Raw genomic sequence first — 72089 nt, 5'->3', positions numbered from 1 at the left:
GTTGTCAATTCTTTGAATATGTTTTTAGAATTTTACTTAAGTTAAAAAACAATTTTCAAATAAGAGGTATGAAATAATTTTTTAGTAGGTTTAGTTTTCACCCAATTCTAAACACCTGAAATATTTTTTTAAAACTAAATAAGCGACTTTGTAAATTTGTTTTGATAATTTTCCTTTATTATATACATTTTAAAGTTAATTTTAGATACTTGTTTCATTAAAAACAGTCTCTTCAATTATGAGAAATATTTTTCCCTTATTCTGTACTAGTCAAAATTTGAATAGAGGGGATGTTTACTTGTTTTTAAAATTGATCCATGTGTCTTATGATCTTGACATTATTTTTCTTGTAAATTAGACCCTTTGAATATATCGTATAATTTTTAGCATAATTTTATTACACACTTGGGTTGGTTAAAACAATTGGCTTATGTATGCCTTAGAATTTAATTTTGTTATCGACCTTCTTAGATATTTTGGTAAATTGAAATTAATTAGGACTTTATTAAATTGTTTGGCCAATTGAGTGATAATCTAAACATGCCTGAAATTTTTTCTAATTAAATTCCCTTTTAGATACTTGTTTTAGGATTTGTTTTTGTTTTGACTACAAGCTGATAATTTTGTGCAATGTTTAACTTATCTTTTAATATGGTGTTAATTGGCTTACCATGACTTGACTTCGACATTTTTTTTTTTTTTTGTAATACAGACATAATGAGGATGTTTTATGATATTTTCCATGATGAAATAGGATTTTTAGATATTTGTTTAGGATTTTTCTTATGGAAGCTACTATTTTGTCTCCTTGCTACTTATTTTATCTAAGTCACTAATTTTGATATTTTTAAACTATCTTGTACATAGCTTAGCCTTAAAAATAAGTTCTATTGTGTGTCATATGTGATAATTGATATTCTCTTTAGACTCTTGTCATTTCATTTATGGTTGTACATATATCATCTATATTTGATCTCGTAGTTATTTGTCATTATAATTGTTCTAACCTTCTTCTAGTTTTATGAAACCGCATTGTAAATTGTTTATCCTATCCAAGTATGCCCCTCACACTTTTTTTCCCTTTAGTCCTATAAATTGACATGCTTTGTTTGAGAAATACCCTCATGCTTGATATTGTTTTGATTGCTTTGATTAGCGTTTGATTTCTTGAATAGATAAAATGCATGTTGTATGTTGTATTGTTTAATACTAACTTTGATGTTTTCATGAAATTGATTTAATTTAAAATCCAGTTATGTTCATCTTCCTTTTTCTTATAATTGATTTATTTGGTATGTTTGTTTGGATATGAATAGCATATTGTTTGCCCTTAGACTTGATCATAATTTCTTTCTTTGATATTCCTGATTTATTGATTAATTGTCACGTTTCCCTCAACCTAGTCAATATAGACCTATTTTAGGGCTTAGAGGGGGTGCTATCTTTATGGTACCTTCTTGATAGGTGACCTTCGAACTTAGACTCGGGTTTTTTAAAGATGCGGTTTTCCAAAAATCAAGAGTCATTTTTTTAAGGTTTTATTTCTTACTTTATTTTCCTTTTCAAAAATAAATAAAAATAAGTGGTGACTCTAGTTTTATTAAAAAATTAGTTTTTCACTAAGAAAATGAGTCCCGCTATTGAGTGGGAACACACGTGAAAAATACGGGTCCACGTGAAGCTTGGGTTACATTGTTAGGAATCTCATATTACTTTGTACCTTGGTCCTAGATCTCATTAGGTGCATGCAATCTTCCTTAGGCTACTAGATCCTAGCAAGCGAAAGCAAATATGCATGTCAAACCTTATTACGGGATTCAGATTATGTGTTTAGTGTGCTTACTAGCATCTAAATCTCCCTAGATCGGTTCATATCGATAAAGATATGTGTGAATTCATAGATGGTCTCATAAACTTAGTAATCCTCTACTCAATAACTCGTCCTTGAATCTTTGCACTCAAATGATGGAAATCTAAGAGGGTGAAGCTATGGCTCTCTTTTCTCTAGATTGTATGGGAGAGAATGAATAGAAGAAAAAAACTTGAAGCCCTAACCCTTAAAGGGGTATTTATAGACTTCCAATGGGCTTAAGAGACTTGAGCCTACCTTGGTTTTGGGTCATTGAATTTAACCCATAAAGGGTTTTAATTGATTAATTAGCTTAATTGAGCTCTAATTAATCAATTAGCTTAATCCAAAGATATTATTCACTAGCTCATATGCAACCTTGTATATTTACCAAAACGCCCTTATGCACATAAGTAAACTACAAACCAATCCAACCCTCATAAACCATGTTGTCAAGGAATATGAGCTTGAGCAAGGACCATTAGGACCATAGTACAATACTAGCTCCCTTGTAATCTAATTATGAAGTGAACACAACACCCCGCTATAAAGAGTCAACTATACTCTACTACTTTATGTAATTACAACGAGACATCTAGTGTTTAGGTTTGTGACCTACTATCCACTATATGTAGTCTCTCTATGAATTGGTATTTGTAATTTAACAAGGTAATTGCTATCACCTCTACAATCCTTGAGTTATAAATCCTTCTATTGTGTGATCAAGTGACATGTCCTAACTCATAAAGAGCATATGTCAAATTCCACTTAAGGAGCTATTATGACCATGTTTACTTGAGTACACTTCCTTAGAATCACCAAAGAGAAATATACCTTTTGAAAGTCCTTGAGATATCATGATGCCTTTATTAAGAATACTTATTGCTACTGACTTGCATCAACAATGACCCAATCCATAGGGAATATATGACCATGTTAAGATTTCACCCATAAGTTAAAGCCACTATAAACTTTGGTACAAACTCAATATTCTCTCAAGGTTGAAAGACCATACAATATAATAGTTTGATGAAGTCATGACTATTTGATAACCTTACTCCATGAATCACCATAGGTCTTGTCCAATGTGTAACCATACACATTAGTACACTCACCATAGGAGTCTCACCCTTATGATTAAGAACAATTATCCGTCCAATTAGGAGGTTGTACACTACAACCTTAAATGTATTATCTAAGTCCATGATTCGACTATGAAAAAATTATCTATTTGTAAGGAACTCATGACTTAGATCTTTCACGCAACTCCTAATACACCCAAGTCATGTAAAATAAAAATGATGCTAAGCTAGAATTCTCTTAAGGTATAATGCATGAAATAGGATAAAAAAAAACTAGAATCATATAAAATAAATAATAAATTCAAATTTGTTACATCATGTCATGCTTTTAAGGGCTTTATCCTAACATATTTCAACCAACTTTATAGTTTTTTACCATTACCTCTATCATATGTTTTTGAACTAGACTAAGACTTCCTGGATAGATGTATATTATATTGTGACTCATTCTCATGATGATTGTATTTTGGTTTACTTAATGGTTGTACATTTTGGATATCGTCTTTTAAATTACTATTGATTTTTGTTAGATGGATATGATGTGATGATGGTTGCTACAGTTTGGTTGGATGCATGGATATATATATGTATGTATGTATGTATGTATGTATGTATGTATGTATACATACTTGACTCTACACCTATCTTTGTCATTTATGTGACAACAAGGAAGGATACATTAATCACTAAGGGATTTATATGCATCTTTTTATTTTCTCCCTATATGCTATGCACTTTATTATTATATTGTTAGTGTGTTTCAAGTATAGGCTCTTGTTGAGGAAAAAAGATTTGAGTTAATATTTCTAGGTTGATTTGCATGTAACTTTTTATGAGGGTTGAGTTAAGTAAGATTACATAACCTAGGTTTGAGATTTTTGGTGGGTCCATTGTAACTACTGCTTTTTTGAGTCTACCAACCACAAAAATAGCTCAATAAATTAGTAAAATTAAGCCCTCTTATAATCTAGATGCATTTGGGTCAGATAGCGTCCTCATTTTTTAGATTTTAAGCCCGTAAAATGGTTAAAAGAGAAATATTCAACTTTTTTTCTTATTATCATGAAAGAGCGAGGTAATGTTATTCAATACAACTTACCAACTAATATTCTTAAGAATAAAGGTACTATAGAGAGAGAACTCCTCATTTACAATATCATAAAAAAAGTTATTTAAAATAGTTTAAGAGTTAAAAAGCTAAATCATTTTGCCTTTTTGTCACTACTATAAAATTGTAAGATGTGTCTTGTTTAATTGTTGGCAATTTTGTTCCTTTTAAAGTTTAGACATAAAAGTCCTTTTAGATAGTGACTTGCTCCCCATTGAAGATCAAAATTTGTTGTTCGTCCAACCAGGAAGACATAGGTATGTCTAAAAAGGTTTGGCTTGTAATAATTTAGCCTTCATTGTGGTATAAATATGATTGGTAATTGTTTTGAACTTACAAGCAATTTTTTATAAAGTTTTTGAAAAATAGAGGACGCTTAAGTGGGAAGCAATGCTCAAGCGTTGACTACTCAAGCGCCCTACACCGCTTGAGTGCTCAAAGCACTCAAGCCACCAAAGTGGGCTTGAGTGGTCATGAATTTCCAATTGATATTCTTTCATGCAAATCTGATTTGGAGGTCTTCTAAAACCAAACCTCTTTGTGATTTACTCCTATAAATACCTCATTATAACCCCTTAAGGGTTGGAGATTGGAGATATATCATTTTAGTGATTCTAGAGAGAAAGCCTAAAGTGCCACACCATTCCCGATCTCTTATTCAAGGATTTGATATTTAAATCTTAGTTTGAAGACCTTCATCCCTTCATATAGGGGATTTGGATTAGTAGGTCTTAGACCTCATGGTTTTTTTTTCTCCACATTTAGTGTGGGGGGTATTCCACTTAAAAATTTGGTGCCCATTGCATATCTATTAATTTCATTGTTATATCTTTGATTAGTTGATTATCATTGTTATCCCTATCATCTCACATGTTATCCCTAAAAGATAAAAATTATATTTTTATATTTCAAGATTTCAAGAATAGCCCATTTGGTTATATAGTATATCCTTGGGATCTTTTAGGATAAATATTAGGGATAATACATATCAATCCCCCCCCCCCCCTCCCCCCTCCCCCCTCCCCCCTCCCCTTGGGTGTTCCCTATTAGACTTTTGGTTTTTCATTTGGTATCAGACCAAGATAAAATATATATATATATATATATATATATATATATATATATATATATATATATATATATATATATATATATATATATATATATATATATGTATATATATATATATATGTATGTATGTATCTTATTGATTAAAAATACATTTTTTATTGATCATATAGGATAAAAATCAAACTTTTATTACTCTTGTAAGTTTGATATGGAATAATTTAAAAGTGGCGCCTCTATCAATAGTCTATACTTTGATGGGAATAATTATTCCCATTGGAAAGCTTGAAGGATGTTTTTCCTTAAAATGCAAGGTGAAAGGGTATAGAATTCAGTAGAATATGGATGGGGAAACCCATTGATCCTTGATGCTCAAGGAAGATCAACAAGAAAATTGAAACCTAAACATGAATGGGACAAAGCTTGAGACTGTCTAAGGATCTCGCTCCAGGGTCCTTTCAATCTGAGAGCTCTTCCATTTTGAGTGTTTTCATTGGTAGAAGGAATGAGACCATTACTACGCCTCTCTCCATAATCAACAAATAGAGTTTGAGCATGTCATTAACCTTCGAGCCTTTAAAGACACTGCTCTCCCTACCATCATCAGAGAGGGAGGTTGGGAGACTCTTTTCTCCCTTCAGGGGACTTACTATCCCTATCTTGTTCACATGTTTTATATGAACTTGCATTTAGTTGTGGCTAAAGTCACCTTTCAGGTGATCATGTACGATTAGTCATTCCTCATCTCTTCTCATTCCATCTGGTATGTCCTTGGCATGTCGTAACTTGAGGCTTACGTTCCATCATTCTCTCTAGAGGTACAAGCTCTCACAAAAGGGGAGCTTAGTACCATTCCAACTTCGCTTTTTGGTGTTCCTCACCCCCTTTCATCTTATATTCCTATTGCTAGCTTCTCTAAGCCAACATGGCTGCTTGCTACTTTCTTGACCTACTTTTTCTACCCATCTACTCATTAGACCTAGATCTGCTAGTCATTTGCTTGATTTATGCACGTCATACTCTTTCACCAACAATTCAACTTTAGCTAGGTTATTATGGACACGATGACTTCTCTATGTGATCCATTCTTCTAAGGCAACACTCTTCCTTTTGCTCTTCTCATTTCTCGCATTCTAGAGGATGTGGGCTTTGAGATTGACTCGAATTTAGGGATCTAGGCTACCCATGCCCTTTTGGATAAAAGCTCTTAGGCCAAGCATTATAGCCACATGTATGGACCGATTGCTTTCCTAGCTCACCATGGTCCATAGGATGCAGCCCAATAGGCAGATTAGAAGGTAGCAACTGAGGAAGATGAGTTCTTATCGATGGAGTAGGGTGCAATTCCCAAGGTAAATTATCCCAAGCCTACTCTGAGGGCTCATTCTAGTTAAGATCGTGCGAGTTCTTCTCGAGCTACTCATAAGGCATCTTCTTTCATCAATCTGACTGCCCGAGTGTCATTGTATTCCATGGTTTGTCTCCATCAGAGAATGAACTCATAGGATCTTTAGCTTCGTGAGATTCGAGGACAACTCAATTACATCATATCTTAGATCCATTCTCAAGGCTCCTTGAGCTTTACCCTTCTGCCTCCACCAAATGCATAGATGTTTATTTATATATATTTCTTTGTATATTTGGTCTGTATTAATTTTTTACTACATATCTTTTATCCATAATCGCATTTTTTTCTATATATAAGATGATCTTATTTCTCATTATCTCTTATGTGATTTTTAATGTTTATAATTCATATATTTTACCATTTTTGGGACGAAAATGGAGGATCGTTGAACATATTGGCATATTTGATTCACCTAAATAAGGAGAGCAAACATAGGAATTGAGATAATAGAGAAAAGATTAAAAAAAAAAAAAAACTCCTTGACTAATAGTAGGAGTTAATAATTTTTTAAAATTTTGAATCATTTATTTATTCATTATTTTATTCATTTAATTCTTAAGGGAAATTAATTGAAATATTGGAGGAAATTAAATCAATTGTTGAAAGCATAACTTAGAAGGTTTAGAGAGATACCTAATATGAATGTTTCCTGTAAGATATTTATGTTTGAATTGTCTATCTCTCTAGAATTATTCTAAGTCACAAAAGCTTCTTCCCATGGTTTTCAGTACCTATTTTCTAGTTGGAGATAGACCTTTAGGTATTATTGTTGATCTATTATGTCTTATTAAGCTTCTGTTATGTTTGGTTGATTTGTATACATCTAGATTCCACTCAAGCTTGGCTTTATACCTTGTTGCTGCTGCAAGGATTTGTTCCTCTTACATGTTTTCACAATGCATGAATCAAAATCTCCAACTATATTGTTCTTTTACTTTGATTATATCTTATCCCACACATTACTTTACCTTTGGTAGAGTTTTTTGTATGTGTGCTAGTTACAGGGTTGGAAGATTAGTACTACAAGATGGTGAAAAATATTCCCTTAGTTTATTTTTAATTGAGCGTAAATGTGTATTATGTAAACTTCTTTTTGAGAGTTCAAGTAGGTTTGTGTAATGTTGTTTTGTCATAAAATTCTCAAATAGGGAGATTGTTAGGACATAGAGTCTTGTTTAATTGTTGGCAATTTTGTTCATTTTCAAGTTTACTCATAAAATTCTTTTTAGATAGTGACTTGCTCTCCATTGAAGATTAAAAGTTGCTCATCCAACCGAGAAGTCATAGGTACATCTAAAAAGGTTTGGCTTCTGGAAATTTAGGCTCCATTGAGGTGTAAATAGAATTGGTTGACTTGCTCTCCATTGAAGATTAAAAGTTGTTCATCCAACAGAGAAGTCATAGGTATATCTAAAAAGGTTTGGCTTCTAGAAATTTAGGCTCCATTAAGGTGTAAACAGGATTGGTAATTGTTTTGAACTTAAAAGAAATTTTTATGAAGTTTTTGAAAAATAAAGGACGCCCAAGCGGGGAGCAACGCTCAAGCGAGGAGTAGTACTCAATCGTTGACTGCTCAAGCACCCCACATCGCTCGAGTGCTTGAAGTGATCAAGGCACCAAAGTGGGCTCAAGCAATCATGAATTTCTAGCCGAGATTCTTTCATGTAAATCTAATTTGGAAGTCTTCTAAAGCCAAACCTGTTCGGGATTTACTTATATAAATATCTCATTATAACCATTGAGGGTTAAAGATTAGAGAGAGATTGTTTTAGAGATCCTAGAGAGAAAGTCTAAAGTGTCACACCATTCTTAATCTCTTATTCAAGGATTTGATATTTGAATCTTGGTTTAAAGACCTTCATTCCTTCGGTGAGGCTAAAGTGATCCATTAGAGCAATCGAAAGTTGTTGCAACATCGCGGATGTGTATCAAGTTGTTAGTATTGAAGAGTAAGTCTTTAGGGTAAAGAAACCAGGTAAATCTGTGTAACTTGATTTGGTATAGTGGATTTAGATTATTAGATCTTAGATCTCATGGTTTTTTATCTCCACGGTTAGTGTGATGGTTTTCCACTTAAAAATTTGGTGCCCATTGCATATATATTAATTTCATTGTTGTATCTTTGATTGGTTGATTAATATTGTTATCCTTAACATCTTGCAAATTATTCCTAAAAGATAAAAATTATATTTTTATATTTAAATATTTCAAGTAGCCCATTTGGTTATACAAGATATCCTTAGGATCTCTCAAGATAAAAATTGGGGATAGTACTTATCAATCTTTATTTTAAATTTTAAAATCACCCATTCACCCCTCTTCTAGATGTTCCTTATTAGACTTTCGATTTTTCACAAGATAATTTTATTTAGTATGAATTGCACCTAATATAATAATATTCTCATAAATTGAATTATTGGTATTTAAAATATAGATATATTAATAGTATATAAAGAAAGAAATCTTCTTATTTTACGGTTTTCATTTCATTAATTATAAAGATTATATGATATAGTTACTATAAGAAAAGAGTTTTTCATACGCAATTCTAATACAACCATAAAAAAAATAAAAAAATAGGTGCTAGGAAAAGAAATTCTAATATGATTAGAGAAAGAAAAATAGGTAGTAGAAAAAAAAATTCTAATATGATTGGAGAAAGAAAAATAGGTGATAGAAAAAGGTAGTCGTGTGAGTTGTTGAAGAATCTGTTTTTTTTTTTTCCATTTTTTTTTTTGGATTTTTTTTCTTTTTCTTTATATATATATTTGTGTATTGTGGGACGCGAAAAACTCAACCAACCACCTCAATGCCCCCACTTGGGTTATAGGCTTACGTTGCTAAGCCTAGGGAATTTCCATTGAAATATTTAAATATATAAAGTAAAATGTTTATTACTATGCTATCAATGTGGGAAGCTAGCATTAGTCTTCTTATCAAAATGTGTTTTTTTAAAATGGAGAGTAATAGGCCAAATTGTATAAGAAATGTATAACACTTGTAGTAATATTGAGAATAAGATCCAAGTACAATGTTTAAAAAGGAAAATAATTTTATGAATTAGTGCTTCTATAAACTTTCATCTAATATGATAAAAAGACTAAGAAAAAAAATAGAAAGGGAAGAGAAAGTACCTTGAGGAGTGAACCAAGAAAGAAAATTCTAAGCTTAGGTCTACAAGGTCTATCGAGGAAATCATTTATGAATGCTTCCATACACCCATTTTAATATAATAAAAAGATTTGACGACAAAGAAAAGAAAGAGGGCAAAAGAAAACAGACAAGTAATTTTCCAATAATATAAGTGAATTTTCAAAATTTTAAAAGAATTTCCTAAATTTTGTTAAATACTTAATTTTTTTTTTCAAAAACATCTTTTGGACTAAAATTACTTCCTAAAATCACTTCTAAATGAACTCTAAAAATATTTTATAGAATCACTATCAAATGGACTCTTCAAGTGTGTTTGGTAGTGATTCTAGAAAGTGTTTCTAATATTTCTAATACTTGAAAGATAAAAAATTTTCAAGTGTTAGAAAGTTTAGAAATACTTCATAAAATCGCTACTAAGCATACTCTTCATTTTCTTCATGAAAATCCTTGTACATAATTGTTTTTGGTTTGTTATTATGATCTTTATCTCATTCTTTTCTAGTTCTTAACTCACCTTCATCTTTCACTAATTCTTCATAAGAATTTTGGATCATTTGTGTAGTTGATTGCTAAAAGGTTGATTGAAATAAATTAACAATTTGAGATAAAATTTGAAAAGCATGAAATAAATTCAACATAAGTGATCTCATTCTATTTAAAGATTAATTTGACTTAGTGTGCATCCGTTAAATGAGATATTGTGTTGGTTGAATGATGATGAATCATTTACTTTTCAAATAAAGATTGACTATTCTAACTAGCTAGTATTATTTGAGCAAATTTCATATTATGAACTTTTATAAAACAAAACAAAGGATTTGTTAACATCTTATTTAATGGAACCACGTCAAGGTACATCCATTGGTTGATCACCTTGTTTCAATAGTGGTTGCTATCCACGTTGGAAGGTTAGAAGTCTATGAAAGTTTGAAAGCAATCGATGAAATTTGGATGACTATGGAAATTTGATGATGATGATGATATATTTGTTAACAACTAGAGGAATGAATGCCAAGAGTGGCATGGTGAGAGGCGGAGCCAAGAGAGAGGTTGAGGGGGGGGGGGGGGGGGGGGGGTAATATATGAAAGTTATTTCGAGGGCAAAACAACATCAAACTAGTTATACAGCTTAAAGATGGATAGTTAATTTCCTGAAAATTTAAGGTCAGGGAACCTCTAATATTTCTATCAAAATTTTAGGGGCGAGGGGGGCATTTGCCCCTCTTAGGCACTACCTAGCTCTGCCACTCCAACACCTCTATTAAAATACCCCAAAAAAACAACTCCAAAATGGGTCTTGAAGCTCCAATAATGAACTAATTATGACTTGACTCTCTAAAAATGAGCTTTCCAAATAGATTTTGATAACCCTGAAAACAAACTACTTTTTAAAATGGGTTTCTTTTGTCACCTATGACCTTAGAAAGTATGGTTTCTTCTACTTTCGAAAATGAATCTTTACATTCGGAGCCAGAAAATTTAATCAGGGGAGGGTATAAAGTATAAGAATTATGGATTGTAATAAATATACATCAATTTTCAATATTTGGATATTGTGTTCTCACTGTCATTTTTTATTGACATCAATTATGAAGGGAAAGAAAAATCTATAACCTATGAAAAATTATTAATAAAATATTTATAGCATATTTTTAAAAGACTTTTTAAAAATATCAAAAAAAAAATCTTACTATAAAATTTTAAATAATTTTTAGAATTTTTTTTGCAATAAAACTTTTGAAAAAATTCAATAATTTTACTATTAAAATTTTAAGATTTTTAAAAACAACTAAATATAATTACTTATGAATGGTAAATTTTTATTTAAAAGTTATATATAACATGACAGTACAAAGTTAGCATCTCCTTTAAATTTATGTAATCTGTAGTAAACATTAAAAAAAATCATAATCAAATCAAAGATAACCCACCTCTAAAATAAGATTTCATAAATATCAAATATTTAAATAATTTTAATTTTATCAAAAGCCAAAAAATATATGTCATTTAAAAATTTATTTTAATTACTTAATTAAACTTTAAAATTTAAAAATTTAACAAATCTCAAAATCAAACCAAAAATCACTAAAAATATTCAATAAAATATCAAATACGAAATTACAAAAATTCCTTTTATAATATATGTTAGAATTTAAATAAAATTAATTAGATTAACTTTAAATAAATTAAAAATAAAAACGAAGAAATATTTGGTGATATCTATTTATCATCCATACTTCTCTAATTTTTATTTTATCTAAATTTTAAAAATTTGAGTGGGGCATGAGGATATGGTGGCTTCACCACTGTTTATTACTATCTTAAACCAAAACTTTCTTTTCATTAAGAAAAACCAAAATGAAGAAACCAACTCAAAACCTAGAAAATAACTTTTTGTCCCCATATCTTCCCTTGTTCTAACTTCTAAGGATATAAAGTGACTTTTTGTGTGGATGGGTTTTATGGGGTTTACTCGAATATTGACAATATATAGATATATATTTCCAAGAGGTGTCTCAAATTCTTAATCATAATATATTTCTTTTTATAAAAAGATATTATAATAAATGAAATTTTCTAAGTTTATGTATGATTGTAATTAGATTTTTTTTATAGAATAAAAAAGGATATTAGGAATAGTTTTATAAATATTCTAAGTTATGAGTAGAAAAAGTTATTAGAGAGAAATAAACTTATGAGAATTATACGTGGTGTATAGAAATGTGAGGGAGAACGAAAGATACTTAATGCAATAAGAGGGGTCACTAAGATGTAGATGTGAGGAAGAGTAAGACGTACCTAATGGAATAAAAGGGTTCATGATTGAGGGTGGAGATACAAAGAGTGGGGAAACGTGGGATACTTACCTAAAAGTCGTATCTATTTATGTCCTATGTAATATTTTTTATTGTATAGTGGAATATTATCTCTTATTTGTAGAGGTCGGTATGATTGGTCTAATTATATTAAAACCTTATGTACCTTTTATGTGTGATTTACTTTATTTTTGTCATCTTTCATTCATTTGTTTGCATTAAATATTTTGTTGGATACCTTTTAATTTTTTCCTTTTATTCATTTTTTTTTGTTTCATTTGGCTGATGGGTTATTTTATTTAACTAAAATCTAAAAATAAAGTAGAGGTAATAAAAATGATGTTTTATTTTATTGAATATGTGTGTGTGTGAAGGAAATCAAATTAAAATAACAAAAGTAAAAATAAAATAACACTAATTAAATAAATATTGAAAGAATAAAAGTTCAAGTGTTGAAAGCAAATAATAAAATGGAAAACCTAATATGTTGAAGTGCCAAGATCATGGTTCAAGTCATCGAACAAAAGATCTTGGGTGTACGAAACCTCTAAATCATTCAGACATGTTCTTTACCATAAAGAATCGATCTAGCAACATTCAAATCTAGGTATTCTAGATCTATAGTTAATAATGGATTTTATTGTCATTTTATTTCACTGTGATAGATTTAGAGATGCCTAGGGATAGATGTATGCACCTTATGAGATCCAGGGCATGGAAACGGAGTAATCCAGGGTTCCCAATAGGAGCAGCCTCATGAATTGCCTATTTTAATTGTTTTTCTATGAGCACTATGTGCTATTTTCTTTTCTAGTCAACATAATTAAGTACAATCAACTTATTATCAATGAAAATCAAGATGATAGGATTATAAGACACGAATCTTGCAATAAACAAAACATTTCATGCATTAATAAAGAAGTTAAGCACTCAAGGCAAATATGGTAATTAATTTAGCTACAATGTAGTGCTCTCAAACTACATATATCTATGCAAGGTATCCTAGTATCATAAGAATCAAGTCTCCTTTAGGCAAGTCATGACTCTTATTACTAGGTAAAGACCCTCTCTAATTAACCAACCTGCCTTAAACCTTAAAAGGTTATCCTAAGGCATTGATTAATATAATTTTGTGTTTAGCCCTTAGCGCATGCAAGTGGAACCACTTTAGGTGATTCTACTACTTCATGTCTAAGTTTACAACCAAGATCCTTGACATCAATGTCACCAAGTGAAGAGTTTCATCTTTAGGATTGGTCACTCCCACTATAAACATATATAGTCTTATCCTTTTAGGATAGTTCATATCCCTTTATTCCTTGGACCACCTCATCTTTAGGATAGTGATAGACTCAAAATCAAGATGGCTAGATCTTGGAGGCTATGGGCTTACCTAAGACCCACTCCCACTTAATATTTTAAAAAAGAGACTTTATGAGAATTTTGGTAATCATCTTAAAATAAATTATCTATCACATGAATTTTTAATATCCTTATTTATTACTTGAATCAAGACTCTTGTGCCAAAGAGGGATTGCTTTCATATTCCATATCCTTAAACTTTCCTTTTCCAATAAAAATGGTTTCCCCCTTCTCTCAAGGGGGAGAGCCTATAGAACCACCTAACCCATAAAAAGGAAAGTCCTAAAAGGAATTTGAAACCCCTAATGGCAACAACCAATTCCTTAAATAAATAATAGTGAAAAATAATTTCATGAAAATTTATTCTTTTAAGAAAATCCAAAATTACCATTTTGAAAAATATTATGAACTATTTTCAATTATTTCCTAACACATGCAATATATAAAAACTCTACTCGCCATTATTCTATCTTTCTCCATTACTCGCCTAGATTCCACCCTTCTCCAGTACTCACCTGGATTCTATATTTCCCGGTACTCGCCCGGACCTTTTTTGATACTCGCCAGGATTCTACCCTCCTCCGATACTCGCCAGGATTCTCCCTTTCTCCGATACTCGTAGGATTCTACCTTTCTCCCATACTCGCCCGGATTCTACCCATCTCCGGTACTCGCTTGGATTCTACCTTTCCCGGTACTTGCCCAGAATATTTTTCAGTACTCGCCCGAATTCTACCTTTCTACGGTACTCGCCTGGATTCTACCTTTTTCCAGTCCTCGCCCGGATTCTACCTTTCTTTGGTACTCACCCGGATTCTACTTTTCTCCGGTACTCCCCTGCATTCTACCTTTACAGGTACTCGCCCGGACCCTTTTTTGCTACTCACCCATATTCTACCATTTTTCGGTACTCACCCGAATTCTACCCTTCTCTGGTACTCACATGGATCCTACATTTCCTGGTATTCGCCCAGACCCTTCTTATGTACTAGCCTAGATTCTAGCCTTCTCCGGTACTCGCCCGGATTCTACCCTTCTCCGGTACTCGCCCGGATTCTACCCTTCTCCGGTACTCTCCCGGATTCTACCCTTCTCCGATACTCTCCTGGATTCTATATTTCTGGGTACTCACTCGGACCCTTTTTCGGTACTCGCCTGGATTCTACCCTCCTCCGCTACTCGCCATGATTCTACCTTTCTTCGTTACTCGCCCGGATTCTACCTTTCTCCGGTACTCGCTCGGATTCTACTCTTCTCCGGTACTCACCCGGATTCTACCCTTCTCCAGTACTCGCCTGGATTCTACCTTTCCCGGTACTCGCCCGAAATATTTTTCAATTCTTGCCCGGATTCTACCCTTCTCCGGTACTCGCCTGGATTCTACCTTTTTCCAGTCCTCGCCCGGATTCTACCTTTCTCCGGTACTTGCCCGGATTCTACTCTTCTCCGGTACTCACCTGGATTCTACCTTTACCAGTACTCGCCCGGACCCTTTTTTGGTACTCACCCATATTCTACCCTTTTTCGGTACTCACCCGGATTCTACCCTTCTCCGGTACTCACTTGGATCCTATATTTCCTGGTACTCGCTCAGACCTTTCTCATGTACTAGCCTAGATTCTACCCTTCTCCGCTACTCGCCCGGATTCTACCCTTCTCTAGTACTCGCCCGGATTCTACCCTTCTTCGGTACTCCCCCGGATTCTACCCTTCTCCAGTACTCTCCTAGATTCTATATTTCCGGGTGCTCACCCGGACCCTTTTTCGGTACTCGCCCGGATAAACGAAATTTAAAAAAAAAAAAAAATCTTGTGGCCTGAGGGATCCTATTGCTAATTTGGGAACCCAAATATTTGGATTTCCAACATCCAAAAATACCAAATTTAATCCTACAATAAAATAGGGTTAGTTAATCAGAAAAGCATCCCTAGAAATTGCCCTTACTACCAAACAACCATAAAAATAAATGAAGTTGTTACCACCCAAATTGTCTTACTTCCTAACAAATAAAGTTATTACATTGCCCTAGAAAGTCTTTCATAAAAATAAAGCTAATTTGAGGAAATTATTTATGTGTGATGAATAGGTATAGAACAAATGAAGTTGCAAGACAATGAGAAAAGAAGTAAAACAAAAAATATTTTACCATTCTTGTTCAGACAATGTAGTAATTGGTGTGGCCATTTATGAGACACTATACACAATTCTTTGAATCATAAATCCAAATGTTGTTCCACAATACCTTTCATACACAAGTTAGTTCACATGATGCAAGAGAATCTCAAATGTGTAAATAGTACAAATTGGGTTCAAAATATTATCAACGAACAATGGAATAAAACACTCGATCATCAACTTAGTGATAAACAAATGAAGTTATTACCTTACCCTAGAGAGTCTTTTATAAAAATAAAGCTAATTTGAAGAAATTATTTATGAGCGATGAATGGGTATAGAACAAATGAAGTTGTATGACAATGAGAAAATAAGTAAAATAAAAAATATTTGACCACCCTTTTTAGGACCATGTAGTAATTGTTGTGGCAATTTATGAGACACTATACACAATTCTTTAAATCATAAACTTAGAAGTTGTTCCCACAATTCCCTTCATACACGAGGTAGTTCACTTGATGAAAGAGGATCTCAAATGTGTAAATAGTACAAATTAGGTTCAAAATATTATCAATGAACACTGGAATAAAACAGTCAGTCATCTACTTCATGCAGTAGACAATTTTCTTTATTATTAAGTTATTAACTACTTACATTTCAATTTTGTAGCATACTACATCAATCCAAGGTTCTAATTGAAAGAGAGAATTAGTGGTGATCCCGATCTAATTGAAGGTATTCATATTATCTTTATCAAATTAGACCCTACTATTGAAGCCCTCGGTCAATTTGGAAATGACGGGAATTTAATGGTGTTACATCACAAACTCATTCAAATTACAAGGTCCTTTGTCATTATATTTTCAAATTTAATAAATGTTTGATATTGTTATATTGAATATGTAGCTCATACTCTTTCAAGATGCAAAGAAAAATCGGTGATCGAGCTACAATTGCTTCCATGATATGAATGGTTTTTTGAATATTTTTTATGAATAAAAAAAGTAAGATGCTAACATAAAACACTTTGATTATCATCCATATATTAATGTATGTATTCATATCATTTATTTATTTACAATTGAATTCATGTATGGAAAACAAAGCTCTTGTATTAAGGAATTTGCTCATCAAAATTTTATTACAAATGACATCATCTTCAATATGTGAGATAATTGGAGCACATTTGCTATAATCTACACAAAACAAAGGAATTGTCTCACTCACCACACCTGTAATAATTATTTTTGTTATTACAACATGAAACTAAAATTCTGAGACATGAGGTTGAAAATAATAAAGTTGTAAAGATAAATTTCTTTGATCTCTTAGAGATATCAACCAATGAATTAGAAGAAGAGGAGACCAATTATTCCAATGTGTTAGATCTCTATACTTGATGATGACAATGAAAATTATAATCCACAAATGGTCACATAAATTTGTGATTTTGTTAGTGTTACTTTAGTGTTAACTCTATTAGTGTTAGTGTTGGCTAAAATAGATAATGCAACCACCAACACAATTTCCTCATATTAGTATTGTAAATATAAGTGTTGGCCAAAATAATAATAAAATGTTTCTGGTTTTGATTTTACTGCTTTAAGAAAAGAGGGAGATGATGATGGAGATGATGATGGAGATGATAATGGAGAAGAGAATATTAGACAACATGACCAAAGTCAATATCCATTAAACTCATTTACTAGTGAAGCTAATTTCACACATTGCATCCAAAATGAAGACCATGGCTTTAGAAGAGTTGATCCGAACATAAGAACTATTGAAATGCCATATTTTGATAATGTGTCCCTTTCTACAAGTTTTAATTAATCCATGAGTATAAGGACTCAACACAATTACTCATTAAATTAAACTAGCATTTTTCCTTCTTATGTCATGAGTTATGGTTGGCTTCCTCACCTTATAAGAAGACTTCAAGTTCAAATTATGATGACTATAGTATATTTAACTATCCTCCTAAAGAAATGTTATACAGTCATTTGCAAGGAGGATTATAAACAAGTAAATGGGTGAACTCAAAATTTGTCCTTTTTATGCCATGAGTTATTGTTAGCTTCCTCCACCTGATGAGATGACTTCAAGTTCAACTTTTGATGACTATAGTATATTTAACTATTCTCCTACAAAAATGTTAAATAATCATTTGCAAAGAGGATTTCAAACAAGTAAATGGGTGAACTCAAAATTTTCCATCCATGAAAAGGCAATGGGAATGAGTTGGAAAAACTATGACAACTTGTTTATAATTACAATCAATATTATGTAACCTCTAATTCATGGTACTAATATTGTCTTCAAAAAAATAAATTTTCTTCCTCTACAAGTGTCATGGAACTACATTAGTTCTCATTTTGGTATTAAAGAAACCATTAGTGTGACAACCCACCCTTATAGGCACCATCCATGCAAGGCAGTGTCTCCTTTCTAGAACAAAGACTAAGATGGATACACTATCTTACAAAAGGAAATTAACTTGTAACTAAATATAATGTGTCAGAGCAATATAAGGAAGCATATTAAAGGAACTATATATTCATTACTTTTTCAAGATACAAAGTTTTTAGTACAAAAAAGTGGCCTAAGGGCCCTTTTACAAATCTTGTACAAACGTGCAAAGATAACTACATGCCACTAGTCTATCCAAAAGAAACAAAAGGAAAACGACAACAACAGTTATATGCCTTGTTGTTTGTGCTCTAGAACTTGCCTAGTGTCTGGTTCAACTAGATCCTCATCTAAAAAATTTAAAGAACTAAAAAGTGAGTAGAACTCAGTGAATGATAATATAATGCAAGTTTTAGGATGGTTAATCCAAAATAGAATAAAGAGTTTCATCATGCAACAAACACTCAACCTAGATAATATTTACTATATCAATCAAGTAGGCATACAACATTAGACAACCTGATATATAATCAATCAAACACATGCAAAATCTATGACTATGATGCCACTTTAACTTTTCGGCACATCCCAATATCATGTAATATCATTGTTGCAATGCCCCTTCCTCCTTCAACATATATCACATATGTGTCCGCATACGACATATATCTCATACAACATGGTGTCATATAGACACAATGCCCTTACATCTCTCAACACTCTTCTCATACAAACTGCTTTAGTGCCCTTTCATTTCTCAACACAAAATATCAAACTATTAATCAAGTATAGTGTGTCCCTCCATTTCTATGACACAATATAGGTCCAAGATATATAACAATCACATCCATAATAATGATGTGAAGTACCATAATAATAGTACCAATGATTTTAAGTGAATAATAGATACTAGGTAAGCTCCCAAGAAAGACTAGAGGGGTCACAGTAGTCTCACTTAAAACCCAACCTCCTTAGATAAACCTTCCCTAAACCGTACCCATCCCTTCAAGATCACCAAACGGTCTTAACTATTTATATACATATATATTGAGGTTATAAGGAGCACATGTATATTATAAACATAGCAATTGACCAACACATTTTAAAAGCATATCTCATGACATTTGATAAAATAATGAATACATATATAACATTTAAGCATGAGATACAAAATTCCAAAACTAAATAAAATCATGCATTATAAGATCACTCACAATAAGAATTCCAAATTGGAATTGCAACAACACTTTTGTTATGCTAACATAAAGATCCTACTTTGAAATAATAACACTATGAGCTTCTTTACAATTTTCTTTTTCCCTTTCTTGATAGGTAAATGCTCCTATTTATAGGAACCTAAAGCAAGTGAGCTCATAGGTGATTCATTGCATGACTTAGCTAGGTATCATTGAAAGGAAGTAGATTAGTGTCTTCCTTATTTTGTGGAGATGATATGTGGTGACATGTCTAATCCTTGCAGTTACTTGGTAGGTAAAGTTCAGGCGTCAACATACTTAATTAGGTGTTAATTGTTCACAACGGCTTAGTGTCCCTTTGGTTGTAGCATTTTGACACCGTATTTCAACACCTCATACTTGGTTACCTATTTTTGACATTTCATACTTAATTGCATGATAAGGGATAGACAAGAAGGTGGTTAAACATGAACACTACAAAAATATTGTTCATGAAGAAAACCGTGGTCAGCACAATTAGAATATAATTTGTATAAACTATTGACATTGAATGAAATTAAATACTTACTCCATCTTAGAATTGAGTTTATACTTTCAAAATTCATATTTCATCGGTGCACATTATATTATTATTAAGTGCCATAAATTTTACTAGACAATATTTTCTTAAATAAAACTACTTCAATATATATGTTATTGCTTATTTTTATGTTTCTTAAATTGTTTTCCCAAATTTTTATTAATCTTAATCAATTTCCATCACATCGATTTTTTTTCTCCAAAATTTTCATCCAATTTTTTTAAAAAAAAATTTAGTAAAATTTAAGTATTGATATTCCATCAATTTTTTATATGTTCATCACTAGTTTCGATTATGTATTAATTAAAAATTTAAATATTATTTTCCATCGATTACTTTTAAAAACAAAACAGGGAAGAATGATTCAATTAGATTAACCAGAAAAAAAAAATGCTTGATTGACTACCTCAAACTTCAATTCATAAAATACATCCCAATTGGAACCTAGTTGAAAATCCATTGTCCCGACAAATAATGCTCTATTGGATTGCATAATAATAGCTCCAGATATTCTAGTATTTTTTAACTTCTACATAAAGTCTTAGCGTAAGAAATTTGGTCTCACTATAAAACAGAAAAAAGTTCAGATAAAATATGAAATCTAAATGACAATTTTATATAAATTTCTATTCGAATTCAACCTAATTCAAACTGCAGAATAAAAACAAATAAACACCCACTAGGAAAAAGAAAAGAATCAGACAGAGTTGTTCGTCTTAGAAACATAGAATAACAATATAACTGAAACAATAACTAGCTACAACACACAAGTTTAAATAACTCATGCATAAGGTTTCAGTTTCCATTGAATGGTTTAAGTAATATATAAAACACATTTCCTAAACCAGCTCTGTACTAAGATTGCAAAACTTCTATTCCTGGTGGGGACAATGAAACATGTGAAGTACAATTTCTGGGGGCAAAAGAATGCCTCCTGAGTGAACCTCCAGCGAAATTAGCTTTGTTGCTTCCTGGGAAAAAGAAAGATTGGAAGTCCGTATGAATCCTTGAATTGTTTCTTTGTTTTTAAGAAATGGAACTTGTGAAATTTGATGTGACTTCAGATTCTGCTGTATCAGTTTCATCACTCTGCATCCGGCTGTTGAGGATTTCCATTACATTCTCCAGAGGGCACTTATGGCCTCGATTTTTTGGTGATGTTTGGCAGAAACACTCAGGCCAAGAGTTCGTATAGAAAGATTCAGGATGGACCCGCTTGTGAGGGCCACCAAGCTTTGAATTGAACATAACACGCCTGACTGCAGCTTCAAAACCAGAGGTACGGCCATTTTCCTGAGCAATGAAGATGGGAGCTAGAGCTTTCCTGTCTGGCGTGATTGTGGTTCGGAAGCCATAGTACAGGCGGTGACCCATGAGATTATTGGCAAAGTTGCTTGGGCCATCGTAAGTTGGCATGAAAATGTCAGAAAGGAGACAAACCATGTAATCAACAGCAGAGCCCAACAGTGTGTTCTCAGCAATCTCTTCTGTGCCAGCCACTGTGTTGTGGTTCTCAAGCTGAGGGAATAATGCTCTAAATGGCTTCATGTAGCGCTCCCCTCCAAAGATTTTACCTGCTGCGAGATATATTCGGGTGGAATTGTCAAATCCCATAGCACGAAAGATCAGACCAACCTGCAAATAATCATTGATTAACTTAAAAAGGGCAAACATAAGGCACTGCCAAGTGCTGTAAACAAGCACATCGGAAGTTATGCTGTCAAGAGTCAACGGAGAAAATAGGCATTATGCTGTTTAAAATCTAAGGCCTTAACCAAAGGAGAAGCTTTATATCACTTCCTACTTACTTCCAACCATAATAGTTTACCTGATGCTCTCTCCTAGGAAACAAAATGGAATGAGGAGCAAAACGGAAGGGGCAAGACTTTTTTAAATTAGGGATCCATTTGGGAGTTCTTGCACTTCTGTTACAGGTACTTTTGATAGGTGAACAGTTAGCTGTTTGGATACAAGCCAAAGAACTGCTTAAAGTGCTTTAGAGGAATTGTTTGTTGTATGACAAACAATCCTACAAAGCACACAATAAAAATGCTTTCAATATTGATAAATGGCCAAAAAGGGCATTAGTAGATTTTATTTTCATTGGAGAATTGGTGCAACAATTGTAGGATCATAGCCTATATAGGTTGAGATTCAATTTGAATTTGTTTCTTTTTCTGCACAGTTGACTTGATTTATTTACTGTAATTAAGGACTAATTTAGTAGTTGATTTATTTCTATAATTAGTAGCCAAATTAGTGGAGTAATCCTGGCCTAGAATAGAGTAATTCCTTTTCCTTTTTCCCACTTTAAGATTATAAATATATCTAGTGAATATACAAATCTTATTCTCTATTTTTTATGGCATCAAAGCCTTGTGCTCCACAGTTTTTTTTTCTCTTCTGTATTAGCTTCCATTGCCAGTGTTGGTTCAAAACAACAATAATTAGCCAACGACCAATCTCTTCTCTTAAGTTGGTCCAAGGTCATGAACCTTTCCCATACAACCTCCAAAGTTAAAAATAAAAAAAAACAAAAAAAAAAAAAACCATTTTTAAAGGCGCCCAAGAGCCCAACACTACTTTTGAGGGAAGGGACTTCTCCCCTTGACTCTAAGGAAGAATCAAATGAATTCATTGAGAAGTTTTCACTCTTGTTATCCTTCCATATCAATTTATCTTTATCCTTACTGTACTTCCCAAGCACTTGAAGCCTCGTAATTAACTCCTAATCTTGAAACTGTCTCTAAACGGCATGCCCACTTACAACCTCACAAGCATTCACCACCCAAGCCTCTTTATTAGATACAAAAGAGAACATAGAGGGAAAAGAATCCTTAAAGGAGCATCCCCACACCAAACATCATGCCAAAATTTTATTCCTCATTCATCACCAAAAATCATGCTCTAGCCTTAAGGGCTTCCCCAACCTCTTATTGCCTTGCATAAGCCAACACCAATTGACTAATGTATAAGAACTTTTTAAGGTCTAAAGTAATTTCAGGGTAAAGTGGTTTATGTCTTTTACTAATGATTCTATAAGAATTACCTAGATCTATCTTATGAAATAAAAGTCAGATGTTAGGACTATATTTCCTGTTTTCCATAGAATAGTGAGTATCCAATTTAACTCAAAAATCCAAACCTTAAGATCTGATAATGAGCTAGAATTCTTTTACCAATATTTTTAACCATACTTACAAAAAGAGAGCATTTTTCACCAATCTTATAGTGGTATCCCACAGTAGAATGGAATAGCTAAGAGAAAAAATAAATATTTTCTTGAAATTACTAGAGCCTTAATTTTTCAAATGAATGTTCCCAAAACCTACTAAGGGGAAGTTGCACAACAGATAACCCTCTTGAGTTCTTGACTTCTAATCACCTAAGAGTCAACTTTGTAAGTTCTACCCTCAATCTGATGGCTACAAACATATCTCCCAGAATTTTTGGTTGTTAGCGTTTGTTCATAGTCATGCTTGCCAAATAATAGAAATTGATCCTAATGCCCTTAATTGTGTATTTATTAGCTATTCTTTGTTAAAAAAAGGGATACAAGTACTATCATCTGACTTCCAAGAAATTTTTTGTGTCTATGGATGCTACCTTTCATGGAAGTCAACCATTTTTTCATCAACCTTATCTTTAGGAGGAGCCATTTGCAGAAGACATGGAATTTTTTCCCCATTATTTGCCCCATATACTAGAATTACTTCTGAGCGCGACTCTAAACCCATGCATGTTCTTCTCTCAAACTCCCTAAGCCCTTCCCCAAGTCATCCTCATGACTCACCTAAGCACATCAGATTTGAAACCATAGTTTCTCAGTCCATTATTTCTGATTTTATTATCCAAAGGAGAGAGAGAGAGATATGCTACATCTCTCAAGGTTTCCCCTAGGATAATACAATCTACTCCTAGACCTCTAAGTGGTGCTATAATTATCAACTCGGAAAAAGGTACTGAAACTTAACTTGAGTCTAGTTCCAATGTGTTAGATAATCTTCCTTTACCCATTGCCATTTCAAAAGGTAAGAGACATTGTACTCAACACCTTTTGACTTACTTTGTTTTTTTTTATAATCTTTCTGCATCTATAGCATTTGTTATCAACTTAACTCATTGACATACACAAAGTTGTTCAAGAGGCATTAAGGGATGAGAGGAAGACAATGTAAGAGAAGTGTGCCTTCAAAAAAAAGTAATTCCTAGAGATTATGGATCTTTCGATTGGGAAGAAACAGGTTAAGTGTAAATGGGAGTTCACAATAAAATATAGGGCAAATAAGATACTTAGGCGATATAAGGCAAGATTAGTGGCAAAGTGATATACTCAAACTTATGGAATAATTACTAAGAAACCTTTTCTCCAGCGGTAAAGATGAATATTATGTGTATATTGCTATTACTTGCTAGACTTTAATTGCCCATTGCATTAATCTGATATAAAGAAGCTTCCTCCATGGGAATTTAGAGGAAACAAGGTTAGTCGATTGAAGAAGGCTCTGTTTGAGCTAAAATAACCCTCAAGCTTGATTTGGAAGGTTCGCTAAGGTAATGAAGAACAAGAATTATATTCAGAGCCAAAGGGATCATACACTATTTGTCAAAAACTGAGTGTGGGAGAATAAGTGCTTTCATTGTGTACATTTATGATATCGTTGTACTAAGAGATAATTAAGAAGAAATTAAGAGACTAAAAGAAAAGTTGGAAAAAGAATTTGAAATTAAAGACCTAGGAAGACTTAATGCTTTCAAGGAATTGAAGTTGCTCAGTCAAAGAGCGAAATGTGATTTCATAAGAATATCTTAAATCTCTTCAAAGAAACCAGGCTGTTGGAGTGTAAGTCAATGGATAGGCTCAAGCAGCTCAACTATAATCACTAGACTGAAACATGGATTCTCAACATATATACTCAAAAGTTAGTGTTTGGATTAACATCCCACAGATAAGTTCATCTTTTAGACACCAAAAAACCCTTTGTTGTATAACAGGATTTGGTGAAATGTAAAAATATAAGTCCTATCAAAAGCCCATTTAGTGATGAAGGAGATTAGCATTGACATTCTAAGGAATCATCATGGTAGAGTATTTGGGATCATTTCTAAACCTACAGGGGAGAGATTGGCCATTGGGGCAGTGGTGCTCACATTTTTGGGGAGTGTGCTTCAGCCCAAGTCCTTGAGCCTCTCAAATCTCTTAATGAAGGGTGTGAAAAAAGGAAAGAGGTCCATGGGAGTATTGATGGATGGTGCTGAGGATTGAATTATTTTAAGAGATTTGATTCAATCAATTTCGTTATTTTAGGGAGCTAAATTTGGGATTATGATTTGCAATTCAAATTTAAGTGTTATTCTATATTAGGTTGACAATTTTATAATTTCCTATTAGTCTTGTATAGGCTATAAATATCATATTGTACTCTTCAACTAATATGGAAAAAAAATATAAATTCAAGTCATATTTGTTTACATGGTATCAAAACTTACCTTTGATTTGTAAACCCATTCCTTGGTTTTTGTTTTTTTTCTTATTTTGTTCAAAATCATTTGATGTAAGTGATTAAGCCACATCCAAGTCAAATATTGAACAGCCACCACATGCATTTCAAGTTACATCTCACAAACAAAAATGACAGAACTACTTGTAGTTGTCTCAATTCGTAAATATGTTTATCCAAGCCAAGGGAAAATTTTGTTATCTCATTGGAGCAACATAGCCATGAGAAAAGAAGATGAGGCAGGATTTAAAACATTGGAGGCAGAAAACTCAATGGTGATGGTCTGGCTTGTTAACTCAATGGACCCAGAAATTGGACAGACATATTTGTTCTTATTAACAGCAAAAGAAATGTGGGATGCAATCAATAAGACATTATCAGATTTAGGCAATTCAACCCAAGTATATGAGATTAAGATCCGAATTTGTGAAACGAAGAAGGGAGCTCTGGGTGTCACGAAATACTATGGTATTCTTTGACAAGAGTTAGATCATTATTATGAAGCTAAATGAGAGAATGCAGAAGATGTTGCCCAATTCAAGAGGTTGTAGGAAAAAGAATGTGTTTTTGAATTTTTGGCAGGATTAAATTTGAAGCTTGATGAAGCAAGGGGAAGAATCCTTGGAAGAGAACCTCTCCTCCCAACTGTTCGAGAGACGCTTGCATGTATAAGAAGAGAGGGAAGCAGGAGGAATGTTATGATGAATGGCCAACAAAATGGCCAAAGTTCAAAAAACTCAGCCTTATTGATAACAGCTCCTGAAACTACCCTTACTAATAAATAAAAAAATCTAGGAAAGAAGAAGAAAAGGCCAAAGTCTAGTGTGATTATTGTAATAAACCCAGACATATTAAGGAAACATGCTGGAAATTCATGGGAAGCCTGCTAACCTGAAAAACAACCACTTTCCAAAGAGAAACAAGTGTGCTTTTCTAGCTGAATTCTCACAATCAAGCAATCTTGGAAGAGACGAGACTCAAAAAGGTGATTTCTTCATTGCCTCAAGTGTTTCTTCTGAAGTAAAAGCTCCTTGGATCATAGATTCAGGAGCAACAAATCATATGACTGTTTGTTCACAATTATTTTCATCATATGCTCCATGTTTTGGTGGACAAAAGGTAAGAGTAGTTGATGGGTCTCTATCCTTAGTGACAAACAGGATTATTCCTATTTCTAAAACGCTTGTGCTAAATTCAATTTTACATGTGCCTAACCTTTCTTGTAATCTATTTTCCATGAGTAAGTTCACCAAAGAAATATCTGTATAGCTAAATTCTTTCCTAGTCATTGTGATTTCCAAGAGTTGGCTTCAGGGATAAAGATTGGCAATGCCAAAAAAGTTGATGGGTTATACTACTTTACTGATAATGTCGTTCTAGAGAGACAAGCTCGAGTAGTAAATAAAGTCTTTTCTCAAACTATTGAGAATAAAATAATGTTATGGCATTATAGATTAGGACATCCCACTTTTTATTATTTGCAAAAACTCTTTCCTTTGTTGTTTAAAGACAAAAGTCCTTTATTGATGATCACACTCATTTATGTTTGGTGTATTTAGTAAAGGAAAAAATTAAGATGGTAAAAACTTTTAAAGACTTTTGCACTATGGTTCAAAACCAATTTCAAGCAAAAATTAAGGTGCTTAGAGTAAACAATGGAAAAGAGTATTTTTCAAATATTTTGGGAGAATATATTTTACAAAATGGAATTATTCACAAATCAACATATTTTGACACAGCACAACAAAATAGAATTGTTGAAAGGAAAAATAGACATTTATTGAAAGTTGCACAAGAAATTATGTTTACCACTTAAGGATCCAAAACATTTTTGGGGAGAAGTTGTTCTTACAGCCTCATATTTGATCAATTGTACACCTACAAGGATCCTACAATTTCAAACTCCATTGGATATTGTTTAGCAATTCTATCGACACAATAAATTGTTCACTTCATTACCTCTATAGCTATTCAATTGCATTGCATTTGTTCATGTGCATAGCCATCTTAGAAGTAAATTACATCCCTATGCAATTAAGGGTCTGTTTGGCAACTGTTTTTTAAAATAGTTTTCTATTCTCCAGAATAAAAAAACCTAAAAAACTCATTTGGAAACCAAGAATTGTTTTCTATTCTTAAGAACAAAAAATAAGGTGTTTTCAGAAAACATCTTTTAGTTGTTTTTTTGTTGTTTTCACTTGTTTTCTGAGGGTTGTTTTAAAAAATAATTATACAAACACTTAGAATTATTAAAAATAAAACAATACACATAAAAATTATTTTAAAACATATTTAAAAATATTAAAAACATTTTAGATTTCTAAACAAATTTTTGTTTTACAAAATATCAAAAACAATTTTCAAAAATTGTTCTCAAAAACTGTTTTAGGAACTATTTTCCAAAACGGTTACCAAACAGGCCCTAAATGTGTGTTTTTAGGGTACCCTCCAATATAAAAAAAGGGTATAAATGTTATGACCTTATTTAAAAAATTAAAAAAAAATGTTTCACTTTTGACATTACTTTTTTTGAAAAACAAGCTTTCTTTCCCCATACTTCTCTTCAGGGGGAGAATGTAAGTGAAGATAAGTTTTGGGAAACTCTGTATTTTCCCCTTTTTCAAATTGCACTTTTTCAAGCTAAGAAGGTCCAAACTAATCCATCAAGAAGCGTTGATTCTATAATGCCTAGTATTAGTGCAAGAAGACAACCAATTGAGCTTGGTGTCTACTCTAGACAGCAAAGTCAAAAGGAGACAACCTAGAATTCTTCAAAGCAGGGCTATGACTCAAACCATGAAGCTAAGGACATGGAAATTATAGAAAACCATGAGCCCCTTCAACTTAATTCTTCATCTTTATGGAGGATATAAATGATCTCAATATGCTAATAGCTCTTAGGGAAGGGACCAAGTCATGCACTCTCCAACCAATATCAAATTTTGTCTTTTTATAGACTCTTACCATCTTTTAAAGCTTTTACTTCTAATGTATCTAGCATAGATATTCCTAAAACTGCAAGAAGCTCTAGAATTTCCAAAGTGAAGGGGTGTAGTACTTGAGGAGATGAAAGCTCCTTAAAAGAATGGTACTTGGCAAATCATGGAGCTACCTAGAGGAAAGACCTTAGTAGGATGTAAGTGGATTTTCACAATCAAGTATAAAGTTGATGGAAATATTGAAAGGTACAAAGCGAGACTAGTTACAAAAGGCTACACACAAACCTATGGTATTGATTACCAAGAGACATTTGCACCAGTGATTAAGATGAATATGGCTAGAGTCCTACTCTCTCTTTTAGTTATTATCGATTGGTCTCTTCATCAACTAGATATCAAAAATGCATTTCTTAATGGAGAACTCAAGGAAGAAGTTTACACACTTTTGCCCCCAAGTTTTGAGAACCCTTAAAAAGGGAAGGTGTGTAAATTAAAGAGATCTCTCTATGGCCTAAAACAGTCACCGAGAGCAAGGTTTGAAAGATTTTCAAATACCATTAAGGCCTTTGGCTTCTCTCCAAGTCACGCAGATTACACCCTATTCTTCAAGCATTCCATGGATGGAAAGATTACTATTCTTATTGTGTACGTAGATGATATTATCCTTATTGGGAATGATGAAGCCAAGATTGGACAGCTTAAAACATTACTAGCAAAGGAGTTTGAGATAAAGGAATTAGGTCCTTTATGATATTTTCTTGGAATGGAGATAGCTTAGTCAAGTAAAGGAATTTCATTTTCATAAAAAAAAAATATATGCTCAACTTGTTACAAGAGGTACAGATGCTTGGTTGCAAACCAAGAGATATTCCAATCGAGCCAAATCACAAACTTGGACTACTTGAGAAGAGCAAGACAGTAAATAGGGAACATTCTCAATGACTAGTAGATAAACTTATCTATCTACCACACATGAAGCTTGATATAACATTTGCAGTGAGTGTAGTGAGTTAATTTATGCACTCACCTTATGAAGAACACATGGAAGTTATATGTAAAATACTTAAGTAATTAAAAAGAACACCAAGGAAAGGTCTACTCTTCAAAAAGGGTGAACATTTAAAAGTTGAGGCATACATTGACGCTAATCGGGCTGGAGCTATTAATGATAGGTTAACCTAAGGTTTTTGTACTATGGAAGGTGGAAATCTAGTCACTTAGAGAAGTGAGAAGCAATCAGTCATGGCGAGAAGTAATGAGAAAAACAAAATATAGGGTTGTTGCTCAAGGATTGTGTGAGCTTCCATGTTTAAAAAGGTTAACTAAGAGTAAATATGAAAGCTCCAATGAAGCTTTAATGTGACAATAAAGCTGCAATAAACATATCTAACAATTCAATGTAACATGATTGAACATGGGGAAATTGAGAAACATTTTATTAAAGAAAAATTGGAAAGTGGTCTTATTTGTATACCATTTATTCTAAAAAATGAATAACTGGTTGAAATACTTAATAAGAGGCTACTACAACCTACATTTGACTACTGGACTAGCAAGCTAAGCATGATTAACATCTATGAGTCAGCTTGAGGGGGAGAGTTGAGAATTGCATTATTTTAGGAGATTTGATTCAATCAATTTTGTTATTTTGGAGCTAAATTTGGGATTTTGATTTGCAATTCAAATTCAATTCCTATTCTAGATTAGGTTGACAATTATATAGTTTCCTATTTGAATACATCTTGTATAGGCTATAAATATCTTATTGTACTCTTCAAATAATATAGAAAAAAAATACAGATTCAATCCATATCCGTTTACAGATGGCTTCCTCAGATTATCAAAGTCACTATGGACCTAGGACACTTTCTTTTGAGCCACAAGCTTTGCCATCTTAGCGACCCAAGTCAAGGATCAGCTAGCCAAGTGAGAAGCCTCATAGTTGGTTTCTTCTGTGGCAGATTTCTTACCTCCTGGAGCTTTGCGACTCTCTTATGGGGATAGTAGATTGCCTTTTTACCACCTTCAGTTTCATAGTCCTCTTGATTTCTTGCTTTGAAGCCTCTCAAGATAATCTTTTTCCATTTTTTATTAGATCTTACAAATAAAAATTTTTGGAAGGAATCCCATCCTTGTAAATTCATTTCAAGGAATTTATTTTTTCTCACCAGAAAGGAAAAAAACAAAAGAAAATAGAAAGCCCATTTAAAAGGGAAAACGTCAGCTTCATCTTGTTCCAAGAAAAATCCTGAGTTCCTTCCAGATATTTTTTTGGCATGTGCAAACAAAAGAAACCATTCTAAAATATGCATAACTCATGGAATCATCTTTGATTGAAACGACTCCTCCCCAGGAAGTTCCTGAATTGTATAAACCTCTACTAGTCCAAGAATTAATAAAGCTAGTAACAAAATCAGCTACCATACCTATCTCTATATGCATGAATGTCTTTCCAATACTCAACTATAGCAAACAACTCAGCAATTTTGCAAACAAGCCCCCAGAACCCATGGATTATCCCAAGCAAAGGTCCAGATCAGCTGAAGCTGACGATCTCTATTAGGCTTAGCCATCCATATCACAAGACAATTTTCTTTTGAGATTATGTTGGGGAGAGAATATAAAGAAATAAATATAGCCAGCTGGACCCCAGAGAAACCTCTTGTGTTGGCAGGTCTATGTCTCATACAGTTTGGTTCATGTCCCGATATGTTCAAATTCAATTTGGATTAACCTAAAGACATTAATACCTCTTCAAGCCTAGAAAGTTAGCTTTTCTGACACAAAATCAAGTTTTTTTTCCAGTTCAATTTGAGGAATAGATCAGTTGAGAACAAAAAGAACCAGATCTATGGTATGGACATGGGAACAATCAGATTGAACATATTTATGTTTTGCAACCTTGTTGGCTTTGGTCATGGTACTCTAGAAATTTTAGGCAATAGAGCAAGAAAGAATGATAAAGAAGTTTTACCTCTTCTGGAGTTAATGGGCATTTTCCATTGGCTCTTATTTGCTCATAATCAAGTGGCTTATCTTTGAAATTTTCCTCCCGGTATTTCTTCAATATTCCCTGCTCTTCAGGGGTAAATATATTGTAGCACCTATATATTTTCATCAAAACTAGTTTCAATTGAAGATGAGTGCTTATATAAACAACACCGATCAAGCAATACAGAAATAGGCATGGATATAAAGAATCCACATATATATGCAAATGCAGAATAGATACATGCATACTTAAAAGTTGTTGGCTTCACAAATGATAAAATGGAAGAAAAATTGATATCATAGCATATTTTTTTATTTAAGAATAAAATTGTATTGCTTTTTTTGTGTAGAACCTGGCGATTCTGTTCAACTACACAATGGAGTGAGAAAATGGAGGTAAAGAAAAAAAATGGAATCCTAAGACAACCATTTCAACTCAGTAAAGTTGTCAAATTCCAAATTTTATTCCCTCTATAAAAGCTCAACAGTCAAACAGAGCATAATTGAAGAAAGCCATAGCTACTTATGGATTGGCTTGATAAGTTTAACAGGGAAGAACTCAAAGCTCAAGGAGTTCTTGAGAATGACTCAAAGGAATTTGCATTAAAATTAAATTTTAACTGTACACAATATTCAGTAAGGGTGCAGTGCATTGCTTGGTGTGAGGTAACTTCTATGGTTGTCACGAATGAAAAGGTGGGTTCAAGTCTGCATGTGGTCTCTTCTTGCAAAGATGATGACAATGGCCTTAAATGAACTCACATCAATTCAGAAAACACTTAATTACCCAACTACTTGAGCTCCTTAATAGATAAAGGGAGTAGTAGTATCAATTCAGCCAGTTGACAACCCAGTCAAAATAAATGTCTCAACATTACATAGATGAACTGATACTGGTAGTACATAAATTAGCTTGGAAAACAAGGAAAAATTTATTATTATTTAAACTTCTTCAGGAATGACAATAGATAACATAAAAAGTTCAACTAATGAAATAAAATTCTGTACTTCCTAGAACAAAATTACTTGCTGTGTAAATCTAAATGTTTCACTTTTCACAAAAGTTTAGGTTATTTGCATATTATTCTTGCACACACACACACACATGGTATAGAGTCCAACTCTACTTCTGGGCCAACATTAATGTGATTACACAAAAAATTGTGCTTAAGAAATCCTAGATCAGTCTTAATGTAGTGCTGGGGTGTAAGGCAATTAGCCTAATTCGAAAGTGATCATGGTGATATATATAGTGGACTTTCCTACAGACTAGATTCTGTTTGCTCACTCACTGAGGCATTATGTTTTTGGTAAATCATATGATTTTTCTTTTTCACTTCATAACCATTAACCAGAAATTAAATAAAAAGTCAATCACAATATAAACAAATTAGACTCCTAATGGACATTTTATGTTTCTTATTCTTTTCTAAGTCTCCATTTCTAAAAGAAAAAAGTGGGTTGAAGATACTCTTGGCTAAGTAATTTTTCCTTATTATAATAATTTTCTACGAAGAAAGTCTCCTTGATTGGATTAATCTCTTCTGCCATGTCCATAGCAACAGCAACTAAAATTAAAAAATAAATTAACTTCCCCAATAATCATATCAAGGATATAAGATAATGATATTGTCTATCCCAACAGTTCATTCATCTCATTGTGCTCTGCAAAGCAGGTTAAAGCTGGTGTAAAGTAGTAGGGATTTACTGTTCAGTGACATGAAACTTAAAGAGTGTGACTTGTACAAGTTGCTAGAAGTTCATTTCTTTCCACATAAAATCAACCCCAATCCAGAGTAGTTCAACCCATTAATTACATGACTTTGGCATCACCCAATTGGTTGCATTATGAGTAAAATGTTCAAAATCTTACTCCCTTAGCCCACATGTGCACAAATAATGATGTCCTCAAACTCTGACTGAATAGTTGAAATGCTGCAATCAACCATAGGTCCTGGTTCCTGGTTTTCTGACCAATCTAAATAATCTACAAAATCTAGCTTATTTTCATTTTATATAGAAAATGCAACTTCAATATCTTTCTTCCACACAACCCCCACCGCTGCCGCCCCCCCCCCCCCCGCCACCCCCACACTCCCCTCTTTATAGGAAAATGCAAATTTTATCAATAGCACCAACCAAAACAGGCACACCAAAGCATAGATGAAGTAGACAGATGGTGCCAAAAGGCAATAACAGCAGATAAAACAAAAAATTCCCTCCCTTCATTTTGACCCTGTCCAATCAACTAGATTAATCATCTACATTGAAGCCATACCCAATGACCTTCTATCCTAAAGCAAAAGAATAGATAAAAAAAAATTACAACTTCAGTATCTTGAGGTAATGATTTCACTCATTAAAAGAGCACATGATATTAATCTCCATTAAGTTAACAGGTAAAGTTTTAGCAAGACACTGCATTTTACACATCAACCTCCCAATGGTTAAGCATTGGAGCATAGGGATATAATCCATAACAGAGTTCTTAACACAAATAGATTACGTGACAAAGCTCTCACCTCTGTTTCATTAACAGCAAAAATAAACAATATCCATCCAATGACTGACACTTCAAATAAAATTAAGCGAGTTATAGTTTAGATAATAGCATACCCAGCAAAAGCAAGCATATCCAACTCAAACCGAAGATGTATTGCCAAGAAGTGACCTTGTGCGCGCAGTTTGCTAACAACTGAGTTACTTAATTTCATGATGTGTGGTTTAAATCTGAGAGCATGATAATTAACTCTGCATCTCAATCTCTGGTATTCAGGATTGTCTATTTCTTCTTCCAAGCGATGTGAAAATGGAGTGAGATATATAGCACCATGTTCTTTCATCTTCTCCAATGCTTCTGTTAAATACCAACTAATAGGAGCATCTCTTGGGGGCCGAAGCTGAAACAGAAGGCAGAAACATTTCTGAATCATTTGAAAAAGTTGAAATAAGTTCATCCATGAGGAAACATCAATCAGAAGAATCTGACCTGATACCCTTTTATCTTCTTGGTCTTCCCATTTTTGGTAATTTCAGGAAGTTTTTCAACAATCCTTACATCATACCTCAGTGACTTGATGAAATGCTCAACATCATAAATACCTTCAAAGCCACTGAATGCAGTAATAGATATCCTCAAAAAAATTAATCCAATACAAAATAGTTTAATAAAAGTGAAGATTTCTGAGAAGTGAATTTTTATTGATTCTCGTGTATTTTCTATAGAATACAACATGGTATATATATACAAGAGAATGGTGCAATCAGCCACCATAAGGACCAGACTCAATCTTAACTAATTAGAGAACAAAATCTCCACTAAACAAGGAAAGACATTAAACTAGGAACTAATAACAAAATACCTAAAAAGGCCTTAACAAATCCCTAGAATTCCTCACTAACTTTAAGCTAGAATTCCACACTCCCCCTCGAGCTAGGACATAGATATTGTACATGCACAGCTTGTGACTCAGTTCTTCAAAGTTAGTTCTTGAAAGAGCTTTAGTGAGTATGTCTGCCATTTGGGATCTTGTAGGAGTATAGACCAACTGTACAATTGCCTTCTCAATCTTTTCTAAAATGAAATATCGATCTATCTCGATGTGTTTCGTCCAAGGATTAAAATTTTGGATTTTTTCGGCGAAATATCGTTGATATATCGAATATCAGTGGTGTTCGACACAATATTGGGCACCGATTATCGATCAATGAGAATTTTGGGCAAAATATCAATAATATCGGCGAAATATCAGCGATATATCGGTTTGGAGGTGAAAAATCGACGAAAAAATCGAGCGTAAAGTGACGCACAGAGCAACGTAGGAAATCTGTCAAAATATCAAAGATATATCGACAATATATCTAATATATCGGCGAATATATCGTCAATATATCGGGGAAATATCGGAGATTTTTTTGAAAGTTTTTTTTAAAAAAAAATATTTATCCTTTTTTTTTTTAATTATTCATTTTTAATTTATTTTTTATTTTAAATCTATATTATCATTTTATTTTTAACTACTTTTTATATTTATCTCATTAATGCTATTTTAAAAAATTACTATCACTTCATTCTTTTTTTTCTTTTATCCGTTTAATTTTATTTAATTTTAAATGTTTTTATTTTAAAATATTAAAAATATAATTTTACTCAAAAATTGCTACAATATAAAAAAAATAATGAAGTCCTAATATTCTATAAATTAAAATTAATTTAATAAGATAAATTATTAATAATTTTAATTATTTAAATAAATTAATGTTAATAGAAAATTTGTCACTTGTAATAAATTTTTAGAAATCAAATATCAAATAAAATATTTTATATAAATCAATTTAATTTTTTGTTTAAAATGTAATAAAATATGTTTTAATAAAAGTATTTTAATTTTTAAAATAAATTAATATAAATATATTAAAGGAATTTATACTAATTTTTTTATAAAAATTTGATAAATATTATCTTTAATCGTACATATATCAATTACACTTACAAAATAACTTTAATATATATATATATATATATATATATATATATATATATATACTTACTTATTTTATCATTTTTTTTTTTTTTTGAGTTTTTTCAAGCATTCTTGTGAATTTTGAATAATTTTCGCCTCATCGATATTTTTGTTAAAATATTCATCGATATTTCTCCAATATATCCGTAAAATCCAAGTACTGATATATCCGTATTTATCGATAATTTAATCATTGGTTTCATCCTATCATAATGCACAGGATTCTTTGCTTTGCAATGCTTTTGGCAACTTGGTTGTCATAGAACATCTTAATAGGCTTCTCAATAGATATTCCTATCTCATTCAACAATCTCTATATCCAAATCCCTTCACAAATACCAAGAGCCAGAGATCTAAATTCAACTTCTGCACTACTTCTTAAGACTACGGACTATTTCTAGCTTCTCCAAGTCACGAGATTCCCCATGCATAGGAACAATATCCAGATGTCGATCGCCTGTCTGACACATCACTTGCCCAATCTGCATCTGAGAAAACTTCAACATCTTTGGTATCATTCTTTTTGTACAACAGTCCTTTTCCTCGGGTCATGTTCAGATACTTCAAAATTATATTCACAGCTTCCATGTGTTCTTCTATTGGGTTGTTCATAAATTGACTCACAACACTAACAGAGAATCCAATGTTAGGTCAAGTATGTGAAAGGTAGATGAGATGTCCTACAAGTCTCTGGTATCTCCCCCTGTCAACTGGTGCACTGTCCTTCTCAGTTTCTATCTTCTTGGTTGAGTCCATTGGAGTGTCTGCAGGTTTACATCCAAGCATACCTGTCTCTTTTAGTAAGTCTAGAACATACTTACGTTGGGAGACAAATATGCCTTTCTTAGATCTTGCCACCTCCATGCCAAGAAAGTATCTGAGATAGACAAGGTCTTTAATTTCAAATTCTTTGGCTAAGTGCTTCTTCATTCCTGATAGTTCCTCTTCATAATCACCTGTTAAGATGATATCATCAACATACACTATCAGGACTACTATTTTCTTTTTTGAAGAGAACTTCACGAATAGTGTATGATCTGCTTGACATTGAGTATATCCTTGCTTTGTAATTGACTTTGCAAACCTGCCAAACCATGCTCGAGGTGATTGCTTGAGTCCATACAGGGATTTCTTAAGCTTGCACGCCCTATTATTGTTGAAAGAAGTTTCCAGCCCCAATGGTATCTCCATATACACTTCTTCCTCCAAGTTACCATTTAGAGAAGCATTTTTGACATCCAGTTGATGTAATGGCCAATCTTGGTTCACTGCAAGAGAAAAAAAAACTCTAATAGTGTTGAGTTTGGCCATTGGAGCAAATGTTTCCCGATAGTCTATTCCATAAGACTAAGTAAAGCATTTGGCAACAAGGCGAGTTTTCAATCTCTCAATGCTTCCATCTCTCAATGGTAAAAATCCACTTACACCCAACTGGTTTCTTTCCATGAGGAAGGTCAAAGATTACCCATGTGTCATTCTTCTCCAAAGCTCTGATTTTTTCGCTGACTGCCTTTCTCCACTCTGGATTCTTGAGAGCCTCCTGAATAAAATTAGGAATCTACACACTATCAAGAACCGAAACAAAATCTTGGTAGGAGGGAGACAATCCATCATATGAAATAAATCTGCAGATAGGATGGTCTATGCAAGTTCTAACACCCTTTCTCAAAGCAATCGAAATGTTTGAATCATCTACAAATGGTACTGGCTTCTCAAGATCAGTAATTCCCTTACCTGAGTGAATTTGAGTGGGACTTGGACTCTGTTGAGATTCTTGGTCATATGTAAGAGGAGTTGATTGCTCTATTGTTCTCTCAGGCCTTTTCCTCCTAATGTAGATACGAAACTCATTATTTGCAGTTTGTGGTGATTTAGAGTAATTATAAACCAGAGTTTGAGGTGAGGTAGTAGGAGGATGACTCTCAGGTTCAAGTTGTTCAGGCATTGAAATTTGAATTGGAATTTGATTAATGACCTTTGGTTGTTAACTGAAAATTGTCTGAGAAGTAGGAAGAGGTAATGGTAGGGTGTCCCCAAGATCAAGTGTCTCCCAAAATTGAAATGCTCTCATGTTCTCCCCTTGCATGTCGGTTTTGTGGTAGTAAGCCTGATGTTCAAAAAATGTCACATCCATAGAGTTGTATACCCTTTTCGTGAGGGGAGAATAACACTTATAACCCTTTTGGTGTGAAGAGTTCCCTATAAAGATACATTTGATGGATTTAGGGTCTAATTTGCTACAGTGTTGCTAATGTATATGGACAAATGCTGAACACCCGAATATTTTTGGATCTAATAAAGAGATGATTTTTGTATGTGGAAAGATCTGGAGGAGGGTTTGACAAGGGGTTCTAAATTTAAGAATTCTGGATGACATTCTATTGATGAGATATGTGGCTGTAAGTACTGCCTCCCCCCAAAAATGTTTAGGAACACAAGTGGAAAACATGAGGGACCTAGCTACCTCTAACAAATGTCGGTTCTTTCTTTCTGCAATCCCATTTTGTTGAGGGGTGTCAACACAAGAACTTAGGTGGACTATTCCTTGACTCATGAGGCAACTACCTAGAATAGACTTGAAGTACTCTTTGGCATTATCAGTTTTTAGAACTTGGATTTTGGTCTAGAATTGAGTTTGGATCATAGAATTGAAATTTTGAAAATTTTGGCTAACTTCAGATTTTTCTTTCATAAGGAATACCCAAGTCAATGTAGTGTCATCATCAACAAACGAGACAAGCCACCGTGCTCCTATTATATTGGTTTTTCTTGAGGGACCCTACACATCACTATGAATCATGGCAAATGGGTGAGATGGTGTATATGAAAGACTGGGGTAACTATTGTGAGTATGTTTTGCAAGTTAGTAGATTTCACAACTGAAAAATTTTGGACTTTTATTGATGAATAAAGATGAAAACAATTTTTCAAGATACATAAAATTTGGATGACCAAGACGATAATGCCATAGCGTGACCTCATTATCTTTATTGACACAAGAATCTAAAATTGATAGACTCTTAAACAACACACAACTTGCATTTTGAGTTTGTCTTCTTAGAGGAGTATCGCCCTTGAGAAGATAGAGTCTAGAGCACATCTCAGCACTGCCAATCATCCTCCCCGAATCCAGTTCCTGAAATTTAAACAAGTTTGAGAAAAATTTAGCTTCACATTGAAGATCACGAGTTAATTTGTTGATTGAGAGTAAATTACAGTCCAAATTAGGGCCATGGAGAATAGAGTTTAGATTCAGGTCGTTTGAAACCCTGATTAAGCCTATTCCAGCAATTTTGGATAGAGATCCATCAGCAATCCAAACTGTATATTTCTCATTATAGAGGTTGTACTCATGAAATATGGTTCCATCTCCCGTCATGTGATCTGATGCTCCAGAGTCGATAGTCCACGGATTTGAGTGTTGTCTATTTACTATAAAGGCATTTGAAAAATTACCTTTTTGTGCCAACATGCCTATACCAGAGGCTGAGTTACTGGACTGAGATATGGAGTTTTGACTCATGAGTTGTTGAAGCATCTCAAGCTACTCTTTGGTAAAAGGACTGGTCTTGGTTGAGGTTAGCTTGTCTTCTGAGACAGCAACACTATGGGCACTGCCTTCTCGGTCATTGAATGGTTTGGATGGCTTCCAATCAGCTGGTTTGCCATGAATCTTCCAGCAATTTTCTCTGGAATGTCCCAGTTTTCGGCAGTGGTCACACCAAGGTCTCCCATTTTTCTAGCGATTTTCATTGTTGGTGTTTGATGGAGGCCCTCGTGCTGCAAGGGCAGATCCTTTGATTGATAGGGCAGAATTTTGAGATCCCATCATAACTTTTTTCCTGCTTTCCTCACGGCAAACTTCTGAGAATGCCTCTCTAATACTTGGAAAAGGTTTGGTCCCCATCACTCTCCCCCTAACCCCATCCAAATTCTTCTTGAGGCCAAGGAGAAACTTGAATGTTCGCTTCTGCTCCACAATTTTTTGGTACAATGCAGTGTCTTCAGGGCACTTCCAGGTGTGAACTTCAAACATGTCTAGGTGCTGCCAATGACAAGAAAGAATGTTGAAGTATTGGGTAACAGAGAGATCTCCCTGCCGAAGGTCGTGTAAGGTGGCTTCAATCTCAAATATTTCTGAAGTGTTTTCAAAATTTGAGTATGTCTCCCTTGCTGCATCCCATATTTCTTTGGTAGTTCCATAGAGGAGAAAATTCTCTCCTATGTCAGTATTCATCAAATTAATCAACCAAGACATCACCATGTGATTCTTGGTCTTCCACACTCTGAATTTGGGATCGGTCTTCTCTAGGATAGCTACTTCACCGGTGAGATATTCATCCTTGCCCTTTCCACAGACATACATCATCACTAACTGAGACCACTGGAGAAAATTATGCCCGTTGAGTTTGTGGCCTGTGATGAGCAGAGATGGGTTCTCGGCTCCTCCATGGTTGTTCATCGTTGGCGTCATTTCTGGATTTGAGGTCACTTCAAATGTTGAGATTTGTCTCTTAGTAGCCATGATGAATTTTGTGATGTGGGAAATTAGGGTTTTAGAGGGAAAGCTCTGATACCATGAAGATTTCTAAGAAGTGAATTTTTATTGATTCTCGTCTATTTTCTATAGAATACAACATGGTATATATACAAGAGAATGGTACAATCAGCCACCATAAGGACTGGACTCAATCTTAACTAATTAGAGAACAAAATCTCCACTAAACAAGGAAAGGCATTAAACTAGGAACTAATAACAAAATACCTAAAATGATCTTAACAAATCCCTAGAATTCCTCACTAACTTTAAGCTAGAATTCCACAAAAAGATATGATTTCTTTAGGCAATATAATTTCATTTTGATAAGAACAGTATATAAGGCTGAATACCTTGAGCATTTTATGCACACAACAGTGTAGATTGCCCAAAAGAAAAATCAAATATGCAAGGATGTCAATTTTCTGACTGCCTGAATAAACTGGTTTCGGAGGGATATTCTTATCTGGAGCCCAGGAATGAGTTTGGCCCACATGAAAAAAGGGGCATAACCCAGAACCATGGCTTCCCAACCCCAACCCCAACCCCAACCAAAAAGAGTTAACTCTTTTGAATCACAATTTTTTTGTTGGTTCCTCTTTGCTATTTATTGGGCTTGATCAAAATCCTTAGTTTGACCTGGACATTCTTGCTCAAAATAAAGGGCCCATGAGACCAAGCATCAGTACTAGGCACAGTGCTAATCCCTTTCCAGCTAAACACAAAATTTCAGCAACTGTAACTCAACATGGATAGAGTGGTAGCATCCAAAAACCAGGAAATAAAATTGTTCTAAACTTCACTGTCAAGAGATCAAGGAGGATAACGAAGAGTAAGTAATGCACTAGGCAGCAGTATTATCAGGGCATGGTTTAAGCCTCCCCAAAAGTTAAGATATGTTACATTATGATAGTGGTCACAAAAAAAATAAGTAACCGCAACATGTATTATTTTTGAGTTGAGAGGAAACATAGAGGAAGCTGCATTTAGTAAATTGGGTGACCGCATGTACTGCTGAGGAAATGGAGGTTTAGGTATAGAAAGCTTAATGTCTCTAAATAAGGGATTTTTGGGTAAGTGGCTATGAAGGTTCACCGAAGATAGAAATAAGCAATGGAGAAAGGTCATTGTGGGCAAGTTTAGCAAGATCAAACACAGTTGGTGTTCTATGGTAGGAAGATGGGTACCACAATCAAGTTCTTGGAAAGCCATTCAAAGAGGGTGGGAGATGTTTGATCCTTTGACCTGTATTTCTGTAGGTGATTAGTTTCATACTAAGTTTTGGTAAGAAAACTGCTATTTGGATTCTCAATTTAAAAAGTATTTTTCAGATATTTCTCCATACCTTTAAAAAATGAAAAGAAAAAGATACCTTAGTGGTGGATTACTGGTAATGTGGAAGGGGGGATGAGGCTTTTGGAATTCAAGGTTTAACAAAGAATACCATGATTAGGAGTTGGAAATGGTAGAATTGTTTCTGTCTTCTATTCAGAATGTAATTGTACCGGTAGATATGGAGGATAAGATAGTATGGAAGTATGGCAAAGATAGAAGACTCTCAATACAGTCATACTAAAAGACTTTGAGATTGGATCATCAAATCTCCTTTCCACATAGAGAGGTTTGGAAATTACTTGCCCCTCCAAAAGTTGGGTTTGTTGGAAAATAAAATCTTCTTGTTATTTCTTTGAAAAATTAGTAAAAATATATATACAACTTTCAAACTTGCACAATAAATGGAAATAGAATAAAACAGTTGACCTGTTCCTAAAAATCCTCCTAAAAATCCTCTAAATTGCAACTTCCCTAATTTACATAATCAACTAATCTAAAATGCAGAAAATATGGACAAAATCAAGAATAAATCAAATAACTCCATGAAATCAGGAATGATTACTGGATTCCAACACTCCCCCTCAAGCTAGTTCAAAAATATCTTTCATTCCCAGCTTGCTAACTATAGAGTTGAATGTAGGATTCTGAACACCCTTTGTGAAGACATCAGCTAGTTGTAATTTGGATGCAACAACCAGAGTTCTAATCAGTCCACTATCAATCTTTTCTTTAATGAAATGTCTATCAATCTCAACATGTTTAGTCCTATCATATTGTACTGGGAGGTGAGCAATGGTGATTGCATCCTTGTTATCACAATACAATCTCATGGGATTCTCAAGATTAACTTGTAGTTCCCTCAATAAACCCTTTAGCCACATGAGTTCACAAATGCCAAGGGTCATGGCTCGAAACTCCACTTCAACACTAGACCGAGCAACTACATGTTGCTTTTTGTTTCTCCAAGTAACCAAGTTGCTGCTCACAAAAGTACAGTAACCTGAAGTAGATCTCCTATCAGTAATAGAATCTAAACCTTAACTCTAAGGTGATTGTTCTTTGAGAACAATAAACCTTTGTATGAAGTTGACTTTGGGTACCTTAAGATTCTCAAGACTGCATCTATATGACATTCTAAGTGAGAGTACATAAACTAACTTACCATGCTAACAACATATACTATATCTGGTCTCATTAGGATGAATAAATTAATCTTCCAACAAGTCTTTGATATCTCCCTTTGTCAACTAGTCTTTCTTCAGTGATAACGCCTAATTGATGATTTTGATCAATAGGTGTACCCACAGGTTTGCATCCTAGCATCCCGATTTCATTTAGCAAATCAAGGATATACTTCCTTTGAGCAACATAAATTCCCCTTTTTGATCTTGTCACCTCAATGCTAAGAAAATATCTTAGATTTTCAAGATCTTTGATTTCGAATTCTTTTGCTAACTTTCCCTTAAGATTTTGCATCTCTTCTACATCATCTCCAATGACAATTATCTCATCTATATAAACAATAAGTGCAGTAATCTTCTTTTCATTGCTTAATGAACAACGTGTGATATCCTTGGCTTTGGTGATAGCCAAATTTGAGCAGAGACTTAAAATATCTCTCAAACCATGCACAAGGGGACTGCTTCAAACCATACAATGATTTCTTCAATCTACGAACCCTTTCAATGCTGAATTTTCCTTCAAAGCCAAGAGGCAAATCCATAAATACTTCTTCTTCCAAGTTCTCATGCAAAAAGGCATTTTTTACATCAAATTGTGGTAAAGGCCAATCAAGATTTACTGCTAAGGATAAAAGACTCTAATGGAATTCATCTTGGCCATAGGTGCAAAAGTTTTTCAGTAGTCAATTTCATAGGTTTGTGTGTATCCCTTTGCTACTAAGCTAATTTTATACCTCTCAATCAAATCATCAACTTTGTATTTTATAGTGAAAACCCACTTGTGTCCCACTGATTTTTTTTCTTCAGGCAAATCAACATTATCCCATGTTTCGTTTTTATACAAGGCTTTCATCTCCTCATTTATAGCCTCCTTCCACCTAGGATCACTTAGAGCCTCTTGTACATTTTTAGGAATTGAATCCAAGGACAAATGAGTGGTAAAGGCCTTATATTGGTGGCAAAATCAATATGATAGGATAGAAAGTTTGACAAAGGATGTTTAACACAACTTCTAACACCTTTGCGAATAGCTATAAGAATATCAAGATCAGTGTCAAAAACATGATTAAGAAGAGAGGGATTAGATGTACCTAATTCTGGAGTTGATGGCTAGTCGTGTGTGAGAGAGATTAGGTCTTGCTCTTCCATCGGTAGCCTTGGCCTCCTAGAGTAAACCATCAAGTCTCAATCAACATTTTCTACTACTGCTAGTTTTATGATGTCGGTTTCTTTTCCTGCTGCTGGTGATGTCTACCTCCTCTACATCACCATGTTCAGTAACATTTTCTGCTACTGCTGGTTTTATGATGTCGGTTTCTTTTCATGCTGCTGGTTGTATGTTGTTTTCCTCCTCTACATCACCATGTTCAATAGCATGACTCCAAATGAGCAAAGGAAGCATCTAAGATTGATCTTCTTGCAATATTTTCTCCCCTTGAAGATCAGATTTCTGGTAATAAGGTTGGTTTTCCAAAAAACTTATATCCATGGAGACAAATTTCCTTTGTGTAGGTAGATGATAGCACTTACAAAAAATACACTTAGTGGCTTCGGGATCAAGTTTGGATCTATTTTTGTTTGGGATATGGACAATTATATACAACCAAAGACTTTAGGTGGGAGGGAGCCAAGGCAATTTATGTGAGGTAGGTGTTGTTTTAGGATGTCTATTAGAGTCTTTGAGTTTAAGCTTTTTGTGGGCATCCTATTGATAAGGTAGGCAACTGTAAGCATCCCATCTCCCCAAAAAAACTTAGGAACATTTCTAGCAAATATTAGGGCTCTAGCTCCCTATAACAAATGTCTATTCTTCCTTTCGGCTATCTCATTTTGTTGGGGAGCACCTAAACAAGAGGATTAATGAATAATTCCATTCTCCAAGAAACAATTTTCAAGGGTTTGGTTTAAATACTCTCCTCCATTATCCGACCTCACAACTTGCAATTTTGCATTAAACTAGGTTCGGATCATTTGATGAAATTGTTTAAGGGTGAGGATAGTATCAAATTTTTTATTTTCTTTTAAAGAGATAGATCCATGTGGTTCAAATACAGTCATCAATAAAACTTATAAACCATTTTGCTCCTGAACAACAAGGAACTTGTTAAGGACCGCAAACATTAGTGTGGATGAGAGAAAAAGGAATTTCACTTCTTTTACTATTCAAAGGATAAGAAATACATCAGTTTTTTGATAACTCACAAACCTTGCATTGGAATTTAGAAGAATCCAAGTTGACACACAATTTAGGGTACAAAGTTTTCAAAGAGGAAAAACTTGGATGCCCTAATCTTTCATGCATTAACCAAAGTTCTCCTTCTTTTTCTATATTTCCTTTTATTTGATGAGCTTGAATCTTTCCTTGCTCCTCAATAACTAAGTAATAGAGATTGTCTCTCTCTCTTTAGCACTGCCAATCACCTTCCTTGTAGTTAGGTCCTAAAACATACAATGAGTGGGAAAGAAAGTTACAAAACAATTTTGAGCTTTTGTTAATTTACTGATGGACAATAAGTTATAAGACATATTTGGGACATGCAAAACAGATGAAAGAGTGATATTAGGAGTGATTGAAACATTGCCTTTACCACTAATAGGAGTCAAAGATCCATTAGCAACTTGTACTTTTTGATTACTAGAACATGGAATGTAAGATAGAAAAACATTAGACTCTTTAGTCATGTGATTAGTTACCCCTAAATCAATAATCCAAGCGTTAGAATGAAGAATACTAGAAGTACTAAAGGTTGTTTTTAAAAGTACCTAATTGTGCAAAAGCACAATTGGAGGAAGAGGAAACCTCGGATTTTCCCATAATCTTATATAAGAGATCTAGTTGTTCTTTTGTGAAAGAGAGACTGTTTGAGGTTGATGTTGAACCTGGTGTCTTTGTTGTCTCTAAATTGCGTGTTACCTTTGTGGCCATCCTTAGCCCTTGATTGTGGCTTTCCATACAATTTTCAAAGCGTCTCTCTAGTGTGTCTTGGCTTATTGCAATGATGGCAATAAATAAAGGTTAATGACAATAGAAGGTTGCGATTATGATAGGCAAGGTTTGGAAATGAAGGCCAAGAAAAAGAAAAAAAACTACCGAAAACCTTTACCCAACTCTGATACCATGTTGGAAAATAAAATCTACTTGTTATTTCTTTGAAAAATTAGTACAAATATATAGACAACTTTCAAACTTGTATAATAAATGGAAATAGAATAAGACAACTAACCTATTCCTATAAATCCTCCTACAAATCCTCCAAATTACAACTTCCCTAATTTATATAGTCAACTAATCTAAATATATAGAAAATATGCACAAAATCAAGAATAAATCAAATAAACTCCATAAAATCAAGAATAATTATTGAATTCCAACATGGTCTTTTGTTAAGGACACAATTCAAGAGAAGATTCTTTCTTTGGACCAGCTTAAGCCAAAGAGAAGGATATAATGAATTAGTGTTGCTTGCATAAGCAGGAGCAGGAATCAGATAGCGATTTACTTATCCATTGTAGGATAGCAAGGAGTTTGTGGTCATTTTTCTTTTTCAATTTTTGGAATTCCATGGTTGCTTCCTAAATAAATTATGGATGCATTAAGTAGTTGGAAGGGAAGTATTGTTAGTAAAGGAAAGAGGAAAGGATAAGAGACAACTCCACTTGGCTTGTTTTGGTGTATTTGGAAGGACACAAGAAAAAAAACTTTTATGGCATGAATTAGTCTGATTGCAGTTGGAAAATATCTATTCACTCTTTGATTGAATTGACTATTCAATAAGAGGGCTTTCTTTCTAAATTTTATTGTCTCGACCGGTCCTTAAGGTGTTCTTTTTCTTTTTCTTTTTTTTTTTCTTTTTGAGTGATCCTTGTATTCATCTCATGACCAACAGTTGAGCTTGCCCCTTTTTGGTGCCCATTTTATATTATCCTTATTTATTCATAAAAAAAAAATTGATGTATTAATTAAGTAATTGAGAGCTGTCATGTTTTGCCATCTCATCCCAGTGTCTTCCAAGGTTATTGAGGTAAATCATTTCCACAGTGAATATAATCAACAAATGCACCACAAATCAAATGAATATTGCATGAGTGCCAACTACAGAGCCAATGCATCATGCAACAATTCAAAAATTTTCATAGACAGTTAAACTAGCCTTCAAAAACAAAATAAAATAGTAACTGAATTTAGTACCTATGATCATGCCAGAAGGCGTTTGCATCTAATTCAGGTAATACAAGGGTGGCATTCATGATTCGTGCAGCAAGAACAGCATTACAAATCTAGAAGAGCCAAAATAGAATATATTAGTTCTCCTTTTCTATAAAAAAAGAAATTTTTAATTCATACCAGAAATAAAAGTAAAATTCCCTTGTAAATAACTCTGTCCAAATGTAGAAAGTTTTTTTAAAACAGCATACAGGGCTAATTGACCATTTCTATCTAGGGACACATGTTTGGTCATGGGAATGATAATATGGCATATGCAGATCTTTCATTCGATATCTCTCTTGCTTTGTTAGTGAGTGTTATAGGTTCCATGTTCATATATCATTTCTATATTATCCAGGTAAAGCCCAAACTATATCCTATACTCTGAGATCAAAGAGAGCTTTCCTATTTTAGAGAAAGCCCACCAATTTAGCCATTTTCTTCTTGACAGACAAAAAACCGTTTTATCTAAACATAATGCCAATCAAAAAGGAGGCAGACCTGAATTTCAAAAGAAGAATACAAAAGGCACCAAAAGGTAAGAAACAGGAAAAGGAAACACACTAGCATACCAATTTAGTCATTTTCTTCTTCACAGGCAAAACAACATTTAATTAAAAAATCCCAATCAAAAAGGAGGCAAACCTCAATAACAAAAGAGGTATACAAAAGGCACAAAAAGGCAAGAATCAGGAAAGAAAACACACTAGTATGAACCCAGTCTCTCCTAGTCCACAAGTTCTAACATAGATAGCCAAAAAGGAAACACCAATTTAGACAGTCATTTTCAGCAAGGTCCTAATAACTTTATGTCAATGAGCATGATTACGAAAAACAGTTTTTCTAGTTACTTAACTATCCCCATTCTTAATATATGGTAACTGCTAGTGCTAGCAGATCCAGTATTTGTTTTTAAATAGCGTACCAAAGCATGTATACTTTGCACGCTTCCGGCATTCTAAAGGAAAGATCTTTCATATATAGCTCCTCTTCCTTTACAAGATTCCAAAATACATGATTCAGTTTAGCTGCTTGTACATTCACCCTGGAAGGGGGTGTATAAAACATAAATCATGCAATGGTAAAAATAACCATCTTTGAATAAGACAAATGGTATAGATTTACCATCATGAATCTGTCAAAAGGATTATGCAAGTATACACAAGAACATGAAAGGATAGATCATTCATCTAATCCTTTGGAATAATCTTTTATAAAGGTACTTTAAGTTGAACAACCACCTACTTTAAAGTTCAGGTATGCATCATACCAAAATGGATACTATTTAGAAAATACATAAAACACAAGCAAGGTAATAGAATGATTGAGTGGTTGAAAACCACATATTCTCTAGACAAGTTCCTTTAAAAATAATTCTAAACACAAGGAAAACAAACAGCCAACAAAGCAAATGCCAAGATGGAACATGGATAATCTAGACAATGACAAAAACAAAACTCAAGTCAATGCAAGACATGAATATAAGAAATTCAAGCACCACTTTTGATAGGATGACAAGGGGCTAAAGGCCTCTTAAGCACCAAAGGCATTTATTTTTCCTATCTTTTTTGGTTTCAGTCTCCTTGTACACATCCTATCTCCCTGACTTATGCCCCTTTCTTTAGGTGACATGCATGATGCACCTATCAAAAAAAAAATTTACAACCAACATCAGGCCTATATCCACCCCCAAATCACATTAACGAATTCACTTAAAAATATTACACAACTAACACTTGGTTTCCACAACTCACAAAAAATAAAAGCAACTAATGAGCTTGTTACAAGTTCAAATCAACGTCAAGAGCATGAGTAACTTCAAACACCCTCAAAGGGACCACTTTATTTAGAGTTCAATCCAAATTCCCCAACCCAAATTTTATGGACTACTAAAAGATTGAAAATTACTTTTTAAGGCAACAAAAAACAATTAAAGCTTTTAAATCATCCTTTGGCTCTGTGATTAATTAAGAGCCCCTCTAGCTTCACTCTACTTTAACCTTTCAAGGATAGCAATCTTCCACACTCAATTAAAGAAGTGAATTCCTTACTCAAAAATATCCTAAAACAATGCGTTTAAATAGGGCTCCAATGGCTAGTTGGCATGCATTAAAGAGCCAAGCTCAGTTGACTCAACTCCCAATGGTCACTAAAACTTACATCAACTTCCCAAAAAAGGGAAATTAAGCTCGATGGACCTAGTAAGAATGGAAGAAAAAACTAGTTCACAAGCTCTACAAAGAATCAAGTTTTTGTTGACCTAAGTAAGCTCAGTTTTACCCGAGTATCAAAAGGCAGTCCTACCAAAAGGAAGTTACCCTAAAGCCTTATATACACCTCAAGTAAGCCAAACAGCAAAACTTGGAATACAACAAACACTTCAAAAGCATGAGAAAATCACTTCAAACTTTTTAAAAATCTTCTTTTTATAGGAAGGAAGGCATTATATTAATAAAAAAAAACAAGTTCAAGGAAGGATAAGGTATTCTTAGATCTAAACACAAGCAAAGGGAGGTTAAGACAACAAACTTGTAAAAGGGGCCAAAGCTCCATCAAAACCTCAAAAATCCAACAATATTCTTCAAGATAGAACAAAATGCTCATGGGATATAAATCCCCTAATAATAGGCTCCTTATTTGACCAAATTATCTTTTATTTGGTTTGCCAATCAAAGTTTCCACATAAAGATGCACTCCTTAAATCTCTTGAGAGGTTAATAATGTTTCAAGTTCAAATATCCAATGTCCATTGTCCACTATCTCCTCCAGGTAACCAAAATAGAACAAGAATCAAGCCGCCCTTGCCAAAAAAGTGATTAATATTGAAAGAAAATCCCTCAAGCATACCTTCTAAAAAGAAAGAGCCCTTGCTTTAATAACCAACCCAAATATAACTAAATTAGAAAAGCTCTAACCTCTTTGTCCTCAAAATCTCTAAATACTACATAGATCCTCATTTTCCTAGGTTATTCAAAGAACAGACATCAAAATCCCTATAAGTCTCATTATGCTATACTAGAACGTAGTTTGTAGAACCACAAGGTTGACAAAGGAGACACTTTGTGAATGGCTACCACCTCCAGTGGATTTTGTTAAGTTGCGTTTTGATGAATGTTCTTTAGGTAACCTAGGGCAATTACGAATTGGAGGGTTGCAAAGAGATCACTTTGGCTTAGCATTACGAGCATTCTTTAAACTTGCAGGTCGAGGTTTAGCAATTGAGACAAATTTCTACCCCCTTTTATAAGGGTTGTTATAAGCAAAAGTTTTGAGTCTCTCCAATTTTCTACTAGAAGGTGACTATGCTAGTGTCATATCATGGGCGACTAAGAAAGAAAGAGGACTATGGAAGTTTCATAATTGGTTGCACCAAATTATTGACATTTCTTTAGAGTTAAGATGTTCTTTCTTTTGGGCTCCTGGCTTAGGGAATCACGTGGCAAACGTGTTTACTAGAAGAGGAGCTAGACATATCATTTCTCTGGATTTTCAATTTAATTCCCAGCTTGGAGGAATTAGTTTCCTAGTCTTTTGGGATTATATTATGATTTTATTATTTTTATTTTATTTCCTATTTTAAATAAAGAGATAAGAATGATTGCATTAAAAATCTCTATTTTAATTCAGTTGGCATATAACCCTTATTTTGAGGGATTGTTACTAGAATTGTGGGGATTCCATAACAGGTTTATTGTCATGCTTTTCCTATATATTCTAGCTTCTTCTACCATTTATAAAATAAGAAAAATTAGAGTTTTCCTTTCTAAATTTCATTATGATATCAAATCCAAATCTATACCTATCATTATCTAATTGGTGAAATGCGGAATGGCTACTCCGAACACAACCTCCACCTCAGATGTGACCTCTAGCTAAGAGGTTACTTCTTCCAACATCAATGGCGGATTACAAGCTGAGTAAAAATAATTACCTCCAATGGATCCATTCATTTATGCTTTTCATACGAGGGAAAAGAAAAGATGATTTTCTCACCAAGGCAGCCACAGTTCAGACAACCAAGGATCCAAAGTACAAGGCCTGGAAATCCGAAAACAGCATGGTGATGTCATGGTTAATCAATTCAATGACTGAAGAAACTGGAGAAGACTTCACATGCTACAAGATGGACAAGGAAATCTGAGACACTGCAAAGGAAACCTACTAGATAATGAAAACACATTTGAATTATTTGAGGCAAAAGGTATCCTAAACAATCTTTGTCAAGGAGAACTTAGTGTCACTCAATATTTCAATACTCTAAATAGATATTGGCAACAAATAGACCTCTTTGATAATGCTACACCTGGCTGTTTGGAATGTAATCTCAAGTATAAAAAGATTGTTAAGAAAGAAAGAATCTTTAAACTCTTGTTTGGGCTTAACAAAAATCAGGATGAAGTAAGAGGAAGAATCCTCATAGGTATAATTTCAACAATATGATCCAAAAAAAAAACGGATGTTTAAATCAAATAATGCCAAAGATTACTTCAATTCTATACTTGGGGAGTATCTAATGAGCCATGGTATAGTGCATCAAGTTGTTGCATTGACACACCTCAACAAAAAAGGGTGGTAGAAAGAAAAATCCGACACCTTGAAGTGGCTAGCTCTATTATGTTCAATATAAATGTTCCCAAATATTGTTGGGGTGAGGCAGTCCTCACAGAGTCACAACCTCATACCTCATTAATAGAATTCCATCAAGAGTTTTAAAATTTCAAACACCTCATCAAACTCTTCTCCTCTCCTACCCAAATACCCAAAAAATGTATTTAGTTTATGGCATTTGTCCATATCCATGAATAGTTCCAAAGCAAACTTGACCCAAAGGTCATCAAATGTCTCTTTCTTGGCTACTCTTTCACTAAAAAAAGTTATAAATGCTACTCCCCTATCACTAGAAAATTCTACACTTCCATGGATGTAACTTTTTTTTAGAACCAATCATATTTCCCAAAAACTTACATTCAAGGGGAGAACTCAACTATACAAGAATGCAACTTTTTGCCTAATACCTCCATTCCATCATAAACCAAGACCAAGCCTACCTTCATTCCCTCCATTCCATCGGAAACTGAGCCTAACATCATCATCACCAAATCAACTTTTCCTAACAACCAAGATCTGATTACTCTTGTCCATACTCAACCTGCAACTAATAATGAGCTACATATTTATTCAAAGGGGAAAAGACCATAAGAGGAAATAGAGGATCACACACCTCCTGAGCAAAAATATGAATTCAACAATCCAAGTCCAAATAGTCCAAGTAACACTTCTCATGAAATCCAAATTGATAATATTGCTAATGATGATCTCGATGTTCCTATTGCATTAAGGAAAGTTGTGAGAGCATTTACCTAATATCCTATCCACGATTTTGCTTCTTATGATGGTTTATCATCAAGATATTAGGCATTTTTCACTAATCTATCCTATGTAGAAATCCCGCAAAGTATTCATGATGCTTCAGGAAAATCATAATGGAAGGTTGCCATTGGGGAAGAAATTAATACTCTAAAAAGAAATGGTACTTGGGAACTTTTAGATTTATCGGAAAGGAAACAACCAATTGGATGCAAATGGATTTCACTATCAAGTGTAAACAAGATGGAAGTATAAATCGCTACAAAGCAAGGCTTGTTGCTAAGGGATTCACTCAAACGTACAACATAGACTACCAAGAGACTTTTGCTCCTACTACTAAGCTCAATGTTTAGGTTTTGTTATCCTTAGCAGCTAACCTAGATTGGCCCCTTCATTAATTAGACGTCAACAATGTTTTCCTTAATGGTGACTTGGAAGAGGAAGTGCACATAGAAATTCTACCAAGTTTTAAGACAAGAATCAATGTTAACAAAGTCTACAAGCTCCAAAAGTGATTGTATGGTCCCAAGCAATAACCTAAAGCATGGTTTGACAAGTTCACAAAAGCAGTTAAGAAGCATGTGTACTCTTAAGGGCAAGTCAATCATACCTTGTTCACCAAATTCTCTCCAAATGGAAAGATTTCTATTCTCATTGTCTATGTTGACAATGTTATTGTGATAGGGGATTATACTGAAGAAATGGACTGCTTAAAGGAAATTCTTGCTAGAGATTTTGAAATCAAAGACCTAGGAACTCTTAAGATACTTTCTAGGCATGGAGGTTTCTTGTTCGAGAAAAGGCATTGTGTTTTCTCAATGTAAGTACATCATGGACTTACTGAAAGATATTGGAATGTTAGGATGCAAAATTATAAACAAGTTGTTGATATCACCCAATTGACATAGGGAGATATCAACAACTTATTGGAAAGCTCATTTATCTCTCTCACACAAGGCCTGACATAGGTTTTCCAATTAATGTTGGAAGTCAATTCATGAACAAACCCAATGAAGAACATCTTGAGGCAATTTATAGGATCATCCAATACTTAAAAATGACTCTTGGAAAAAGAATATTTTTTTGACAAGAAACAAGTAAGGAAGTTGAAGTCTACCCAAATGTTGATCGGATAGGATCAATTACAGATCAAAGATCAACCACTAGCTATTACACCTTTATATACAGAAACTTGGTGACTTGGCATAGCAAGAAGCAGTTTGTTGTCACAAGGCTCTAGCTCAAAGTATATGTGAAGCAATATGGCTGAAAATATTGCTTGATGAATTAAAAATTTCAACAAAAGAACCAATGGTGTTCTAAGACAATTAGGCTATAATCAATATTGCTAAAAATACTATTCATCGCAATAGGACTTAGCATGTGAAGCTAGATCATCATTTCATCAAAGAAAGAGCTAAAGAAGGGATACTAAACTTGATTCATACACCCACACATCATCAAGCAATTGATGTGCTAATGAAAGCCCTTTCAAGAAAAAAGTTTGAAGAATCGGCTTCCAAGTTGGGAATGATTAACAAATATTTCCCAACTTCAGGGCAAGTGTGTATTTCCAATTTAATTCTTAACTTTTAGGAATTAGTTTCCTAGTCTTTTGGGATTCTGATTTTATTGTTTTTATTTTATTTCCTATTTTAAATAAAGAGATAAGTAAGATTGTATTTAAAATCTCTAATTTAATTCAGTCCACATATATCCCTTATTTTGAGGGATTGTTATTACTAGAATTACAGGGATTCAATGACAGGTCTTTTGTCCTACTTCTCCCATATATTCTAGCTCCTTCTACTGTTTATAAAATAAGAAAAATTAGAGTTTTCCTCTCTCAATTTCATTAGTTTCCTTTGTAGGAGACTTTATACGTTCGTGAATTGTAGCTAGATTTAACTTTTTGTACTAGTATACATTTATCTATCTTTTTTATCAGACTCTATATAAAGTGTCATGTGCTTTTTGGAAGGAGTTCTCATCCTTCTTTTTACTCAATATTTCAATGCAATGAACTCATTGTTTCTTTGCAAAATAAATAAATAAATAACTTTCATGCAGCCCAAAATGTCGGAGAGTCCATTCCACTTCAGGATTAGCCATCCTCCCCAAGTTGCTCAATAGGTCCTCACTAATTTTTCATAACCATTATGGTGGGAATACCTAAGAACTCTTGGATAAGAGATACTTAGAATGGTGTTGAAGCACTTGATCCCAAAGCTTCACACCAGCCTGCATATCACAGGAGCATACCAACAAACTCATTCACGACCTTGCAAGTCTTCATATAATTGTGAGCATAAGACCTTCAAGCCCTTTTTATCCATAATAATAAACCAGTTTACCCCAAATGTCCAACTCATACCACATAAGATAAAGCAAGTAAGAAAATAAGCAATGGCTTCTGTATAACTTCCACCTCAGAAATGGATAAAAATATAGAAAGACATCAAGTGAATCAATATGTTATTAAAACATGTAGTTCCAACAAAAAATGATACATACTGCACTACGCTGCTGATTCAGACCACCATTACAACGAACACGCAAATAACCATTACCCTCGAGAGGAGGAGCTGACAGATATGGAACAAAAAGATATTTTACAATCAGAAAATAATATTATTTACAAATTTATATTTGCTATGAAGAAGACAAAGACATAAGACATTTGGGGAGAGAGCATGGAGCGGCTACATACGGGGCCAGTCAGAACGTGGAGCTGATGATGGTCTCCAATCACCAGAAGCAGCAGTGCCCCAAAGATCATCCACATTTACCTGCTCGAGGACATTCAGAGATTTATGAAATATTCTTTTCAATGATCTAGGAAAATGAGATGATGATGAAAATTGACAATGAAAGTTAAACTAAGGTACATCCATAGGGTCTATAAAATTGCAATAAAATAAATGAATCTAACATTATTAATCTAAATAAATGCAAAAATACCGAAATCCATTAAGCTTGAAGTATCAAAAGGCTTGCCAAAATCCTCATGTTGCATTTGCAGGGTTATGCAATCCACAACATAGATAAGATGACAAGCACTAGAAATGTTGTTTCTTACTATCCTTAACAGGAAACCGGGAGAGAGAGTATTCAAAGGGAGAGTAAAACTTTACACAATTTGAAATATTTTTCATCCAAGACCCTATTCTTATAGGTAACTTTGTTTTAGTTTATGTCAAACCCCACCAACTCCTTTGCCACCAAAGCCAAGCCTCAAGGACATGTTTTATCCAAAACCTAAAAGGATTTCTTCGGCTCTGAGCCTCTGCTTCTGAGTACAGTTAATAATCCATAAATCATCAGAATTCAACTCAACTAAAAATGAAAAGCCTTACATTATGACTCAAAAATATGGGCTAGAGATTATATTCAAGATCATTACAACCTTCTGTTCATAGTAGGTTTTTTGACCTTTAGTTTTATTGTTATAATTGTCCAGACAGCATAATCATACTTTTTCCATTTTGAATATCTTCTAGCATAAATCTAAGGATCTGGAGAGAGAGAAAACTTTATCTTTTGTAGCCCGTCCTCACATCTTCTCTCTCCTCCAGTTTCTTACTAAAACTAATCACTTATAAATCCAACTTGCGATCTGTAAGAACCATTAATCAGATATCAAAAACATTGAGCCAAAACAAGTTGATATGGTTGCTGAAGTCAGCATCCATGTAACTGATGTAAGCTACTGCAGTCCTAATTCCCCAAACCGATCCCCCAAAAACCACTGGATTCGTCTTCCTGCATGGATCTCACTGATTCAAGTTCTTCTAGTCAGGTTCTTCTTTGGCTAGGAGTAATGGAGTCACTCTAAGCAATCTCTTGATTCAGCCCTTCCAGAGGTTCTTCTGGATCCAATCAACACAGAGAGATGTTTGCCCAAATCCCATCATTCCTTATGTTTTCTTTTTGGAGGAGGAAGATGGTTTTATGGATCTTTTGCTGATTAAAGACATTGGTTTTAATGTTTTTTCTTTTTTTTTTCCTTTTCTTTTTTCTTTTTTTTTTTTTGGTGTGGAAGCTTGGTTTCTTGATGCCTTACTAGTTATTTGGTAGTGCGTGCTTTTATCATGATTGTATTTTGGGTGTTTGTGAGAAGTTAGCCAAACATTTGCGGAGAAAGTACTGTCTAGAAAATCCATTTATTAGTTCCTCTCCAACTCAAAAAGACTATAAATGCAATCAGCCTGCTCCTAACTGAAAGTAGCATCTATGGGTGTATATTTCTTTGAGTCAGTTTATATCTTTCCTTTTGGAAGGCGGCTTTTTACAGGAATTATGTTGTTAGCTAACAACATCAACAGTCCACAACAATGTTCTTGGGCAAGGCAATATGAAGTCAGGGTATAAGTAGAGTCAAGCAGATTATGCCCTGTCTGTGAGTGCTTTGCATGGAAGATTACTACTCTTATCATGAATGTGGATGACATTGTTATGTAGAGAATGATGATGTTGAAATGGGAAATTGACCAAGAAGTTTGAGATTAAGGATATGGGAAGTTTTTTATACTTACTCAAGAAGGTTAAAGGGTCTAAGAAAGACATATTTGTCTTGTGCACAAATTTTCTATTAGACACTTAAAAAGTGGGCACGAATATGCTAAGATGCATGCCTTTCAATAACAGGATCATTTACAATTACCATTTGTATGAAGGCATAGAGATAACCTCTTGATAATTCAAGACAATGCTAGAGGCTCATGGAAAAGGGTTAAGTTGTGTGAAGTCTAATTTTTATTTAAAGGGTATTTTAGTAATTCTAGACATGTATTTGTTTGCCCTAACTTTCTCATTATATAAGGGATTATTAGGATGACCCTTTTTAGGGTAGGGGTGTGTGATAATAGAGGAGTGGTACTAGGCCTAAGATCATCTTGTATTTGGCTTTCTGATCATAGTGGAAATTTTGCAACAGCAAAATAGATGTAGCTCTCACATTGAGTGAACCACTATAAATCTTGTGTATTTTCTGTTTTTATGTGTTATTGGTCTCGTAAATAGGGATTTTACCTTAATAAAAAGTTGATCTATCTCGCTATGATTAGGAAATTTATGTGTAACAAAAGAGGTGCATATATTGAGGTATCGTATAGAAGTTCACGATATCTGAATTCAACAGCCTGTAAACTTCTCTCCTGCCTTTGTGTCCTTGAGTTTTAAAAAAAGGGTCGCTAATATCTATTAAAAAAGGCCTACGATGTAGGATAATCCTAAAGTGGTTACTTCAATCAAATAAGGGCGAGCTAGAGTTTCACCTTTTTTAGAATTTAAGGAAGGGAATGAGGGAACTAAGCAACAACAAAGAAAAAAGAAAATTAAGAAGAAGAAATAGATTTTCAAAAATTAAAACAGAAAATAAAAACCTTAAAATTTCACCAAAGCCTTTTAAAAGCCTCACCTAGAGAAAAAAAAGAATGAATAAACCTTAAAGTTCTACAAACACCTTTTAGGAGCCTCATTCAAAAGAGAAGATAATAGAGTTACATAAGTAAATCTTGCAAAGTATGCATTATCATCAATCTATTCTATAAGCCTCAAAATATAGAAAAAAACTCATTGTAAGAAAATTCCATCAAAGAAAACTTTCTAAATCTAAATAAGACTCATATAACCAACTACCAGAAACTTTGACTCCAAAAAACCCAAATGAACAGAGTTCTACCCTTGACTTAGCCAATTTAGGATTTCTTTGTTCCCTTTCCCTCTTGTGAGGAAACCTTGAAAGGTTTTTTTTTTTTTTTTGATACGTAAAGGATAAAATTGTATTAAAAACCCGCCAAAGCAGCGGCTTAAAGATTACAAAGAAAAAAACACCCCCCACTCCCTAGCTGGATGCCAAGGACGTAGGTGCAGCCTGAACCCCACCCTCAACGGGTTCCCACCCAATCAATAAAATCAACTAAAATCAAAGTACCATATTTTATAAACAGTTTCATCTCCGACCAAAGGAAATATACAAAAGAATTCTTAAGTCTTTGGATTGACAGCTCTTCTTCCTCAAAGGCAACTTTGTTCCTTGTCTTCCAAACCGTCCAAAAAAGACACAAAGGGCTTGCTCTCCAAACTCCCTTCCTTTTTTTCCCACAAAAGACCCATCCCATCCCAGAAGCGTCGCCTTAACAGTGGCTGGCAGCACCCACTGCACCCCAAAAAGAGAGCAAAGCAACGCCCAAAGAGTCCTTGCCATGGCGCAGTGGAGAAGAATGTGATCTATTGATTCTTCGTGCCTTTGACAAAGGTAACATCTGTTCGCTAAAGGCCATCCTCTCTTTTGAAGTTGATCCAAGGTAAGACCCTTTTCCCACGTTGCTTCCCACCCAAAAAAACTCACTCTAGGCTGCACATAAACTTTCCAAATGGCCGACGAAGGAAACCTTGAAAGGTTCATCCCCATCAATCTCTCATTTTGTAAGTAAGTTCATTTAACAGTAGAATCATAAACAGACGCAAATTAGGCAGATGCAGTAACTGATTGCAGATCTTCTTTAGTTATTGAATTTTTGTTGGAGGTCACCTAATACATCACCAAAGTAAGAAAGTCCTCTTTGTTCACTGTAGTGCAAAGGCAAAGTTTAGAGCAATGAGAGATGGAGCAAGTGATATGTTGTGTATGGGAAGTTTATTAGGGGGATATGCATCTGATGTTTTAAAAGGCTAGAGGTGGCCTTGACATGTTTTGCCCATAAAAAGTGAGGCATAAGCCTCGAGCAATGAGGTGTAAGTCTCAACTTAAACAATAAATAAATATAAATAATCTAAAAAGGATAAAAATACTAATAAAATGACATAAAAATTATAATAATAAGAAAACAACTAAACCCATAACAAGAAAATTAACCACTTTCTCTTTCCAATATTTTCTAATTTAGTCCCTTTCTGTCTCCCACAGTCCAACTCTGTCTAATGGCTCCATCAAATAGCCTTCAGCACCATTATCACTATCACTAGTAGTAGGATCCTCCAAAGAATCAGTTCTATCATTCTCCACATCAATGTCAATCCAAGCAAGCTGCAGCAAAGTCCAACAGCTCCTCTTCTCCAACAGCACCTCTGTTTCTTCTTAATTATTATTTTTTTCCCCATCTTCTTCTTCTTCTTTTCAATTATTTTCTTTTTCCTTCTTCAACGGGTTGAATGAAAGATAGCTCATCAGTTATTTTTCAAAGGGTTTAACCAAGACCCAAGACAGACATTTCAAAGTACAAAACACACTAAAACATTGCATATTTGAGGAAGCACACTTCAATAAGGTCGTATCAATGATAGTAGAGCAATCAAATAAGATAAAGATATGTTAGAGAATCGTATTAGGGATGATGATGGTAGTTTTGAAGACTATTTGACAATGTTCTAAAAACCGGACCAGTCATTGAACCGAAAAAGTTCCCAGTTCACGGTTTACTAGTCGGACCGGTGGTTAAACCGAAATCGAATTGATGATATCACAAATGCATAATTTATATTTTATTAAAATTAAAAATAATTTTAAAAAATTAATATGTATATATATATATATATAAAAATCAATGATATTTATTTTTTTCATCTTTTATATAAACATAGTAATAATTTAAATTTTATTAAATAAAATATGCATAATATTTAAATATGAAAATGTAGGTTGAATATTGAAGAAAATATATATATATATATATAGATAGATAGATAGATAGATAGATAGATATTATTTTATGTTTAAAAGAGATTAGATTATTTTACTTGTATTGAATTTCTGAAATAACATACATATTGTATTCTTTAGTTTCACAATTTTAACATCATTAGATAAGTAGCAGAATGGTAGTTCTATATTACCTTGAACCTTTAGTCCTAAGGTTCAAGTCCTCCTGTTGCACACTTTAAATCCATTTTTGCAACAAAAGAAAACCGGAACCAGACGAAGCATGCACCAGACCGGATCAAGGTCCGGTTGACGGTCTGACCAATTCAACCGGTCGGTCCTGTCCAGTCCAGTCCGGTTTTAAAAACGCTACTATTTGATGGTGCAATGAAAAAGGGTGGGATTTTGGAAAAGAGAAAGAGGATCCAACTTAGAAATATAAAAAATTACAACAATTAACTTTATTATTATGAATTTTGTAGCTTTCTTATTATTCTATTCTTAATTTACATTAGAATGTTATCATTTTTGACATTTTTCTTCTCTATTGTTATTACTGTTATCTCTTCTTTTTATGTTTAAGTTGATGCTTATGTCTTGTTTTAGCTCAAGGCTTACATCTCACCTCAAGACCACTTTAGCCTTTTAAAACATTGCCTTAAGCCTATGACTCAAAGCTACAACTCAGTGCCTCCCCTTGAGGCGGGCCTCAAGGTGTGTACCTCAAATACCTTTTAGAAAACACTCTGCACATCCTGAATATAATTCCTACGAGGTTTTGTTATGATAATAAAGTTGCCATCAATATTGCAAATAACCCTGCTCAGCATAACAAAACTAAACATATTGAGTTTAATAGGCACTTCATAATGAAGTTAAATTCTGGCTTGGACCTACGATCAACTTGCTGATGTTTTGACAAAGGAGTAAAAGGGCTAATTTTCATATTATTCATGGCAACCAGGGTATTCATGACATACACACCAGTTTAAAGGGGAATGCCACCACCATCATTTTCTTTTACCAGTGGTTTTTTTGTTCTTTACTGTGTAGACAGATTCCTTTCGATATAAACATATAGAACTGGAGATAGAACCCTAAGCTTCTCTCTTCTTTCTATGTTATGTACATGATGCAATCCATCTGAACATCCATAGGAACTGTAAAACGAGAGACAATTGCCTATGGGAAGGCTTGTTATCAAAACAAAAATAATCATTAGATGATAATCATCTAATAAATTATCACTACTAAAAACTGAATGTAGTGTGCATAGGAAGAATCAATATCGAGTTGATCATGCTTATCCAATCAATACTCCAAATGACTAGTGATGATGTTACAGTTAACAATAGCGAGTAAGTGAGAATATGATTATGACACAGTATCCGCCCCATTCATCAAGTTCAGACCATGACCAAGCAAAGAGTTCTAGGTGCATCTGAAAGTTCGTGTCTAGCCATGCTTTGGATGTAATGTCAAATGTCAAGACCAGTGTGTATTATTCTTGCTGGTGTCTCATTATAAGAAATTATGGTCTGTGGTTGAGTGGTTCTGATGAGCTGGCAACAAAATTACATGATAAAATATGCCCAGGCAATGGAATAGAAAAGTTAAAGAGCTGGAAGAGAGCCTGAGCAATTTTGTTAATTTCAAGCAGAACTTGATAAAACTAAAGTTGGGTTTTGTCAATTAAACTCATTTCACATGTTGCTAATGTAAAAATCTCTATCCCCTTTGAATTCACAAACTATTCTAAATCCATTCCTAAGCATAAATAATTACTCATTTGAATCTTCCATGCGTCTTGTATGCTGACAACAGTCAAAATAAAATGTTGGAAGACTTGTGACTGAATATGGGCCTAATCACACATATTTCTTTCTATAATTACTCTTGTATGGTTATTTGTGTTGAAAGTTTGGAATTTACGACTTTTCTCCTTTTAAGACTCTTCTTGTACAACTGTAAATTAGTTGGGATTTTTCTCCTTTTAGGACTCCTCTTGTTTAGCTGTAAATTAGTTGGGATTTTTTTCCTAGTAGGACCCAAATGAGTTATGAGGAGATTTGAATTACTATATATATCAAGAATTATACTTTCCTATTATATATATATTCTGGTGTATCTCTTGATTTTTGTGAAAAAGAATAATTCAGAATTTTACATGGTATCAACGCCAACTCTAGGTGATTAGTGTATTTGTTGAAAACCTTGAATACTAATTGTCCTTATTTGTCAGATGGTCACATCACTGTCCTTGGAAGGCTATTGCACAAGTATTTCAGGAGTTTTCCTTGTTTACTCAATTTGTGGTAGGAAATGGGGAAAGAATTCGGTTCTGGGAAGATTTGTGGTGGGGGGACCAACCTTTGGGAACCCAATATCCAAGACTATTTAGAGTAGTCTTGGATAAAAATATTCTTATTTCTTCAGTTCTTGGTTTTACTCGTCCTTTCTCTTGGAATTTTAATTTCAGTCGTAACCTTTCAGATTTTGAGATAGAGGATTTAGAAGGCCTCATGCGGTAACTTGATGGATTGCATCTATCTCCTTCAGTTCCAGATGCCAGATTTTGGCCATTATCTTCTTCAGGGTTTTTTTCAGTCAAATCTTTATTTCTAGCATTATCTCAATTTTCTGGATCTCCTCAGGTTTTCCCTTCTAAGTTCGTTTGGAATTCTCAAGTCCCTATCAAAGTGAAGTCCTTTGTCTGGTTAGTGGCACACAAGAAGGTGAATACTAATGACATGCTACAAGTGAGAAGACCCTACAAAGCCCTTAGTCCTGATATTTGTATTCTGTGCATGAAGCATGGGGAATCAGTAGATCACCTTTTCCTTCATTGTTCCTTGACGATTGGGTTGTGGCACAGATTATTTCAGTTAGCCAAGACGGATTGGGTCCCCCTGAGGAGCATCTTTGACATGATATCCATCAATTTTTTTTTAATGGTTTTGGTTCATCTAAGAGGGAGATAGTCTTGTGGCAAACTACGAGCAACTCTCTAATTCGGGTTGTGTGATGGGAAAGAAACTCGGAGATCTTTGAGGATAAAGCAAGGAATTCAGAGTATCTTTGGGACTCTATTGTTTTCCTTGCTTCTCTTTGGGCTTTCTGTTCCAAGGTTTTTAAGGGGACTCCCCTTAATGTGTTACAACTTGACTGGTTAGCGGTGTGTACTCCATAAGGATTGGTCCATTATAGAGAGTTCTCTTGTTTTACAGTGTAATTTCTTGTAGTTTAGTTTTCTTTGGCGGGAGGATTTTTCATCCTTCTTATTGTACTTCTTTTTTTCTATCTATATATCTCTATGTCGTTTCCAATCAAAAAAAAAAAAAAATTGTCCTTATTTGATATATATATATATATATTTTGGTGGTGTTTTGATTTCTCAGCCTTCATTGTTGTGTTTGATTCCTCACCCTTCATTGTCAATTTTTTTTCTGATTCAAACCATAGTCCTACCACCAATTCTACCAAGACAACATTCAAAGCGCCATTAAGCCAAACTACATAACCTCCAAGCTACTTACTACCTTATCGAGAAGAATTATCTTCAAAGGTCTCAATTGGTGCGAACCTTCCTAAAGGGTAGAGGAAATTTGAGTCATTTAATCGGCACAAGACCAAAGCCCAGAGCTCCAAAATTTCACAACTAGGATGAAGAGGATTCCATATCATGTCTTAGTTATGGAATTCAATGACCCTTGAAATTAGTGGACCATGTACGTTTTTTACAATGACTAGGTACATTTGGGAAGCTATCTGACAAACCTATTCAAGGGTATGAGATTTTGCTTAAATTTTCGAAATCAAGGTGAATGTTTCGGACACAAAACAAGGAACTAGATCTGTAACCAAATATGTCAATATCATGAAGAATTTGTGGCAGGAAATTGACTACTACTAGAACATTCAAATGAAATGCATTGAAGATGCAATAATTCTCAAAAAAATTGTAGAAAGAGAACGAATTTTTGAATTTCTTATAGGCTCAATATGGTGTTCAATCAAGTGCAAGTCCAAGTCCTAGGAAAGAGGAACTTCTATCCATGAATGAAGTCAACTTCAACGTTTGTGCTGAAGAAAGTTGAAGAGGTGTGATGCTCAAACTATCTTCTATTGACAGTTCTGTCATGGTTGCTACAAAGGCAAACAAATTCAGCCTGATCTTGTTAGAGAAACTGGGCATTCTGATGGTTCAAAGAATCCCAACCATGAAGAACTTTGATGTATCTATTGCAAGAAGCCTCGACACACCAAAGAGAAGTATTGGAAACTCCATGGAAAATCTCAGAATCAATATTGGAATGGGGAAAATAAAGCATGGCAGCAACACAGTCAAGCAAATATGACAAATTGTGAAGGAGGCCCTCAAGAAAAATCGAGTTTCAACAGTGAAGAATTTGGAGAGGGAAACAAGGAAAAGATAGAAAAACTGAGAAATTTTTTAGGCATTCTTGATAAACAATCGGCTATGTATTCTTTGGCACAAACAGGCAAGCCTTCCATTTCTCATACTTTAAGGACCTCAGATTTGTCCTTCACTGACTCTTGGGTCAATGACTTAAGAGCCACAAAGCACATGACCCAATCTTCTCTCTGTTTCTCTTCAAATTGTCCTTGCCTAGTAACAAAAATATTTCTATTGTCGAAGGTTCCTTTCCCATGACTGCTAGTCAATGAAAAATGAATCTCACCCAATCTATTGTTTTACAAGGTGCATTACATGTACCTAAACTTTTGGTTAACCTAGTGTCAATCAATAAATTAACCAAAGATCTAAATTGTTGTGTAACCTTTTTCCAAAATTATAGCGTGTTTCGAAACCACTAAGGGGAAGACATTTGGGCATGCTAGGGCAAAGGATGGGATTTACTACCTTGAAAAAACCAGTCAGTGTGTTGGCAAAAAAAAAAAAGAAAACAGTCTTTTCTATCCTTCTTGACCGAAACTACACCTTTCAATAAAGGCGAGATTTCACTTCATCTTAGGCATTCCTCATTTAGAGTTCTTCAAACTATATTTCTTTTGTTATTTAAATCAATGGATGTAAACAGTTCCCATTGTGACATATGTGAATTTGCCAAGCATCAATATGTTTTGTTTTCCTTTAGTACCAAAACTTCCCTACATTTGCTTTGGTGCATAGTGATATTTGGGTCCATCTTGAGTTTCAAATGTTTCTGGTGCTAAATGGTTTGTGTCATTTAATAATGATTATACAAGGGTAACATGGAAACAAAAGTCTAAAGTGAACAATATATTTCCCATATTTCATCCCATGGTTAAAAATCAATTTGGGGTTTGTATAAAAAGGGTTACAACTGATAATACAAGGGACTACTTCAATCAAGTTTTGTCCTCATACTTTAAAAAGAGGGGATGATTTATGAGTCATCTTTTATTGATACACCCAAACAAAACGAGCTTGCTGAAAGGAAAAATGGTCATCTTCTTAGTGTTACTCAGGCATTATTGTTTGAAAAACAGCAACACAAATCTTATTGGGGGGAAGTTGTTTTAATTGTTGCCCATTTTATAAACTAGGTTTCATCTAGAGTCTTAGGATTCAAAAGTCTCAAGGAAGTGTTTGCAAAATTCTTTCCTAATTGTCATACCTTCTATACATTGAGTCTGAAGGTTTTTGGTGTGTGTCATTTGTTCACATTCATACACATAACCGTTAGATCCAAAGGTTATGTGTCTTCAAGTGTCTCCATGCACAACACTTGGAGTATTGAACTTTTCTTAGAGGATATAGTTACTTAGTGAAGTACAAAGCAACCAGTGGTAGCAAGATCAAGTGTCAAGGCAAAGTTCTAGGCAATAAGTCATGGAATTTGAGAATTGTTATGGCTTAAGATTATTTTAGATGATCTTAAAATCAAGTGCACATGCCCTATGAGACTCTATTGTGATAATAAGTCTACAATCAACATCTAGCATGACTGAAAAAAGTATATGGAGGTAGATCGACATTTCATAAAGAAAAAACTTTATAGTGGTCTTATTTGCAATCCATATATTGGGACAAGTGGCCAACTTGCATATGTTTAAACTAAAGGGTTGGCTAATACCACATTTCAAGGAATTATAGGAAAGCTAGGAATGAGGAATCTCTATTCACCAGCTTGAGGGGTAGTGCTGAAAGTTTGGGTCCTATAATTTAGGATTTTTCTCCTTTTAGGACTCTTCTTACACAATTGTAAATTAGTTAGGACTTTTCTCCTTTTAGGACTCCTCTTATACAGCTGTAAATTAGTTCGAATTTTTCTTCTTGTAGGACTCTTCATGTACAATTGTAAATTAGATGCTAGAAGATTTGAATTGATTTGAATTACCGTCTATCTCTTGATTTTTGTGAATAAGAATAATTCAAAATTTCACAATTGAATAGTTGTGCATGTAACAACTATCTATATAGTTGTTTAATTGATTAAAAACAGGTCTACAATTAGGCTATAAAATCTGTAATTAGGCTAGGAATATCTTCCTTATTTATCAATTTTTTTGTCAACTCTTTTGTGTTAAATACCCAGGACCAACTTATACTGAAAAATTAGAGAGGAAACATTTTTTCCTTCACTGCATTCATGGTATCAGAGTAGGTCAACAACCCAGTTGTATTATGTTTTTTTTGTGGCCATTAACATTATTTGGTCAAAAATTCACACCCAGAGCTATTTTCCATGATTTATCATGAACTCGAAATTAAGAAAAAGAAAGCAAACTGCTGTATCAAACTAACCTCCACTCTGCTGTTGGAAGAGTTGGGACCAAAGCTTAAGAAAAAGACACTGCAGATCAATAGGATGATTAATGACACTGAAAGCCGTCCTATGAATCCCTTCACTCCCCAACTCAGCTGCTTCAGCGGCTGCCTATACCCATATCTCCTTCGCAATGCATCTCCAGCCCTACCACATTAAGAGGGACAGAGAGAAAAAGGGAGAGAAATGCAGATGTTTTAGAAAGTCAAAAGAGTTCTACACTCGTTCGGTTGCTGAGAAAAGAAAGCGAGAAAGGGGAAAAAACAAAAATACAAAAACAAAAAAACAAAACAAAACAAAGAGAGGAAGAAAATGAACGAGTCTGAATTTCTCATCACTTGATCGAGCCAAACATGCTAACATTCAGCTTAGATCAGATGAAATTCTACTTTTATTCCCAATTCCTAGCATAAGATGCAGAATTAAAATTTTAAATATATATATATATTCCTTTACTTTTCCCATTTATCCCAGCAACCAAAGAGAAGCAAAAGAAAGACAGAAGCAAAGAGTGAGAACGAATCAACATCTTTTCAGAGAGAAAGTGTTTCACGATCGTTTGGTTGCTGAGAAAGTGACAGAAAGGGGAGAAACCCGAAAAAAAAAACAAACAAACAGTTTCCATTTACTTGTTCGAGGATCGAGCAATGTACAAACTTTCGGCAAGTTGAGACGTATTCTCTCTCCATTTCTAATTCCTCCAATCAAAATAGCATAAAAGGCAAAAATTCAAACCAAAAAAATAAAAGAGAGAGAAAAGGAAGAATTGCGCTGCTTCACTTTTGGTTCCTCTGCATTCAAAGACACAGAAAAAGACTTCCAGAGAGAAAAAAATGTACGTGTTTTAGAGAGTGAAAGAAAGCTCCAAGCTCCATTTGATTGCTGAGAAAGCGCGACAAAAGCAAGAACTAGAAAACCACAATTTCGAATCCTGAAGTCCTCATTACACATCGGAGCCAAATACAAGCAATTTTAGCTTCCAATTTCTCCAAATCAAAACAGCATAAAACGCAAGATTTAAATAAATAAAAAATCGAAAAAAATTTTCTATTTTCCTTCAATTTTTTCCCACTCTTTCTAACAAAAGTTACAAAACCAAACAAAAAGAGAGATGAATTTAAAAAATAAAAAATAAATAAATAAATAAATAAAAGGAGTTTTAGAGAGAATGCGACTTACCTCCTCATTTTTTTAATTGACTTTTCCTCTCTTTTAAATTTGGATCTGATGTGCCGAAGCAGAGAGGAGACATGCAGACATAAACATTAGTTGTTAATGAGTTGACTCACTCTAGAATCGCCCAGCAAATAATCACTACAGTCACAGGCCGCCTTCACGGCTTAGGATGAGAGTCATTTTGTCGGCCGAGATTGCATTTAAGTGGGACCCATACATGCGACTGTCACCACACGACGATTTTTGTTATTTATTTTTATAGGCTTTTCTATTAAGTTGGTCATATTTTAAGCTTTTCCCAAAAATTATTACATAACTGTTGTAGAAAACAATTCTAAAAAATAATTTTTTATAATAATTTATAAAATTATTTTTTTTATTTTTGTAAAGTTAAAGTCATATTAAGTGTTAAAATATTCCCTCTTGTGAATTAGTTTGACTTAAATGCATAGTGGTGTTTAAAAACTTACTCATTTTATTCATCTCTCTCTACCCCCTTTTTTTTTTTTTGTGTAGGATGGCATTTTTCAAATGTTTCAAGGAGAAGACGGTAACCATTCTTGAGGATGATAGTGAAAATTTTGAGGAATGGACTACCTTATCAGTGCATAAGTCACTTACTGACCTTCAATATTTGTCAATGTCAGTGACAAAGGACCCATTACACATTTCTTCCTAGTCCCGAGTTGCATCTTGCTAGCTTACAGATATTAGCAATTCGAAACTCAATAAGGTGAAATTCGTTTCTAATGTTCTGCTTTTGAATTCCTCTCACCCAACTACTATCGAAGTTCATGATAAATTTGGATTATTAGGTTCTTGTGTTCGTGATGGAGAAGCCAAATGGGGAAGCTCCTTCAAGGTACTTGGGGAATCTTTCTTTATTAAAGGATATTGGAAATGGGTAGAGGAGGTATTGGGTCGACATGGACCATTTCTTAAATGATGCAAGCTTTATGAAGCTATTCTTGCATTCCTATTCAGCTATGATCATCACGCCTCTGTGATTAAGGCCTTTTGCGAATGTTAGTATCCTACCGTTAACACCTTGCATACTTTCATTGGAGAGGTTTCCATATCTCTTTGGGAGTTGTATCATATTGTCGGACTACCTATCATTGGATCTTTTTATGATGAGATACTACCGAGCGCGAAATAGTTATCTAATGATGCAACGAAGTCCTCACTCCCACCAAGTTTTTGAAACTTATTCCTTGCAATCATCGAATTTGCTATGAGACGAAAGGAAGTCTTCAGTCAAGTTAGCCTCTTAGGTGTCATTTTGGTACAAAAGCTCCATGAAGTATGCAAAACCCCTAAAGAAGAGTATAAGGAATAAGGTGTAGAGGCCTAAGGAGACTCATAACCCCTCTTGGGATATTGATCCTGTTAAATCTCGTACTCAATCGAAGATAGAAGTTTTTAACAACCTTGGCATGGCGGAGGCAGATGTTAAGGAAACTTACTTGACCGCTTTCTTGGCATGTTGGTTATGCAAGTTCGTTCTTCCTTAGGGGTGTCAATTTGATTCGTCCTGGAGTCTTCAAGGTAGCTAGTAGAATGGCTCAAGGTGAGACATTTTGCTTTGTTGTTTCGGTGTTAGCAAACATTTACAACGACTTAAATGAAATCGCTTCTTTTTCGAAGTCTGAGACTAATGCATCTATTTTCTCTATTCATTATTTATACGGATGGTTAGGTGAATATTTTGATACCCATTTCATTTCTCTTTCTTAGAACCATCCTCCACGAATGAATTATTACATCAGCAAGTTTTCTACTAAGTTTTTCAAAGATTTACAAGCTTAGGCTTTGATAATGTCTTGTAAAGGCGTAAAGTTGGACCACTTGGCATTGCGACATAAAGAATGTGTGTACTGGATTGATAATGAAACCATTAGTGCCACCAAAGCTTCTTATCTCATAAGTCTTTACTCTAGCTATTTATCTTTGCAACAAGGTAACCACCGGATGATCTAATCGTATTATCTTCATCAGTTTTCCAAGCAATTTAGGTGTCCTCAAGACCTTTCGGGGGGTTTGCCAGAGATTTTTCGCACTAGAACTTTAGACGCAGTGTATCAACATTGGGAGTCATGCACTAGGCTTGGTCCCTACTATAAAGTTACTATACCGGATTATCATAATCTTGAAGAGTTTCAACCACCAAGGCTTATGCAAATTAGTGGATCAAAGTGCGCAATCCTAATAAGGAAGTTTTTATTACTGCTTGTATGAAGCCCCCTCCTGATTCTTCTTAACAAATACCCTCAAAGTTTTTAGAGAGTAGAACGCACAAGGTTGACTCAAGTGTTTCTATTAAGGGGAACGTTAGGGACAATGTTGAGAAGGATTTTGACGATTTACCTTTTGATTCAAGAGCTTCTTCTAAGCGCTCAATGGGTGCTGATCAAATTAATACCTCCACACACTTGGAGCATGAGGAAACTATTTTTAATGGTGATAGTGGTCACTATCACAAGACTTTTAAGCAACAAAACAATACATAAGGTCTTCATGTATTAGATGACAACTCTGAAGATACAAGTGAATGTCACTTCAAATGTCGAAAGATTAGACCCAACCCTGTGTACTATGATGAGACTAACTCTCATGCTCTTGATGCAAATGTTTTCTTTGCTGACGTCCCAACTTCTACTGAATCGATGGAACTTAATGGTGAAGAGGTTTTTTTTTTTTTCATTGATACTAACAAAAATAAATATTTGCCTTAGGTAAAGGGTGACAACCAATTTTTCGATGAAGGGGATGAGTCATCTCCTAAGGATTGGTTCGAAAGTGTTGTTGCTACTAGGGAGTCAACACCCTTTACCCTGACTATACAACGAGAAGATGACTCTATCATCTTATTACCTTTGCCTCATTCTCATTTGGGTGATGAAGGTATTACTAACATCTTAAGTGATATTTTGATTGAATCTCAAGGTCAAGATACCACAATTGGAGATACAACATATGATGAATTGACACTTTTAACAGTTGTAGGTTTAATTGTTGAACAACAATCTCCATGCCTACTATTGTGGCTCATTCTACTTCCATTTACACATTCAACGTCCAACAAATCATCCTTAATACCCAATGCCAAGTAGCACTTATGATAGGAGAAGGCATTAAGGAGATGATTGTCAACTTTTAATGAGTGTCTCCCATTTTTGAGAGGAAAATTGATGAGCTTTTCAATGCTATCGTGAGACTAGAGTGGACCTTTCACCATTAAAGTCTCAGATTGAGAAGTACATGGTAAGTGTAGATCACCATTAAAGTCTCAGTTTGTTGAATCACATTGAAAATCTTGTCTTTTTTTTTTTTTTTTTGCTTGTGTAGGTGGCTTGGTTAACAAGATGATCACTAACATTTAGAATCCATTTTTCAATAATTCTAGAAAATGCTCTGAGTCTAAAAAGTGTTTTTGAAAAAAAAAATTAGATGTTTAACAAAATTTAGGAAACAATTAAAAATATGAAAAGTCACATATAGAGTTCGTTAAATAGTGATTTTATGAAGTGTTTATGACATTTCTAATACTTGAAAGATAAAAATTTCCAAATGTTAGAAATACTAAAAACACTTCAAGTAAAAGCATTCTCAAACGCAATCTTATATTATTGAGTCTAATAGATGCTTGTCTTTCACATTGATCATAGATGAAATAAAGTGTCACTAATAATTTTGCTTAATAAATTTAAAGAAAATTTCATAATACATATATGCTCCATTTTATTTTAAATTTGAGATATATTATTA

The 72089-nt window shown here is 34.0% G+C and overlaps 1 protein-coding gene across 3 annotated transcripts; it reads right to left on the bottom strand.

Annotated features, from left to right (window-relative positions):
- Nucleotides 1–20853: 20853 nt before the first annotated feature.
- On the bottom strand, nt 20854–68487 carry LOC100241672 (O-fucosyltransferase 1). 3 transcript variants are annotated; one of them, XM_010654301.3, is made up of 10 exons: nt 67985–68330; nt 67775–67836; nt 67124–67292; nt 55438–55516; nt 55242–55312; nt 47343–47431; nt 34567–34690; nt 34194–34477; nt 31561–31690; nt 20854–21781 (listed from the first exon to the last, which is right to left on the bottom strand). In XM_010654301.3, exons 1-10 carry the CDS (start codon nt 68018–68020, stop codon nt 21173–21175), a joined length of 1653 nt encoding a protein of 550 aa, XP_010652603.1. In that variant the 5' UTR covers nt 68021–68330; the 3' UTR covers nt 20854–21172. The 3 variants fall into 3 exon arrangements, with proteins under 3 accessions (XP_010652603.1, XP_010652604.1, XP_019076774.1); XM_010654302.3 differs by lacking the exon at nt 67775–67836 and having other exon boundaries at nt 68325–68487; XM_019221229.2 differs by lacking the exons at nt 55242–55312; nt 55438–55516 and having other exon boundaries at nt 67985–68312.
- Between the last annotated feature and the right edge of the window lie 3602 nt (nt 68488–72089).

Source organism: Vitis vinifera, chromosome 7 (genome assembly GCF_030704535.1).
Source record: "Vitis vinifera cultivar Pinot Noir 40024 chromosome 7, ASM3070453v1".
Taxonomy (NCBI): Eukaryota; Viridiplantae; Streptophyta; class Magnoliopsida; order Vitales; family Vitaceae; genus Vitis; species Vitis vinifera.
This window is presented reverse-complemented; position numbering and strand designations above follow the sequence as displayed.

Bases quoted from the DNA above. Each gene is read 5' to 3' on its own strand.
- LOC100241672 (XM_010654301.3), bottom strand. From the start codon at position 68,020: ATGGAGCTTGGAGCTTTCTTTCACTCTCTAAAACAC. The intron at 67,837-67,984 runs GTACATTTTTTT...TGGAGGAATTAG, and splicing joins TCTTTCACTCTCTAAAACAC to AAATGGAGAGAGAATACGTC. The intron at 55,517-67,123 runs GTTAGTTTGATA...GTCCTCGAGCAG, and splicing joins CTTCCAACAGCAGAGTGGAG to GTAAATGTGGATGATCTTTG.